The sequence below is a fragment of the Oryctolagus cuniculus genome, chromosome 6, assembly GCF_051225735.1.
Source record: "Oryctolagus cuniculus isolate XC-2025 breed Fujian yellow rabbit chromosome 6, ASM5122573v1, whole genome shotgun sequence".
Classification (NCBI taxonomy): Eukaryota; Metazoa; Chordata; class Mammalia; order Lagomorpha; family Leporidae; genus Oryctolagus; species Oryctolagus cuniculus.
Genome location: NC_142872.1, coordinates 30,688,001 through 30,743,893, shown reverse-complemented (window position 1 = coordinate 30,743,893; position 55,893 = coordinate 30,688,001). Strand labels below are relative to the sequence as shown.

Sequence of the window (55,893 nt, the reverse complement as noted above, 5' to 3'; positions counted from 1 at the left end):
GGCTATTTGCAACTGTGAGGTGCCCGGGAGCAGCACGCAAGGGCAGGAGCTCTGGAGTGGGACTGTCTGGCGTCCAACATGGCCCTCCCACTTGCCGGCTGGGTCACCTTGGTCAAGTTCATTATGATGGCTCTTGCTCGGTTTCCTCATCTGTAAGATGGGAATGACGAGCGTGCACTTCTCATGAGGTAAGACATTTAAATTGCCAGACGCGTGGGCCATAAACAGCAGCCGTCTGGGAGGAGGGGGAATCTGGCTTGACAGCAGCTGTGCGTACCACTGGACGTTAGTTGCACACAGTACAAACAAATGGTTATGATTTAGAGGAAATGACAAGGACACAGGCTCAGTTGGAGAGGTCTGTCTCTTCTCTTTGTTCTAAGGCCAAACTGCATTCTCAGTCCCATTCCCTTCCTGTCTCTTCTAGAAAAGTCTCTGTAATTATCCCAGTCCTCATGCCGAAGCATCCATCCCACGGCAGGCTCCTCGCACTCGGTTGTGGAGCACACACAGGCCTTTCCTACCTCGGAGGAAAATCCTTACTTCATCCTCCTGCCCCTCTCAGCTGCCATTCTGTTCCTTCCTCCTCCTTGCAGAGTTCCCGATCAATGCACAGCCTGCCTTCCATTCCTGCAGGACCCCCTTGCTTCTCTGCCCTGCCTCAGGGCTTCCGTCCCTGTCCATCTGACACCAGGGTCGCTAGGATCCCCAGAACACACCTCATTAACTACCTGTGGGCCTTTGCTCGGTCAGACTCCTGGACCCAGAGCACTCGCCTCGGGTGACCGTCCGCCCCTTGAATCTTCCACACAAGCCCCCACCTTCCTGTCTCCTTCGTTCTGTTGACCCTTCTCCAAGCCATCCCCGGAAGAAGTCATGGACTCAGGCTCGGCTCAGACTCTTCTCTGCCTTCTTCCACCTGCTTTTTGACACTGAGTACAAACATTGGACACTTATCCAAGCTGTTTTTTGACTCGATTTTTCTAGCATGGGGTAAGGGATCTGGCAGACCCCAAAGGGCAGGATGTTGCTGGGACCCAGAGGGAGCCCTCTGACCCTGACTTGCTTCCTGGATTTCTCGTATCTGCACCAATACCCTAAAGATGCCAGTCAGCTCCACACACAGCGCGTCACCAGGTGCTGTGAAAATCTCCCTCTTGCTGCAGGCCTTGAATCTGTCTCCTCTCCAGCTTCCCTTGCTTACTTCCCCGCCGCGTTTCTGTGTGTGTCATTGCGCCTTCCTCTCTCTGAACCCTAGCACGAGTCGTGCCCACACGTCCGTTCCCTTCTGTGTCCTTGACTCCTGGATGAGAGTATAGCCGTTAGGGTCCTGGGTTCTGGAGTCCTAGTGGCCTGGGTTTGAATTCCCCGCTGCTTTCTAGTTGGGCGAACTTGTGAAAGAGACTTGAATTATTCCTTGGGCCTCAATTTCCCATTTGTGAAATGGAGCACAGGTAAAGTACCTCATTAACACAGTGCTTGGCACACAGAAAGGACTCAATAAAGCAGACAGTTACTTAACCCATGACTTCCTTCCTGAGTTGCAGCCCCATCTCACTTGCTAGACTTTTCCATTGGATGTCCTGGGGTGAGCTCAGATCCACCTGTCACAATTCTCCAGATGCGGGCACAAAATGACACTTTCTGGGAGCTGAGGGTGGGGGGGGGCCTGAAAAATACAGGTGGTCCAGAATCCTCAAAGGTATGCCCACCTGGCCTCAGCCAGGCCTTGGCAGAGAGGACCCGAGGAAGTTCACTGGTACCCCTAACCCTGTGCTGGCTGACTCCTGGGGTTCCGGGGCAGGCAGGGCTGCCATTGAGACAGTGAATGGAGGATGAAACATCCTTTGAAACAGGCCCCAGGGAGGTGAGGGGCGAAGAGGCGGCAGGAGCACTGGAGCTTCCTGGTGGCTGTGAAAGGGGAGAGCAACACCCTTAGGGCGGTGAGCAGCTCAGGCTGGGGGCCTCCCTCTGGGTGGGGGTTAGCAGCAACAGAAGCCAGATGCACTCCTGTTTTTAGCTGAGCCACTGTGGGTCCCCTTTGCCACCCTCTGCTCCCAGGGGCTGGTGTTCCTACTGGCAGGAAGCTGGGAGGGGCAGTGCCCCGCTGTCACCCAGCACAGAACTGGCCCCTGAGCAAGAAGGGAACCTCACCACTCTTTGCTCGGAGGCAGCATGGCCAAGTAGCTCCTAGCTCTGGCTCTGACTCAGCACAGCCCAGTTTGAATCCTGCTTCTGCCATTATAAGCTTTGTGATCCAAGGAAAGTTAACTTTTTAAAAGATTTATTTACTTGAAAGGCAGAGTTACAGAGAGGGAGGGAGACAGAAATCTTCCATCTGCTGGTTCACTCCCTTAATGGCCACCATGGCTGGAGCTGGACTGCTTGGGAGCTGGGAGCTTCTGGGTCTCCCATGTGGGTGCAGGATTCCCAAGGACTTGGAGCAAGTTCCACTGCTTTCCCAGGCACGTTAGCAGGGAGCTGGATTGGAAATGGAGCAACCAAGACTCAAACTGGCACCCAAATGGGATGCCTGCGTCGAAGGTAGTGGCTTTATCTGCTGCGCCACAGTCCTGGCCCTGAAAGTTAACTTCTTGATCCCTATCTGTACAGCAGGAATGGTAATGGGCCTAATACTTGTGAGCGTTAGTGAGATTATGCAGGCAGGGCACTGGGCTTCGTTCACCGATAACACGCAGCTGAGTGCCCTGTCCTCACTGTGGACACTCACACGTAGCCTGACTGCTGTCTCCACTCTGTCTGTGTTGTCATCTGTTTATATGCCTGTCCCTGCCATTGCACTGTGAGCTCCATCAGGTCAGAGACAGAATTATGTTTGCTTAATGTTGCTGGCATGCCACACAAGACCTGGCATGCAGACACTCAGTGAACACATGTTTGTTGCTGGAAGGTATGGATCCAAGGCCTCGGAGTCTGCTGTTACCCCCACCCCCCCACCAAGTTTGCCAGTCACTGTCCGGGGCATTGGGGTGCTGCAACTGGGCAGTGGCTAGAGTGAGCTGTCCCGGGGTGACAGATGTTAAGCATAGCACAGTTGATGAGACATTTCCACTGGGTCACTGTTAGCAAAGAGAAGAAACCCAGGCTGCTGTGGCAGCTGAGAGCAGGGAAGGCTACACTTTGAGGGAGGGAGACATCTGAAAGAGTCTCTGGGATGCTGTGACAAATAAGCCGAGGCCCAAAGGTGACACTGGGTTGAAGCAGGAGGTGGGAAAGAGTCCTCCCGGCAGCAGAAACCACACATGCAAAGGCCCTGAAGCAGAAGGGAACATGCTTCACATGGCTGGAGCCCAGGGATAGAGGTCACAGAGCCTGGTAGGCTAGGATGAGACCTGGAGCCTGTTTCCTAGTAACAGCTGGCATTTGTTCGAGGCTGTGTATGTGTGCACTGCACTGAGCACGTCTTTAGTCACTGTTCACAACCCTCCTAGGAGCCTGGTGCTGTTACTCCCGTTCTTCGGATGATGAAACCCTCTCCGGAGGTCAGCTTGCTCAAGGTCACGAAGTTGGCCCTGGCATTTGGGATTTGAACTCAGACATCAGATCCAGCGCCCTTAACCCCTAGGTGGCCGCGTCTGAGGGTTAAGGTTTGCAAAAGCCCCGGTTCCTCTTTCGCCGCTGGTCGTCGCCTGCCTTCCTCGAAAGTAGGGGAGCCCACGCCCAGGTTTTCTCCCTGGCCAGATGAGCTCCTTGGCGGCGGCGGGCTTGGCTCCCGCCCACGTGACGGCCGGGGCTTCGGCGCCGCGGGCCGCAGTGCGGTGGGCGCTGGGGTGTGCGTCTGGGCCGCCGCGCCGAAGTCCCAAGGGGACGGACCCGGGGGAGCGGCGGCCCTCGGCGTCCGGCAGGGGGCTCTGTCTCTCCGCGATGCCGGGCCCGAGCCCGGAGCCCCGCGGCCTGCTTCGCTTCCCTTCCAGCCTTGAGGGGGAAAACAGCGTTCGTCTCTGATTAAAAATGACTGATTTTAATGGGCTTCATTCTTTATTTCTCTCGGTCCTCGCCCAGGGCCGGAAAGAGGCGGAAAGCGACCCTGAGAATGCATTCCAAGCGAGCAGCCAAGAGGAGCCGCGGCAGCTCCCAGATGTTGATGCTTTGTTTTTTGACATAAATCTTTGCACTCATATGGGAGTTTCCATTGATTCATGTTCCCATCTGCTGAATTTTCTTTTATTTATTTAATACGGCTTTTTGGGGCGATCTTGCAGCGAAGCGCGAGAGGAGTGTACACCGGGGCCGCCGCGGCTGCTGCCCGGCCTCCCGCCTGGCCTCGCCGCGGGGGGCGGGACCGCAGCGGCCGCCTGCAGAGCAGGGCGGCTCGGTTCGTGCCCGCCCCGGGTTCCCGCGCACTGAGTCGCACTGAGCCTCTGTTCCGGGTGCTTCCCGCGCGTCCGTTGTACCGGGTCGTCCCTCTGACTACCGCACATGTCCGTGTCCACCCCAGGAGCGCGTCTTTGGGACGCACAGCTCCGGCCCCAGAGCCACACAGGCTGGGCTGGAGCCCCGCCTCCGTAAAGTGGGGGGTAATCGCCGTGTCTTTCTCAGAGAGAGGTGAATTTTACAAAGAGGACACAGAGCAGGTGCGAGATTTGCCCAGCTAAGGCAGAGCCGGGACAGCCTCCTAGGTCTTTCTGCGCCAGTCCACTCGGACTGTTCCCACAGCATTCCGGGGTAGGCCATCTGCCTGGCAGAAGCAGGGGGCCCTCTCCCGTGAAGGGTAAGAAAGGACTAGAAGTTACGGGTTCCCAATGTCTGACACTAGAGAACAATATTCATTTAACCTGGGACTGTAAGGGCCGACATCGCATACCCAGCGTTCCTTCTAGTCCCAGCTACAACCCTTCCCCATCGCATGGTGGGAGGCAGCCATTGATGGCTGCAATGCTTGGGCCCCTGCTGACCACGTGGGAGACTGAGATGGAGTTCCAGGTTCCTGGCTTGTGCCTGGCTCAGCCCTGGCAGTTGTGGACATTTATGAAATGGAACTGGGTGGAAGATCGCTCTCTCCTCCTCTCACTGTCACTATCACTTTGCCTTTCAAGTAGACCAAATAAATACAAACAGAAAAGGCACACACACAAGGGAACAAAACCTGTGACTATAAACCCAGATTTGGAAGGGACCTGGGGGTCACCCCATCCAGTGTCTTACCTAATCCACGGAGCCCTCCCCCGCAGGCACAGAGCTCACACCTCTACAGGGCAGCCCCTGCTGGCTGAAGATTCCCCCAGGTGTTAGGAGAGCCGCAGATCATGGAGTGGGATCATCAGAGCTTAAGAAGCCATGGTTTCCAGGCCAATCACAGGGCTGTTACATCCAGTCCTTATCTACGTAGAATGGAGTCTCCAGAGATCACCTGATGTGTAGAGTTACTCATGGCCCCCGCACGCCAAGTGCATGCTCTTTCCCTACATATATCCCATCCCAGCCAACCTGTGTGTGTGTTTCTATCCGGTTGTCCTTGCAGGGTATGGTAGAGCTGGATATATGAGGTTTTTTGTTTGTTTGTTTGTTTGTTTGTTTGTTTTAGATTTATTTATTTACTTGACAGGTAAAGTTACACAGGTGCAGGGGCCCAAGCACTTGGGCCATCTTCTGCTTTCCCAGGCCATAGCAGAGAGCTGGATCATAAGAGGAGCCACTGGGATATGAACCGGTGCCCATATGGGATACTGGCGCTGTAGGTAGAGGGTTAGCCCACTATGCTACAGTGCCAACACCACGAGACTCTGGATTTGGTTTGAAGCTCACCCTGTTTTGCACATGCCCTTAACCCTTCATGCAAGTATGCTGTTTTCTGGAAACTCCACACATGGTAAGCACGCATGATACCATTCTATGTGCTCAGTACCTTATGGGAAGTAAGCCCTCAAGTATGTTTGTTGAAGAAAATTGGATGGTATAGGAGGGCACTTCTGCTCACGTGGCACAGCAGCCACCTAGAGTGAAACTATCGCCTTCATTAGTCAAAGTAAGCAGGGGAGAGAGAGCCCCAGAGATGATGGGCAGGGGGTAGTACGGTGCAGTGAGATGGCTGACATCCTATTAGCCACCACAATCCATTCTCTTCTCCCACGGTGAGGCAGGTGATGGGGCTGTGGCTGTCCAGTCAGCTCGACATTTTCTAGCTTCCACTGCAGCAAGATTTGGCCACGTGACTTAGTAAATAAGTGATAAGGAACCCATCCCAGGGGGCCCATAAAACTCTATGTGGGCTCCCACTCTGTTACCAGCAGGACATGAACCACTACAACAAGGCTCCAAGGTAACCTTGATGTTTAATGGCCATGGTGGCCAGCACTGCTGCCAATCTGCAGCACTCTCCTTAGATCCTGAGAGACACATAACTATTTGTATTTTTTAACCACTGAGTTACTACTAGCTTTCTGATCATACCAGTAGAATATGCCTTAATTAAAGTAGAGGGTAGATAGTGAGGTGGACACACCATGGAAGAAGTGAGTCAAGGTCACATTCACTCTGTGTACACTCTACCTCCAAGCCCTTGGATCTGGTGACGCCGGGCTATTGATGAACGCTCTTTTTTTTTTTTTTTTTTTTTTTTTTTTTTTTTTTTTTTTGACAGGCAGAGTGGACAGTGAGAGAGAGAGACAGAGAGAAAGGTCTTCCTTTGCCGTTGGTTCACCCTCCAATGGCCGCCGCGGCCGGCGCGCTGCGGCCGGCGCACCGCGCTGATCCGATGGCAGGAGCCAGGAGCCAGGTGCTTTTCCTGGTCTCCCATGGGGTGCAGGGCCCAAGCACCTGGGCCATCCTCCACTGCACTCCCTGGCCACAGCAGAGGGCTGGCCTGGAAGAGGGGCAACCGGGACAGAATCCGGCGCCCCGACCGGGACTAGAACCCGGTGTGCCGGCGCCGCTAGGCGGAGGATTAGCCTAGTGAGCCGCGGCGCCGGCCTGATGAACGCTCTTGAGCCTTAACACTAAATTGAGTGGAAAGAATGGATCACTTATCACATACGCTTCAGAAAGCAAGCTGTGGACTTGACCCTTAGAGCTGAAGATGCCCGAGTCTACAACACAGTACTTACACTATTTTTTTTTTAATTTATTTATTTGAAAGGCAGAGTTACAGAGAGGCAGAGAGAGAGAGAGAGAAAGAGAGAGGTCATCTATCTGCTGGTTCACTCCTCAAATGGCTGCAACAGCAAGAGCTGGGCTGATCCAAAGCCAGAAGCCAGGCGCTTCTTCCGGGTCTCCCTTGTGGGTGCAGGGGCCCAAGGACTTGGCCCATCCTCTACTGCTTTCCCAGGCCATAGCAGAGAGCTGAATTAAAAGTGGAGCAGCTGGGACTCAAACCTATCCATATGAGATGCTGGCACTGCAGACTGTGCCTTTACCTGCTGCTCCATAGTGCTGGCCCCAACACTACTAATTCTATGCCCTAGAGAACTATGGACCCTCATGCCCCAAAACCCATGTGCCAGAATGTTCCTAATGGGGCAGGTGTTGTGGCAAAGTGGGTTAAGCCCCCTCTTGGGATGCCTGCCTCCCATATCTGGAATGCCTAATTTGAGTTTCAGCTCTATGCTTCTAACCCAGCTTCCTGGGAGGCAGTGGATGATGGCCCAAGTACTTGGGCTCCAGCCACCCATGTGGGAGACCCAGATGGAGTTCCAGGTTCCTGGCTTCAGTCTGGCCCAGCCCTGGCTGTTGCAGGCATTTGGGAAATGAATCAGGGAATGGGAGATTCTCTTTCTATCCCTTTGTCTTTCTTTTTCTGTCTGTCACTCTGCCTATCAAATAAACAAATAAGCATTAAAAAGAAAACCTCAGTCAAACTCTAAAAAAAGAGAAAGAGAATTTTCATAATATCCAAAGGGGAGAAAACATGAACACCCTTCTAGAGTGAATGGGAAGATGCACTGTGGTAGCTCACATAATGGAATGAGGACATCAGTTAGCTCCAGACATGGGAGGCAGCACAATGAATGCGTATCATGAAGATAAGTGTACATTTAAAAACTACTCAAAACATGAGATGGGCCGGCGCCGCGGCTCACTAGGCTAATCCTCCGCCTTGTGGCGCCGGCACCCCGGGTTCTAGTCCCGGTCGGGGCGCCGGATTCTGTCCCGGTTGCCCCTCTTCCAGGCCAGCTCTCTGCTGTGGCCAGGGAGTGCAGTGGAGGATGGCCCAAGTGCTTGGGCCCTGTACCCCATGGGAGACCAGGAGAAGCACCTGGCTCCTGCCTTCGGATCAGCGGGGTGTGCCGGCCACAGCGCGCCGGCTGCGGCGGCCATTGGAGGGTGAACCAACAGCAAAGGAAGACCTTTCTCTCTGTCTCTCTCTCTCACTGTCCACTCTGCCTGTCAAAACAAAACAAAACAAAACAAAAAACAAAACAAAAAACAAAACAAACAAACAAACAAAAAACACATGAGATGGATATTGTAACAAATAGATAAAGCTGCTGATTGTTATCAAATCTTACCTCTGCTTCCGAACCAACTTCCTGCTAATGTACCTGGGGGGTAACAGATGATGGCCCACCTGCCTGGGTTCCTGTCACCCACATGGGAGACCCAGCTGAAGTTGCAGGCTCTTGGCTTCCATCTGGCTCAGCCCTGGCTGTTGGAGGTATTTGGGGACTGAACCAGGGGGTGCAAGATTCTCTCTCTCTGTTACTCTGCCTTTTAAATAAATCTTTTAAAAAATACTCAGAAGAAAGCCAGCACCGCGGCTCAACAGGCTAATCCTCCGCCTAGCGGCGCCAGCACACCGGGTTCTAGTCCCGGTCGGGGCGCCGGATTCTGTCCCGGTTGCCCCTCTTCCAGGCCAGCTCTCTGCTGTGGCCAGGGAGTGCAGTGGAGGATGGCCCAAGTGCTTGGGCCCTGCACCCCATGGGAGACCAGGAGAAACACCTGGCTCCTGCCTTTGGATCAGCGCGGTGTGCCGGCCACAGTGCGCCGGCTGCTGCGGCCATTGTAGGGTGAACCAACGGCAAAGGAAGACCTTTCTCTCTGTCTCTCTCTCTCACTGTCCACTCTGCCTGTCAAAATAAATAAATAAATAAAGATTCATTAAAAACATACTCAGAAGAATATGTACAGTATGAGTCCATGTATTTGTTTCCGAACCAACAAAAAACTAAATTACATCATTCAGAAATAGATATATGAGTAATAAAACTGTAAAGAAGCAAGTGAATGTTTATCACAGATCAAATGTATGCAAGATACATTATAGATTAACATATTAAGGGGCAGTTATTTGTTAAGTTGCTCTTGTACATGTTTGAGACGTCTTCTGTATGTCCATTATGTTTCACAATTAGGTGTCAACATCATTCACACGGTAGGGCTCACGAGAATTGGATGAGGCAATGTATGTAAATGTCTGTGCTCCGCTGCTGGGCGCACAGAGGTTCTCACTGGGAAGGACTGAAGAAGGCCGGATAATCAGCCAATGCTAAATGAAGAAAAGCTCCCACTCTCCCTTGAAGCACATTGACTTCCTGTGTTGATGGTGTCCTGTGTGTGTTCATGTACGGGGGTGGGGGATGTTGATTGATTTAGGGTTAAATGATGGTCACAGGCCTAGAGGAGCGGGGCTGGAAAACCTCACTCTCTCCCTCAGAGGACACAGCGGGGGAGGGGGAGAAAAGTTATTTGACTCTAGGGGACCTGAATGACAGGAATAAAGCAGTGATGAGAAAATCACATTTGTACTGGCTCCAGGGAGAGGCCCAGGCCTGAGGTTCCAGCCAGTCCTGGATGTCTCACCTATACCCTCCTGGCTGCAGTATGCATCCTGCAGTGTGCACAAGGCCTCGGAAGCCAGCACAGGCAACAGTGAGATGGCCCAGGCCCAGCTCAGCGATGGCGAGGGCAGCCATTCTGCTGACTGTGAGCTCTGAGGCACTGTGGAAGCAGCCAAATAGGAGCGGTCACCCAGCCAGACGGCGCTGGGGTCAGCCAGGGAGGTCAGCAGAACCTGGCCCGTCTTCCTTCTAGGGATGCCAACAGAGATGTGTACCTCTGCAGGCCACGCCTGAGGGTCTCACACCCACGCCTGCTGTGCCCAGGCATGGCCGTGAGCTCCCAGATGAGCCTCCCCACAGGGAGCCCAGATTGGGGTGCCGGAGAAGGCTGCTTCCCAGCTCTCTCGATCCACCGACTGGGTAAATCACAGTTCTGGAAGCCCAAGACCAAGGGGCCACAACTGGTGATATTGGTCATACCAATAGAATATGTTGCTGATCGTGACACGGCAGAGGGCATCACATGTGGTGTAGTGGGGAGAGGGAGGCGAGAGGGGGAGGGAGAGAGAGGACAACAGGGGGTCAGATTTACAGCAAACCCACTCTTGATAACTCACCCACTCCCACTGTAATAGCCTCAATCCATTCCAACCCATGAGGACTTTGTCCTCATACCCTAATCAAACCTTAGAGGCCCCCCTGTGAATACTGTTACAGTGGCAATGACATTCCAGTGTGAGTTTTGGAAGGGACATTCAAGCCACAGTATCAACTGCACTGTGCTCATTTCTCTACAGCAGGCTGACACACTTTGTCACGTAGTGGAAGTCATGGACAGAAGGTTTAATCCCACTTAGACTGTGGGTTCCTGGGCAAGAGACTCCTTAGCATTTTCCTCTTTTACTATGCTCGCTCCCAATTAATCCAACCCATTCATTCAAATCACCCCACATCCACAGAGCAGAGGCTTTCTCTGAATGCTGGGGATGTTAGCATGAGGAAGGCAGACATGGGCTCCATCCTCATGGAGTTTATAGTCCAGAGAAAAGAGATGCAGGATGACTAATCACAATTACAGTGTTCATGACAAAAAGACTAGGGGATCTACAGAAGAGCATCCATAGGAGATCAAATTCTTTGAAAGGTAGAGAGAGGGAGACATCTTCCATCTGCTGGTTCACTCCCAGAGCTGGCTTAGGCTGAAGCCAGGAGCCTGGAATTCCATCCAGGGGTTCTGTGTGAGCAGCAGAGACCCAAGTACTTGGGCCGTCTCCTGCTGCCTTCTCAGGAGCAGAATGGAGTTGCTGCGACTTGAACTGGAACTTTGATATGGAATGTGGGCTTCTCAAACAGGGGCTTAATGTACTGCACCACAATTTCCACTCCTGCTGAAGAATATTCTATTATATGTTTATACCACATTTGGCTTATCAGTTCATTCACTGATAGATATCTGGGTTGTTTCCACCTTTTGGCTACTGTGAGTGTTACTACTATGAATATTCCTATACAAGCATTAATTCGAGTAACTATTTTCAAGTGTCTTGGGTATACACCTAGGGATGGACTTTCTGGGTCATTTGGCAACTCTGTATTTAACCTTTGTTCCTCCCCCATTTATCTGAAAAGCAGAGAGATAGACAGACACAGAGAAATCTTTCTTTTTTTTTTTTTTATTTGACAGAGTTAGACAATGAGAGAGAGAGACAGAGAGAAAGGTCTTCCTTCCGTTGGTTCACCCCCACAAATGGCCGCCACAGCCGGAGCTATGCTGATCCGAAGCCAGGAGCCAGGTGCTTCCTCCTGGTCTCCCACGCAGGTGCAGCAGTCCAAGCACTTGGGCCATCCTCCACTGCCTTCCTGGGCCACAGCAGAGAGCTGGATTGGAAGAGGAGCAATCGGGACTAGAACCTGATACCCATGTGGGATGCTGGCGCTGCAGGCGGAGGATTAACTGAGTGAGTCACAGCACCGGCCCCAATAAATCTTTCTGTCCAGCCCTTGACAGCCCTTGACAGCCAGGTTCACTAATGCCCTTGACAGCCAGGGCTGACCAGGCAGAAGCCACGAGCCTAGAACTCAACCTGGGTCTTCCACAGAAGTGCCTGAAACCCAAGTAATTGAGCCATCAATCATCTGCTGTCTCCCAGGGTGCTTATTAACAGAAAGCTGGCTTGGAAATGGAGCCTGGACTTGAACCCAGTGCACTCCAATGTGAGGTTTACCCTTTTAAGGAACCGCTGCTGACCCATGTGACAATCCCACTAGGATCGTATGAGGGTTCCAGGGTCCCCACATTCTTGCCAACCCTTATTATTTTCCTTAATTACAGCCATTTAGTGGGTGTGAAGTGGTATCTCATTGTGGTTTTGATTTGCATCTCCCTCAGGACTAATCATGCTAAGCATCTTTCCACACACTTGTTGGCCACTTGTATGCCTTCTCTGGAGAAAGCTCTGTTCAAGTCATTTGCTCATTTTAAAAAACTGAGTTACTTGTCTTTGTTGTTAAGTTGTGAGAGTTCTTTATATATTCTGGATATTAGAAGCTTATTCGACTCATGATTTGCAAATAAATAAATAAAATGAAAAATTTCCTTTTATTTCTGTACAGTCTCTGTGACACACGAATGTTTTTAATTCTGATGTTCAATGTATCCATTTTTTTTCTTTTGTTGCTTGTGGTTTTGGTGTTATTTTTAAGAAACCACTGCCAAATTAAAAGGCATGGAGGTTTACCCTTATGTTTTTTTCCTAAGACTTTTATAGTTTTCATCCTTTGATTCATAATGAGTTATATTTTTTGCTTGCCCTTTTTTTTTTTTTGACCACTAAATTTGTTGCATAACACTAGGAAACGAACCGAGGACCAGAGATGGTGCAGGTGTGATGGAAGCGGCTCTCCTGCTTGTGCCTATGACCCAGCAGATGCAACAGAACCCCAAGAGTCTACTGCAGCCAGGGCTGCTGGTGGGGCATCTAGGAATCTCTGACTGCACAATCGTGATGTAGATGCCCAGAGTTTTTATTGCAACTCTTCTTTCTTACACAAATCACACATTCATACTTTGGAAAAACAGCTCCTGGGCTTGTCCTTGGTCTCTGATAGGCACCAAATGCCTGACCTGGGATGTCGAGTGGACATGTGACTCCCATTTATTACAGAGATGTCTTCAGGGGTGCACAGGAGCAGCAGATGGAAGAGGTGGATAGGGCAAAGCATGTGGGAAAGAACACGGTGCATCCGTGCCCCTTCCAGGCATGCCAGCCTCCAGGTAGCTTTGTGTGTTCAGCTATTGGGAAACTCTTTAGTGAGTTAATTTTTGTGTATAGTGTGAGATAGTTCAGTATTTTTTTTTTTTTTTGGCACGTGGATATTGAATTGCCAACAATCTGCTGCCCAGAGATGCATGCATTTATTTGTGAACTCTCAATTCTTTTTTAACATCTTGTATTTCAAAATTATTTATATCACATTTATTTGAAAGGCCAGTGACAGAGAAAGAGAGAGAAACATCTTCCATCCACTGGTTCACTCCTCAAGGGCACATGGCAGTGAGGGCTGAGCCGTGTGGAAGAGAGGAACCCAGCAATCAGTCGGGTTCTCCCGCATGGGTGGCAGGGACCCAAGTGCTTCAGCTGTCATCTGCTGCCTCCCAGGTGTGCACGAGCACGAGGCTGGACAGGAAGCAGAGGTGGGACTTGATCCCAGGCACTCTAGCATCCCAAGCGGCAGCTCACGCACTGTGGTACAAGGCCCACCCTTGGACTGGCCATTCTATTCCCTTTAAATACATGTCTGCCTTTATGCCAATAGCACACTATTCTGACTGCTGCAGTTACATAATAAGTTTTGAAATCAGGAAGTGTGAGACCTCCAATTTTGTTCTTCTTCGAGATTGTTTCGGATCTTTAAGGCCCCTTGCAATTCCACATGAATTTTGGGATCTACTTTTCCATTTCTGGATGGTGTCAAAATCTCTGAAGGTAGGGCCCAGGAATCTACTTTAAAAAAAAAAAAATAGCGGGAGGTATTTGTCACAGTGGTTAAACTGCTGCCTTGTTGGGGTGCCTGGGTCTGAGTCCCAGTTCTGCTCCTCATTCCTGCTTCTTGACAATGCACAACCCAGGTGGCAAGACTGTGGTCCAAGTACCTGGGTCCACGAGAGAGATGTGGACTGAATTCCTGGCTATTTCAGGCATTTGGAAAGTGAACTAGCACATGCAAGGTCTAGCTCTCTCTCTCTGTGTGCCTTTTATATATTTAAATTTAATCCAGGATTAAAATTTATCATCTGAACTGTTTTTAAGTGTGCAGTTCTACAGTGTTCCGTGCACTCACAATGCTGTAGAAGTCTACAGAACTTTTTCATCATGCAAAACTGAAACGCTGTCTCCCCTAAACAGCGGCTCCCATTCCCTTCTCCCCCTGGTGCTGACGACCACCACTTCCTCTATGCCTGTAGAACTGACTCCTCTGCACACTTCATGTTATTTATCTGTTTATGAATGGTGCACTTCACTTCGTACAGTGTCGTCAGGTTTCATCTGTGTCGTGGCATGTGTCACAACCCCCTTCCTTTTTGAAGCTGATGACAGTACCTTGTGTGTATAAATCACATCTCGTCTGTCCCTTCAGCTGTTGATGAGCACTTGGGCAGCATCCGCCTCTGGCTCTTGCGAGCATGGCTGCTACAAACGTGGGTGTGCAAATATCTCGAGACCCTGCTCTCAGGCCTCCTCATTTACACCAGAACTGGAATTGCCAGGCCACACGGCAAATCTGTGCTTAATTTCTTCAGGAATCACTCTACTATTTCCCATGCTGAACCATTTTATGTTAAACAAAAGTTCCAGTTTCTCCATATCCTTGCCAGTATTTATTTATTTTTTCCTTAAATAGTATGAGTTTGTGTTTTTGAGGACTTTTTTAAATTTTGGAATAATTTTAGATTTACAGAATAGTTGCGAAGACAGTACAGAGAGTTCTTGTGTCTCTCACTCAGCTTCTGCTTCCCCTAAGGAAGCAGCACTTGGTCAACAGTGAGCGTCTGTTTTGTAATGAGCACACACGCGTGCACACAGGCACACACACAGCAGTTGTTGCATACACTCAAGTTTGAGAGCCACTGATCTAGGGGTCAGCAAAGCCCTTCCAGGGAAACACATTTCAGCTGTTACTTGAAAGATGAGTGTGAGTGAAGGGAAGGAGATGAGATCCAGGCCTTGGGAACAAGCTGTGCCAAGGCCTGGGATAATAAAGAACTTGGAGCATTTGAGGATAATCCTAATGGCCATAGTGGTAATTTATTGACTCATCATCGCCAAGCACTGGTAAGCCCCTCCGAACATTATTTCACCTAATTTTTCACAGCCGTCTTATAAACCGGGGAATATTAGCATTTCTGTTTTATAGATGAAATAACTGAGAATCAAAGGGAATTACTGGCCCAAGGCCACCCAACTGTAAGGTGGCAAGTGGAAGATCTGAACTCGGGTCTTTCTTGCCCGGTGCCTCCTTTCCTGCCAGGCCCCAGAAAAGTTCATTCACCGCTTGAAGGAAGAAGCCAAGCATGAAGTAGCTGGCTTTCTGTACCCCTCACCTACCCTCTGCACCCTGCTCCCCCCGCTACTCATCCCTCAGGGCTCGAAAAACCTGCTCCTTACTGGTATTCTCTCTCATGTAATTTGCAGTTACATGAATGAGTAGAAATAAACAGCATTAGGAACAACTTCTGACCATACACTCATTCACGTGTGTTTCTGTTTTAAGCCTGTCCTTCTCACTGCACTATTAAGCCCAGGAAAGTGAGGATCTGGTTCACTACTGTCAGTGTGCTTACTAAGTATTGAGTATTTGAAGAAAGATAGAAAATCAACAAATACCTTTTAGATGTTGAATGAGTAATTTTTAGTTTTGAGAAAGAAGAAAGTCAAATGGGTTGTAGACTATCACTTAATATATCAACCGTGGGTTCCCTCTCCTCCACAAATACTTCAGCCTCACTGGCTCAACTGTCAGACTCACACACAGCACCAGTAGCTTTTGATTCTGTGCAAAGAGATACAGCAGAGAGCTTGTTTGTTGAGAGGTTCAAGTTCAGGGATGGGGACAGGAAGCCCGTACCTGAGGGTACCATCAAGAAGGAGACAGAACAGCACCCCAGCAACTGTAGAAAGCCCACCGCCTGCGAGGAGAGAAGGGCACAGGAGGCCCCCAGCCACTCCCTACTCAAGGATTCCGCCTTGCACTGCAGCGCCAGAGAGCGAGCGGAGTGACCAGGCTGCAGGTGGAGACTTCACTCCTTCCCCAGTGCCTCGGTGCTGAATTAGCTTTGTGTCAGTAGCACGTCTGCAGCTGAATGAGAGGAGCTCACACAGTGCAGCGGGTGGCCCTTGCTGAGTGGAATGGGGGTGAATGTGAGCCTATGATTTCTGTTTGTCTTGTGCCAGTCAGTACCTTTCCAGTCCGCTGTTAATATGAAGGAGCTCAGCCCCTCAGCCCTGACGGGCAGATAATCCCAGCCTCTGCCTCTCATGATCGTAGTGGACACTGGCAGAGTGGGCAGTGGAGAGAAACACAGAAATGCATATGTTTGGCCTTTGACTCACAGGGGCTCTCAGTCACCACAGATTATACTGTGGTCCACAAACATCTGTTCCTGTGCCTGGAAGTATATACAGTCATCGCACACACATGTGCATACATACAAACATACATTCAGAGTCTTCATAAAGATGCACTTACCAGGGGCCCAGGAACAAAATATGGAAGCTGCCAATATTTTAAAGCATGATTTTTTGGGGGCTGGCATTGTGGTGTATGGGGTTAAACCTCCATTTGTGATGCTGGCGTCCCACACTAGAGTGCCAGTTCGAGTCCTATCTGCTCTGCTTCCGATCCAGCTCCCTGCTAAAGTGCCTTGGAAAGCAGCAGCAGCAGCAGATAGCCCACGTGTTTGGACCCCTGCCACCTATCTGGCAGACCCAATTGGAGTTCTAGGCTTCTGGCTTTAGCCTGGTCCAGTCCTGGCCTTTGAGGCCATTTGTGTAGTGAACCGATGGATGGGAGATCTCTCTCTCTCTGTATGTGTCTGTCTCCCCATCTCTCTCTGTCATTCTGACTTTCAAATAAATCTTTAAGGAAAAAGATGATTTCATGCCAATTTTAAAGCCTTTTCCTCCCACCTTCACACTGATACTTTCTAGAAGTGCCAACTAGCTTGCCCCTGACACTTGGCAGAGATGGATGACCTGGAATGGCTAAAGTCAAGGACAGGAATCCAACTGCTGGAGGTTCCTGTGCATGTGGGGACAGTCTTCCTTCTCTCCCCACCCCTCCATGGCTGGCATATCCCTGAATTTCAAGTTATTTCTTTTGCTTGGCCCAGATGCTAAAACTATTAATTATAGTTCTGCATTTATCCCTACACACCTGCACTGACATTCACAGTCACAAACATTCACTCATACTCCTACACACACACACTCCACACCCAGAGGCACGCCTCCTAGCCACATGGTGTGGTTTGAAAGCGGGTGAGAAAGCTTCCCGATGCTATCAGCTGGTCACACGCCTCTCAAAAACTCCCACCATTAAATATTTATCCCTTTGGGAGTCCCCAGTTAAGAATCAAATACCTCTGGTCAAAGCAACACACCATAAAGTTATCATCTAACATTTTGGCAGGAACTCACTTCTGCCCAGGGAACTTCCTCTCCTCGGCTGGCTGACTCCTTCCTCATTCATCAGGTGTGAACTGGCCTTCCCAGCCCACCACCTGCCCCCAACTAACCAGGGATGGCAAGTTCCCCCATTGGCCACCCTCATTACTCCCTGTCACTTCCCTTGGAAGCACCGATTGTGACTGTAGTTAAATGATGGATTGTGTGACTGGTGTGACTGTGTTTGTATAGTTTGTAGCCTCATAGATTGCTCTTCACTGTACCCCGGAGCTGGTGCAGTACCTGGCACAGAGTAGATGTTCCACCAAACTGAAAGGAAGTTGGAGGGTTTGGGGAAAGGAGAGCCGACACGGAGGGAAAGCGCAGGGGGCCTCTGAGGATCCCCCAGTCTCCCCGCTCCTCGCTGGCCAGGGTGCATTAGTCAGCTTGGTCATAATTGGATTCAGTTTCTACCCTCTTAGAACCGTTAATGCATGACACTGCAGTTTCAACATCTTCACGAGTTTGGAAACACAACCTCTTTCACTTCGTAGCACAGGGTAACACTGTGTCCTCCTCCCTGGGGCGGGATAAGTGTCCAGTGGGCCCTCACAGGAGCAGCATTTGTTATAAGGAGTCAGAGACCTCTCAGCCACAGAGAACAGATGTGAGAAGCATCCTGGCCTGGTCTGGCTCCCCTACGTTTCTAGAACATGATTAAGAACTCATGATTCTGAAGCAAGCCTTGGGTAAGGACAAGGCTCCCTATGCTTCCTTGTAGTCAGAGAACTTGTAAGAATAACAAAAGTAGAATCGACTAGTTATCATTTATTGAAAGCTCACTCTCTGCCAGGCACCGGGCTATGCACTGTCTGCACATATTTTTATATAACTATCTCAATTCTCACAACCATCTCGTATGGTAAGTACACTGCTATTTCCATTTTTACACATGGGGCAACCCACTTGGAGAGAATTAGTAATGACCCGAGGTCACACAACTAGGAAGCGACTGAGCCAGGGCGGGAGTCTGAGGTCCAGCTTTTAACCACCAGGATGTGTTACCTTCCCTATAAGCCCTGGAGAAGAGACCAGACTCTCCATACTCACTCAACAGCTACACACTGGTGCCATTTAATGAACTTGGGACTTGTTCACTATCTTGGACGAGACCACTATTTCCTTATCTTAGAACCACTAGCACCTGGCTTCTGATTGCTGGAATTAGAGGAGAGATGTCAAAATATCTGGAATTGCAGGTGGAAGCAGATGCAGACATCTTGAAGGCACTCGTTCTTCAAAACTCCCTAGCAAGTCACTCCTGGGTTCCTGGCCCTGCTACTGGAGACAGGGGTCAACGAAGTGGCACAGAGAGGTTAAGTCACTGCCTGCAATGCCAGGATCCCATATCAGAGCACAGGTCAGAGTCCTGATTGCTCCATTTCCAATCCAGCTCCCTGCTAATGCACCTGGGAAAGCAGCAGGAGATGGCCCAAGTCCCTGTGCTCCTGCCATCCACATGGGAGACCTGGATGGAGTTCCAGGCTCCTGGCTTTGGCCCAGAACTACCGTGGCTGTAGTGACCATTTGGGAAGTGAACCAGTGGATGGAAGATCTTTCTTTGTCTTTTCGTCTTTCCCTCATTCTCTGTTGCTCTGCCTCTCAAAAATAAATCTTTTTTAAAAAGAAAGATGGGCCCACTTTGAGTCTTTTCCCTCTGCATTTCTCTTCTCCTGGGCACACAATTTGGAATAATAGCCTTGATGTGACAAGTGAGCCACATAAAACAAAAACAGCTGGTGTGAGAGAGGAGCAGCCGCTGTGGGGGGACCTGGTTTTCTTGGGGCTGCACTCAGAGCTCTGCATAAAGTGAGGGCTGCACTTTTCTGACCTTGGGTCATGGTCTCTCCTGTTCCCCTCTCTCCCCAGCGCACCAGCTTTAGCTTCACTGCTCCAGTGATCCTCAGAGTTTGACCTCCACAGCCCCAAATTAGACCTGGAGTCAGTCTGAGCTACACAGTCCCAGACTCACACTATTAAACTTGGTCGGAAGCAGACCCCTCTGGCTCCTCCTTTCAGCCTGCATTGATCCTGGTGTTATCTCCTCTAGTCTGTGAACTCTTACAGGGCAGGGTCCACATTAGTGTTGAGGGTGGTCAATTACCATGCAGGCTCTCTCCCTCCTGCCTTCTAATGTGTTACTGAGACTGGAATGCTACGCTACATTTCCCTGGCTCCCTTACAGTCAGGTGTACTTAAAAGATAGAAAGAAGGAAGAGGCCCTTTCCTGCTATTTTGGGCTTGTGGCTGGCAAGCCGGATCAGGTGGATACAGGCTCTCCCGTAACAGCCATGCCAGCCTCCTGGTCTCTGCTTCCCTGTTCCTGACCAGCAAACTTCTGGCACTTTGTTCCTGTACTCAGTAGTTCCAGGGGTGGCCTTCTGAGTCTCCATTTTACCAGTCACAGCAGACTTATTAGCTCTCCTAGTGTAGTTTCTAGGAATCCATTCCACAAGCCCTTCCAACAATTTTGTAAGCCTTCATTCTCTATACTAAATTTCCCTCAGTCTAAAGTATCTAGAAGAGTTTCTGTTTTCTGCACTGACAACCAAGTCCCAGATTGTTGTTAGATGATGCCATGGAGAAAATGAAAGGAAAAAAGAAGCCACTATTGGGCCAGCTTCGTGGCTCAGTGGGTAAAGCCAGCATCCCATATGGGCACCTGTTTGAGTCCCAGCTGCTCCACTTCTGATCCAGCTCCCTGCTAATGTGACTAGGAAAAGCAGCAGATGATGGCCCAAGTGCTTGAGCCCCTACCACCCACGTGGGAGATCTAGATGGAGTTTCAAGTTCTTGGCTTCATTGTAGCTCAGCCCCAGCTATTTTGGCCATTTAGGGAATGAATGGCCAGAGCTGGGCAGGTGGGAGGCCAGGAGCCAGGAGCTTCTTCTGAGTCTCTCATGTGGGTGCAGGGACCCAAGCATTTGGGCCATCCTCCACTGCTTTCCTGGGTGCATTGGCAGGGAGCTGGATCAGAAGTTCATCTGGGTTTCAAACCAGTGCCCATATGTGATGCTGGCACTGCAGGTGGCAGTTTAACCTGCTATGCCATAACACAGTCCCCCAAATCACATGGTGTCTATGGAATAAATGTCACTTTCACACCATTGTAAAGTTAAAAAAAAAGAAAATTGTTAAATTGAACCATTGCAAATCATCTGTACATTATTATAAGTCAACTTCTCTTACTAATAACCAGTAAGCTTTCCCATTCAGAACAAAAGATATCCAAACTCATAATGTCATACATATTAAATGTGTGAAGTTCTTTGTATACCACCTATATCTCAAATAAAATTCTTTTTGGGGTGAGTGTTTGGCACAGCAGGTGGGATACTGCTTGGGATACCTAACAAACCCTATCAAAGTACCTGGGTTTGAATCTCAGCTCCATGTCTGATTTCAACATCTTGCTGATATGAATTCTGGGAGGCAGCAGGTACTTGGGTCCTTGTTATCCATGTGGGAAACCTGGATTGAATTCTGGGCTACTGACTTTAGCTGGCCCAGCTCCAACTGTTGCAGGCATTTGGGAATTAACCAATAGATAGATCTCTGTATGTTTTCTCTTTCTCTCTCTCTCTTTCTCTCTCTCTCTCTCTGTGTACCTTTCAAATAAATAAAAAATAAACTTTAAAAATGTTAAATAAAGCTGTTTAAAACAACAAATCTCCAGAAGGATAGAGGCAGGCACAGAGCAGATAGATAGGCAAAGAAATAGATTTATATTTCAAGGTTTGTCTGGCCTATATATAGGAAATAGGCAAACAAGCACACAGTTAAGACGTGGGAGTCTGCTGTAGACTCACTGTCGAATGTGAATTTATGTGTGTGTTCCTCAGACATGCCCGCATGCGCACACACATGCACATGCACACACACACACACACCATGATTTAAGATTCTGTCTCCTAGTTTAAAAACTCAACCCTTCTTCACTATGATGGCCCCAAATGGGATGAAGAATGATGTGGAAGATAAAAGATTCCTACGTGTTAGGAAGATAAGAATTGAGGTGAAATCATAAGACTACAGTGGAAGAAGGAAAATGGAGTGAGACTAATGCAGGAAGGGCTGAGGTGGGTGGGAGGGTACAATGGGAGTGAACTCAGGTGGAAAGGAGGTGAATGAAATGCTGTTGGAGGGACAGAGAGGCAAGAACGGCAACTTTTCACTCCTGGATAACTTAGTCTCTTTTGCACAGTGCCTGAAAAACAGTAGGCATTACATAAACACCCACTGAGCTGCAGAACAAAGTCAGAGAGCCTGGGGGAGGGAAGATCACACAGAATGGGGGGTGGTGGCAATGACCACCACCATTGACAGAATTGTATATAAGCCAGATGCTCTACTAAGCTTGCATGCATTACCATTTTAAATCCTACCAACACTCTGCAAGGTGACTATTACTGTACCCATTTAATAGGTGAAAAGACTGAGGCTCAGATAGTTTAAGTTACTCGGTCACTAGGGTAGTAAGGGGCAGAGACAGGATTTGAATTCTGACTTCTCTAACTTTAAAACCAGAATATCTCACCACCATACTGTAATATTCCTCTTTGAGTTCATGCCCCCATACTGCCCCCACACACACAAGTTTAGAGGGGATGCTAAACAACATGATGGGAGATATGGCCTATCAGTGAGGAACTAAGAGAGGAGGGATGGGGGCACTCCTCCCTCCACCCCGCCCAGCTGAGGGACCGCATTAAAGTCTCATCTCCAACAATACAAAGAAAAACAATTTGAAACTTAATCATCTCCCAGAATTATGATCCCTCCCCGCAGCAGGGAGCACATTAGCAGAGCTGAGAAATGATAATTCAGCAGCCCCCAGCCCAGCAGGGAGGGAAAGAGAGGCGGAGGGAGGGAGAGGGAGGAAAACAGAGGCAGAGATGCAGGGAGGGGTTCGGGGAGGGTGAAGGTGCGGGGCCTGACCTCTGATGGTTGTTTTTCCTGCCCAGGTCTAAGACGGGGCTCAGGGGAGTGGTCTGGGTGTCTACAGTGCTGCTCAGATGGGGCAGAGGTCAGGCTGTGTCCCAGGTCGGTCCTCAGCACCGTGGGTCTCCACCTCGGGGGCTGCAGCCAAGCCCACCCAGGCCATGGGGGCTTTGTGGTCTTAGCCCAGGTTGGAGAATACTCGCGAGACAGCAGGCGGGTGCTGAGGCCGCCTCATCCGATGACGCCTAGGAGAACGAGCCACCTTTCAGGACCCGAGGTGCTGGACAGCTCCAGGCCCCAGAACCGGCTCAAGAGCACAGGCGACAGGGTCCAGGCGCGGCTCCCCCACCAGCAGCAGAGGCGCGCAGGCTGCCGGGAGCCCCTGCGAGGGGGTTGGGGTCACACAAGGGTCCCAATGGAGGTCTGGTGAGGGCTTTGAGCCCCGCAGCCCCGGGGGAACCTCTCCAGACGCATTCCTTCCTTCTGAGTCGAGACCCCTCGCTCCCCACACCACTCCCCCCACCCCGCCCGGGACAATGGTGCCTTCAGCCCCCACAGATGAATGGCGTCTTTGAGAGCCGCACGCCATGGGGTCAGCGGCGGCCACCGGGTCCTGGGGCGGCACAGCCTCCCTATCTAGGAGCTGCAGCTCCAGGGAGGGTGTCGAGCTCTTGGGGGAGGGAAGGTACCCCGTGGTCCCTGTCTAACGACTGAGGGGTCCTGGAAAAGAGAACCCAGGCCAGCAGTTCTAGGTCCAGAACAATTTTAAGGGGGTGAGTGGGGAGGACCCCTCTCTCCCTGTGCCAGGAAAAGGGACAGTGTGTGCCCCTTCTCAGGAAGCAGCAGGGAAAGCTGTGTGGGGAGAGAACCTAGCAAGCTTTTGCCACCTCTGTCTCCCCTCCCCAAGCAGGGCCCCGCCCTCTGTTTGGAGAGGCAGCGCCCCTTCTCTGGGGCCCTGTCCCTTCATCTGGAGCTGCCTCCCAGGCCTGGTCCCTCCTTCCTGCTCCTGTCTTCCCCCGCACTGCACAGCCTACCAGGTTTCTATGGAAACAAGCTAGGAAGGCTCTGCCAGGAGGCCAAGGCCACTACTGCTCTTGGGGGGATGGAGGGATAGAAACTGCAAGTGAGGAGCGGAGGTGAGTTCTAGCCGTTCCCAGCAGGGGGTGGGGATCGGATTGGCAAGCAGTGAGACTCCCACTGGGGGTGGGGGCAGGGCAGCAGGGAGAGGGGACAGGGTTAACAGTGATGTGACTGAGACATGGGTGCAGCGCTCCTTCTCATTCCCCCAACTCCCAGTGCTCCAGACAGCTAGGCAAGTGCCTCAGAGGGGAGGTCAGTGGGTGAGAGAGGAAGGGAGATGGGTGATGCCTTTCTCCTCATGTGAGGCTCCATCCTCCTGCCCCTCCTGGAGCCACGTCCACGGAGAGGAAGCCTCAAGAAATGGGAGGAGAAGTTGGAGGGAGCTGTGGTGTTCAGGGTACCTAGGAATTCCACAGGGCAGGCGGCGCCAGAGCTGGCCAGAGGCCTGGGAGTGCCAGGCACATTTACAACATCTCTCCCTAGCACCCCCCCCCCCAATCAGGGTAGACCTGGAGGCTGGCGGCTCCTCAGGCTGATGGGCTGTAAGGTCAGGAAAGTGCAGGAGGCACAGTGGGGGTTAGGGGCTAAGAAAGGGGAATAAGTCTAAGGCAGGAGGGGAAGGGAGGGGAGGGGTGCAGACAGGTGTGGAGCATTAGGCAGGGTGCTTCTTAGAGCCTCCCCTGGCAGCTGCTGGGAAGTGGGCCTGACCCCTTCCCAAGGCTCCTACCTCAGGCCAAGCTGCCTCTTGGCCAGGGACTGTTGGAAATCTTGGAGTCCTGGGAGAATATGCCGTGAGGGTCTCTTGAGAAAGGGCCTCTCAGATTATCAGAGGTTCAGGTTCTTTCCTGGGGAAGAGGTTGGGGTGAAAGGGGTCCCCCGGGAGCTTAGGGTTTCCTGGATCTGAGCCATTGGCTCTCTCATCCATAGCTCCCAGCACAGTCCTCTTGGTGTTTGCTTATTTTGGTTATTTTTTGATCAGATATTTTGGCACTGTGCACACTGCCTCCTGTTGCCATGGCAGCCGTGACAGGGGCTGAGGCACCGTGAGAAAAATACCAAAATTAATGAGTGAGCGAAAGTGCAGTCGAGAGAAAAACAAGGTTAAAAAAAGAGTTAAAACAGTAATGAAAACAGGCTTCCCAGCTCCACAGCTGAGCAGCTGCTGAGGCCTCCCCAGAGCAACAGCCCCCGCCCAGGCTGGAGCTCCTGGCATCTCCCAGACCTCAAGGCAGGACTTAGTCACCTTCCCCCATCCAGCCAGTCACAGACCCAGCAATGGCCACTTGGGAGCCATCCGAAGCACAACTGTGCCTCAGCTCCTACAGCAGGTCAGCTCCCATCTCAGGCAGCATCCTGCCTCCCCAAACACCATCCCAGGCAACAGCTTCCCATCTCCTAGACAACAGAGGCTCAGCTACAGCTCCCACACAACAGTGGTCCAGTTCTGTTACCAGCAAATGGCCTCCCAGCTATACTCCAGCTTCAAAGCTGTAGCTGCAGGCGAAACAGCATCCCAGCCAGAGTCCTGCACATAATAACAGCCCAGCCACAATCCTGGGCAACAGCATCTTAGCTACAGCCAATCCCTAGTATGCTGTCATCACAGCTAGAGCTTCAGGACCAATAGCATCCCAGCTACAGCCCTGTACACAACCGCAGCTCTGCTCTTATCCCAGGTAACAGCCTGCCTCCCAGGTACAGGCTCCTATCAACAGCCTCTCCTCTCCTACAGCATAGGCAGCGGATAAAGCTACAGCCGACCTACGTCATATTAACAGGGAACAAACGGCTTTTTTAGCTATAGTCAATCTCAGGTGTGCCAGCTTCATATCTAGTGCTTCGGGTCCAACAGCATTTCAGTTCTCTTCCTCGACACACACACACACACACACACACACACACACACAGTGCGGGGGGAGAACACTTGGCAACAGCCCCTCAAGTAATGTGATTGTCTGGCTATAGCTTAGGCACACCAGCATTAAACCAAATCCTGCTACCACCAGCGGCAACTGTCTTTCTGCTACAGTTCCAGACCCTACAACCTCCTGCTCCTCTTAGCTGCTGCCCCTCCCAGGGACACACATCGCACAGTGCACAACCACTCCCACACCTAGCATCACCCAGACTCCAGTCCCTGGTCAGTCTCAGCTGGAACCTTGCTCAGGCTTGTCCACCAGGTCCTCTTCCCAGTCTGGCACCGGCCAGGAGACTGGCTTCTCTCCCCTTCAGATGCCTCTTCATCGCTCCCCAGCCATCCTCTCCCCCGTCCCTGCCCTGTTGCCTGCCTTTCATGCTGGGAACACAGGCTCCAGTCCCGTGTCTACCTTGCCCTGGGCTGAGGTCCCCACAGAGCCCAGCCTGGCTGCTGGGCGAGGTGAGAAAGCCCACCCTGGTGTTGCCGCCCCAGCCCCGTGCTGCTCCGGCCACTTGGTGCAGGATTTGGGTTTGATGGTTGTGGAGCGGGGAGGATGGAGGAGAACATCTGGGAGATTAGCATTTCCTGCCCGGCTCTGCGGCTGCCGATCCTGCTCAGCCCTCAGCCCTGAACACGGGAGGAGAACAGAGGAGTCTTTGAGTGGCTCCCAGCAAGCAGACCGGGGAGGGTTGGCTGCAGTGGGCAGCAGGCGCATGCTGGGGGCAGGGAGGCTGGGGCAGCTCTTCCATGGAAGATTTCTTCTCTCTGGGCCACTGATTCCTTCTTTCGGAACTATGCTCAGTGATGGGGAAAAGTGTGAGCTTTGCAAGGGACAGGGAGAAACCACCTACAGGACAGACCCTCCTTGTACCATCTCCCATTTGGAGTCCCCCACCTGGGATCCTGGAGCTGAGCGGGGGTGGGGGGCAGGGACTAGGGCAGAGGGGGAGCCCAGCTGAGGGAGGCTGCTCTGGGGGAAACAGGGGGCAGCCCCTGCTTGCCCTCTTAGCTGGCCAGAAAGCCCACCCTTACCGTAGAAGGCGTCCCACAGATGGAAGCCAGTGCAGGTGAGAGGTGGAGGCAGAAGAAACAGATGACAGCCCAGAGGTAGGAATGGGGGTACTGGGGGTGGGGGTGGGGAAAAATGGACCAGGATCAGAGGCTGCAGCAAATAGACGCTCAGACACCAGTCAACCCATGACAAAGGTCTTTACACCCAGCGGCCAGGCCTTGCCAAGCACCGCCTTTTTCATTCTGACCTGGAGCACTGGGCCCCTGCGCCGGGCGGGAGGTCCTCTTGAACCCGGGATCCGTGGGGTCCTGGGTTGGGGGGGTGGGGGGGCACCAAACCCTGGCGCAAGAAAGGGAGTGCCCTAGACGCTCGGCGGCCTCTAGATGGCGCCAGAGAGCCGGCGCTGGGCGGGAGACACCGAGTATTCGAGTGTGAGGCTCTGCGTGTGCCTCCGAGTGTGACTCGGTGAGTGTGACAGGGAGCGTGTGGCACTGCGAAGGCGGGTGACACAGGCCGTGACACTGCGGGGTCTCGCGGGGTAGGGACCCGCTCCGCTGTGTCGCCGGCCGAGCGTGAGGCCGCGCGCGTCTCCACCCCCGAGCAGGTGGCTGGGGGCCCTGACGGAGCCTGCGCCCAGGGGTCGCCCCACACTCATCCCCGTCTGCCTCCCTCACCCTCACTTTGGGGCCCCGGGGGGGGGGTCACCGTCTGCCCCTCTCACAGTCCCCTCCGGGCCCCACCTCCGGCTCTCTGCGGCCGATGAGGCTGACCGCTCTGCGGCTCCGGCCGGGGGAGGGGCGGACTTCCCCGGGCGCCGCGGGCTCTGCGGGGGTCTGGGCGGGAAGTGACTCTGGAGGCGCAGGTGCCCAGGGGGGAAGGCACCAGCGGAGACGTTTGGCGGCGTCGCCTTCCCGGGGGCAGAGTGGGGACAGGTGCCTGAGTGGGGTGAGGAGGGGACCTCGGAGGGGTCCCGGACGCAGCTCCGCCGGGGTCAGCGTCAGCGCGCAGAGCGAGGAGGGGGACGGCCGACGAGATGGCGCGGGGCGGGGGGCGTCCCAGCTAGGGGAAGAGGGGCTCGGGGTCCCCTCCCGACGGGACCCGAGCTCCACCCCCCGGCCGCAGGGGGGCGGGGAGGCGAGCGGGAGGCGGGCGGGCCGGGAGGGAGGGGGAGGCAGGGGGCGGGCCGGGCCGTGCGCTCCGCTCGCGCTGGCTCCGCCGCCGCTGCCGCCGCCGCCGCCGCCTCACACACTCGGGGAGCGGGAGCGCGGCGCGGACGCCAAGCCGCCGGGCTGCTGCGCCGGGAGCCAGCCCGAGCCGGAGCCCGAACCGCAGCGCCAGCCCCAGCCGTGCCGAGCCGTAGCCCGGGCCGGGGCCGGCGGCCGCTCATGGACAGCGGGGCCGGCGGCCGGTGCTGCCCCGAGGCGGGTAAGGATCTGGCGGCGGTGGAGGCGGCAGCGGCTCTGGGGCCCGGAGCGCGCCATGGCCGGCGGGAGCTGAGGGAGGGGCGCTCAGCGGAGCGAGGCCGCGGGGGCCGGGTCCGTGCTCCGCGCGCGGGGACTAAGGTGGGGGTGGCCGGGAGCACCGAGAGGGGGTTGCTGCCGGGCAGCCTGGCCTCCAGGGTTCACGGCTAGAAACCGAGAGAGGGGAGGGGGTCCTGAGCCGGCCCCCGGCCCCAGTACCCCGCATCCGGGCGCGCTTGGGGCGGCAGGGATAAGGAGACTCCAGGCGCGCGCCGGGGGAGGATGGTTTCGGGGAAGCTCGCGGCCCCCAGTGTGGTGGGGAGCTCCGGTGGACCGGAGCCGGCAAGGGACCCTTGTCCACAACACACGCGCGCGCGCACACACACACACACATGCACACACACTTGTTGGGCGACCAGCTCGGCTCACTCCGGCGCCTCCCGCTCCCCGCGGGTACCCAGGGCCATACCGCCGACATGTCTACACCCATACATACATCGGCACATGTGTGCGCTGACATACCTCCCGCACACCAGCGCCGGCTGGGCCACCGTTAACAGCTCAGAATGCGCTTCGGCGTCTGCACGACCAGCAGCACGGACATACGACCGGTGTGACACAAACACAGCCGTGGGCCCTCAGCTCACATACGGGTGTCAAGGCCAGTTTGTCAGATGCACACTCAAAACCCGGCCCCCGCACACATTCCTGTAGGGAACCCACCCTAACGTAGATCCTGTGACCCACGCCTTGGCCAGAACGCAGGTGTGTGGGGCAGGTCTGGATGGCACCCAGCCCGGGGTCTCGGCACGCTTCCCCAGCAGCCAACGGCGCCCACGGCAGCGCCTCGCGGCCACACACACACATCACCCACGGCTTCGCACATCCTCCGCGCTGGTGTCACACACCTGACACCGCTGGTGTCACATTACACCCCGCAGCGCAGCCGCGCCAGCGCTCGGCCCTGGCCCCTCTCCCTCGGAGGCCAGATTCTGGGGAGCCATCGGGGTCCACGGCGAACCCCCAGCGCGCAGCCGCCTCAATCGCGACATTGTTATTGTAAATGTCCGCACGACGGGAGCCTCGGGGCCGGCCGGACCGGCTTCCTGGCCGGCGCCTCCCCACCCCCACTCCGGGGCCGCACCGGCTGGGTGTTCCGGGAACGAGCCGGACTTGGCAGGCCGCGCCGTGCCTCCGCCCGGGGCTTCGGGGACCTCGGTCCTCTTGCAGAGGGTGCAGACCTGGGGCGGTGTTTGCGGCCCTCTTAGGTCGGTTTAGCTGAATTCTCCAAGCCACCGGGGTTGCCAGCACACCTGGGTGGCCTCACACCTGGGCGGCTCCTACCGTCAGGGCCCCGCTGCGGGCCAGCCGTGGGAGCAGGCAAGGCCCTGAGCCCGAAGCGAGATCACGGCAGGCGCGGAACGGAAGGGCGAGCTGGACTCGCGCCCCTTCCCCCGCTGCCCTCCCCAGCTCAGACTTCTGGCCTCGATTTCCTCAGCAGGGGTCGGCGACTCGTCCTTCCGGCGGGAAAGATCTCGGCCGACGCTGAGGCCTTTGAGGACCGAGCTCAGGGGCAAAGACCCCCTTCCCGCCCCGCTGCGCGTGGGTCGGGCTTACGCCAGTGTCCCCGCCCGGTCCGGCTCCCTCCCAGCCCCCTGCCGGCGCCCGCGGCTCATCTCGGCTCTGCCGGCGCCAGTTTGCGGGAGACCCGAGGCCGGAGATGGCGAGGAGGGATTCCCCGCGGCGGCCCAGGGGCGGGGGACACTCGCTGCCGGCCAGCTCGGGCGCTCTCGCGCCGCGCTGCGCTCTGGTCTCGGCTCGCCTCGGGCTCCCGTGGCCGGGCGCCGGCAGTGTGGGGGTGGGGCCGCCCGAACCCGAGGAACCGCACGGTCCCCGCACCCCACCCCCCGCCGCACTCGCTCGGCTGCCTCTGGGAGGAGACGCTCCGCGCGCTGGGTGTGTGCTGGGAGCGCCCGCCGACCAGGGCGGTGCGGACGGGGCTGCCCAGGCGGGTAGAACCGGGGACCTGATGCCGGAAGACGCAGGCTGTCTTCCAGCACCTGCTCTGGGTCAGTCCCCGGGTGCCGCCGGCAAAGGGGCCGCCCAGGTGTTTTTGACAACCCAGAAGGGTGGAGGTGGGGGGAGGGGGCAACTCCCTGGACGCTGGGGTCTGAAGTTGAAACCTGGGGCTACAACAGGACGCGCAGCGCCAGGGCGAGGGAGGAGAAGCGATCTCCGGAGATGGCCAGCGGCGGGGGGTGGTAGGGGAGCAGGTTGGGTTGTTAATTTCTGGCCGCCTTTCCTTTTTCTCCCTTCCCCCACGTACCCCCGGGCCTCAGTTCCAGAAGGGACTTCAGATGCAAAGGGGTATCTGGGTCCGGCGGCCTCCAGGCGGAGGGGCGGGCAGGCTGGAGAGTGAAGGGCTGGGAAGAAAAGGGTGGAAGGGCCGGGAGGGGGCCTGCAGGGTGGGGGAGGAGCTAAGTAGGAATCCAGGCTGGGGGAGGGGAGGAAGCCCTTCTGTTGAGGGGTGAGCGCTGCCCCTTGAGCAAGGATGTGAGGGCTGCACTGAGGTTTTCTGCTGAACCACGTCGTGAGCACTTTTGCCGCCTGCCCGAGTCTGCAGGACCAGCAGTAGCAGACACAGCCTTTTTGCCTTGGTAGGCCTGGCCAGCAGGCAGGAGAAGGGTTCTTTGATCATCGAACTCATGAGCACCTACTACGTGCCTGGTGCTGGAAATAAAATGCTCTCTTCAGTGATTTTAAAAATCTGTCCTTGACAATGAATAGACCTCGGAAGCATCCGATCTCATTCGAGTCTTCCCAGGTAGCTTCAAGAAGCGGGGTTCATTATTTCCACTTCACAGTGTGGAAAGAGGCTCACGAAAGTGACTTCCTTGGGCTCAGGTCACCCAGCGAGGAAGTGTCTCTCCAGAAGGCTGGTGCCTGGGAGCCCCGCAGAGGCCAACAAAGGGTTGCAGGAGGGAGGGGGGAGCTGAGGGCTGCACAGCCGGTGACTCCACCCCACGCAGCCCACTTACTTACCCTGAGCTCCCAGATGATGCCACACAGTCCCTTTGTCCCTTGATGGTGTGTACCCACAGTAGTAGTGACTGCTGTGGAACTGTGCTGGGTGACCTGGTCACTGGGACAGTGACGGATGTGTTTCTTCCCAGGGCCACAGTATTCTGCAAGCAGTGGACCCTGTACCCCACATGAACCTCACCCCTGCCTAGATGTTGGCCGGCAGGGGGCCTTTCCCTCCACTCCTCATGGCTTTTCCACGCTCAGGCCTAAGAGAAATGAATCCCTGTGCTGGACTCTGCTGAGGCTCGGACTTCTTAGGGTCCTGGGCACCCATGACACTGGGTGGAGGTGGGGTGCCCTTGTCCAGGAAGGCAGCCAGGGTCTGGGGCAGGGTAGATAAAGCACTGATCGCTTCAAAGGCTGCTGCCTGGGACTAATGACTGCCAGTACCAACTGCTGGGGACAAAGTTCAGACTGTGGGGGCAGGGGTGAGAAAGAGCCTCGACTGCTGCTGCTCCGCCCACCGCCACCACCCTTCCAGGCTACATCTCTGCAGGCCTCTAGATGAGCTGCCGCAGCCTGGGAGGCCTAGACCCAAGCAGTCTCAGATGCCAAGGCGCTCTCTTCCCGCTCCTAACCAGCCAAGAGAGGCACACCCTATCCTAGCTTCCCGGGCTTTCTGTCCATCCTTTTCCTCCGTCCAGCCTTTGCCCCCCAACTCTGGGTTGGGAAGAGCCCTGCTTTTCCGCATACTCCTTCCGTAATTGAAGACAGTTTATTCTCTCTGGGCCTCAATCTGATCCTCTGTGAAATGGGGCGAGGTGCAGTAATAAACAGTACCCTTTTCAGAGGGTTCAGTGAGAGCGCTTGTGTAAAACACTTAGCGGGTTTGTTAGTACCTCAGTGTCTGCGCGATGATGGTGATAGAGGTGATGATAATAGAGTTTGCAGGGCCTCTGCTCTTAACTCTGTGGACCCAGTGTATCTCAAAGCTGCTCCCAGACTGTCTGGGACTGAGCTCGGCACAATTGCCCTGGGGGAGTCTCCACCGCCCACTGGAGTCAACATTCCTAAGGGTGGGGCCAGATAATCCTCATTCGAGGAGCTGCAGGTGCTTCGAAGGCTGGCCCAGCCGACCCTGGGCAGCCTTCCCTGCAACCCCACCTTCCTCTCCTCCGACCTCCCTCTGTCCCTTCCTCTGCTACTCCATACCTTCCCGGTCTTGGATTCCCAGTGGGTTCTTTTCCCAACTGGGAAGCTGAATACCTCACTGTTTTCCTGACTCCCTGCTGCCTGGTTGTGAGGATCTCCTGTGTGAGGGTGTGTGTTGGGTGGGCCGGGTCACGAGCCTGCAGGTGCTGCCTAGGGCATCTGCAGGGTTAGAGTCTGCAGGCTTCACCCTGAGAAGGAGAAGGAAGCCTCCGGAGTGTGTGTATGTGTGTGAGTGGAGGGGCTTAATCTGTGTCTCTTAGAGCAGCCACAGACCAAGGCACCCTGACTCTGCCAGATCATGGACCCCTGACTGTGCAGACAAAACTCATGACCAATCATTTTTCTTGGAAACACCTGCTTCATGGTGCCATAAGATGATTAGAGAGGGGTGTGACGCCACCAGGTTAAATAGCCTTCACCTGGAGAGAGGGTATAGCCTCAGCGGTCACTGCTCTACTTCTCTTGGTCAGGTTTAGGGTAATTCCTGTGGAGGTTCAGGGTAACCCCTGTCCCGCCAAGATTTATGCAGAGAATTGGGGTGCACAGTGATCCCGTGCGTAGAGGAGGGTGATGGCAGGATAAGGTGCCCAGAAAGGAATGAGACAGTCCTCTGAAGGTGTGTTGGGTTGAGGCTTAAGGCCGCAAGGTCAGCCCTGTGCCATGTCCCTGCTGGTGTGGAGGGGAGGTGGCTGGAGGGTGGATCCACATTCCTCCTTCCTTTAAAGAGATTAAGGTTGCAGCTGGAAACAAACAAGCTTGCTAATCAGAGCTGGTTCACACTGCTGAGGAGGGGCCTGTGCTGGGCACTACCGAGAGGTGAAGCCTGCGAGCGTGACTGAGAGGCCGCCATGCGCTCTAAACGGAGAAGCCTTCAGTTTTACCCCAGCAAGTTCTCTGGGCTACGGGGCAAGAAAACATGCGCTGACCACACAGTCAGTGCTGCGATGGGCCAAGCCCAGGGAGCTTTCACAGTAACGCAGTCGTTCAAGAGCTGTGTGCTGAGCGCCCTCCCATGCACCAGGTCCCAGGCTGGCCCTGAGGATGCAGGAGGAAGCCGAGTAGAAGCCTTTGCACGCTTCGCTCAGTCTGGTAAGAAAGACACTTCTTGCACTTTGCAGGCAGGTGCATATCTACATGAGCTAAGTGCTTTGAAAGGGTCAATTTGTGCCTTGCTTATGTTAGTCCTTTAGCCCGCATTATCTCAGACTCCCTAGGACATAGGCAGTCATAGCCCCATTGTACGGAAAAGGAAGCTGAGGCTCTAAGTAGTATGTCATGTGGTCAGGAAGTGGGTAGCCAGGGTTTGCCTCACACGCTCTGATGCTACAACCCTTGCTCTTCTCCCCACTGCTGCCCTACATTCGGCAGTGGGCACAGAAAGGCAACCCAACAAAACTGACGAGTGCCCATTGAGTTGGAACCACTGTCATAGCACACTGGGCCAGTCTTGTTTACTGCTGTGTCCCAGTGCCCAAGAAATACTCCCTGAATATACGATTGAGCGCCTGCAGTTTGCCTGGCTTTACAAAGAATCATTGGTGGGGGCTGAGGGATGGATGAATGTACCAAGTCCTATCCCTTCAGGATGCTTGTTGAGACAGACGTGGGAACAGATACGCAATACTGGAGTTCAGCTACACTGGCGGGCGGTGTCCCGGGCAGCCCGGTGATTCATTGCCTTGGGATTGGAGCAGACAATAAGTGGCTATGAGCTGGAGGAAGGAGAGGTCACTGTGGGTTGGACTAGCCTGGGAAGGCTTCTTTGGGGGCCCCTGTCTGCCTTCAGTGGGATGGGTGTGGTGGGTGGCAGATCCTTGGGTGGGTCATCCAGGTGTAGGCAGGTATTCCAGGTGCGCCGAGTAGGGAAGTGGGGTAAGGAGTCAGAGCCGGAGCCCCCTGCAGAGGTTGCTGGGCTCAAGACTTTGGATTTTCATGGAGGGAGAGCTGGCCTGGATTTGCTGGAGAGTGGGGGGCAGTCAAGACAGGGGCAGTAGCTGGCAGATCTGGCTGTGGTCAGCAAATGTGCAGCCTCAAGGCCACGTAAGAGGTGGAAGAAGAGGGTTATCGTGGTGGCACAGGCGCAGCTCGTACCGAACCAAGGCACACAAGGATCTGAATGGAAGGGTTTGGAGGTGGGCAGGGAGACCGGGAGTGAGGTAAGACAGGACCAGTTAGGAGGAGGCACCAGCCGTGTACTAGGGGGATGTATGTAGGGGTAGGGGTCAAGTAGGAGCCAGATGTTCACCGAGCGCCCAGGGGGTGTGTGAGTGGGGGTGGGAGGAGTGGTTGGGGAAGGCTGGTGGTGTCACTGGCTGCCCTGTCCCAGTTAGACCTGCTGGGCTCTCAGTCACTAAGGACAGGCCAGGGCAGCTCCTAGTTGCTGAGCCAGTCATCCCTGACCAGTCCTCACCCCAATCTTGACTTCTGCCCTCGTCATCTTCGCACCTGTGCGTGGCAGCAGGCCGGAGGAGCACAGCCCTGGGAACTTCACGTGTGTGCTTATGTGTGCGTGTGCCTTCGTGGGCACACACACTCTGGGACACGTGTGAGCTTTGATTGTGTCCAGTCTAAGCTTCATGGGGTTTGGGGCCGTTGGGCAGTATGGGGGATGATTGTAAGAAAAAAATAGGTTTGAGGGGCAGGTGCGTGGTGTAGTCACTTACATCATCGCTTTGAGACACCAGCATCCTCTAGGAAGCCTGGGCTGCTCTGCTTCCTGTCAGCCTCCTGGGATGCAGCAGGTGATGGCTGAAGTGCTTGTGTCCCTGTCACCCACATGGAGTTCCTGGCTCCTGGGTTGACCTGTCCCTGCCCTGGCTGGTGTAGGAATTTGGGGCATAAACAACAGGATACCTTTCCTCCTTCCCTGTCTCTCTCCTCTCAGTCACTGTCTCTTTGCATTTCAGATAAAATTAAAATAAATACAATTTTAAAAAGGGGTTTTAGTGGGGGATTTGTCTCATCTGCATATACCAACTCGGCGTCTTGTCGCCTCTCCCTCCAGCCAACCTGCATGGACCTCAGTGTGGGCCGTGAGGATCCCAGGCTCCAATGCATGTGTGGGGTACCTGCATCTCTCTGTAACCATGTATGGGGGGAAGGGTGCTCCAACTGGGGGTTCCCAAAGCCTCACCTTTCCCCTTGCTCTCTCTCCCCCTATCTCAGTATCAGGGTAATTACCATGCGTGAGTCAGGCAGAGTACTGGTGAGAAGGAGGTGTTGGGTAGAGTGCAGAGCTGAGAGCAGGGAGGGAAAAGAGGAGGAAGGGAAGAAGGGAGGGCCGGGCCCTGGGAGCGTCAGGTGGGATAGGGCGTTCCATGGGCGGGAGCCCTGGACCTGCCCGGCCTCTCTCCGGCTCCTCCAGCTGGGGCAGACACAGCTGCTACACCCAGCAGGGGTTCTGTGCTGGGACTGACTTTCTTCCTGGGAGAACTGTGTGTAGGAGGGAGAGGGAGAGCTGGAGCCGGGTGCCTCTTGCCAGCTCACGGTCAGATTTTTTTTACCTCTTCTCCTGGCAGCCCTCCTGATACCAGAGCCTGTGAGGATGCGGCCCCTGAGGCCCAGCCCGGGCCCTGGGGGGCGTCGGTTGCTGCTGCCCCCCTTGCTGCTGGCACTGCTGCTCCTGCTGGCTCCGTGCCCAGGCCACGCCACTCGGGTGGTCTACAAGGTACCAGAGGAACAGCCGCCCAACACCCTCATCGGGAGCCTCGCAGCTGACTACGGCTTTCCAGACGTGGGTCACCTGTACAAGCTGGAGGTGGGTGCCCCCTACCTCCGAGTCGACGGCAAGACGGGGGACATTTTCACCACCGAGACCTCCATCGACCGTGAGGGCCTCCGGGAGTGCCAGAACCAGCTCCCCGGGGAGCCCTGCATCCTGGAGTTCGAGGTGTCCATCACGGACCTGGTGCAGAACGGCAGCCCCCGGCTGTTGGAGGGCCAGATCGAAGTCCAGGACATCAACGACAACACACCCAACTTCGCCTCGCCGGTCATCACGCTGGCCATCCCCGAGAACACCAACATCGGCTCGCTCTTCCCCATCCCGCTGGCTTCAGACCGTGACGCCGGCCCCAATGGTGTGGCCTCCTACGAGCTGCAGGCCGGGCCGGAGGCCCAGGAGCTCTTTGGGCTGCAGGTGGCGGAGGACCAGGAGGAGAAGCAGCCACAGCTCATCGTGATGGGCAACCTGGACCGCGAGCGCTGGGACTCCTATGACCTCACCATCAAGGTGCAGGACGGCGGCAGCCCTCCCCGCGCCAGCAGCGCCCTGCTGCGGGTCACCGTGCTCGATACCAACGACAACGCCCCCAAGTTTGAGCGGCCCACCTACGAGGCTGAGCTGTCTGAGAACAGCCCCATAGGCCACTCGGTCATCCAGGTGAGGAGCCCCTACACCCTCCCCACAACCTTTGGACATGGGAGCCCACCCCAGCCAGGTGAGCATTCCTTTGGCGTAGGAGAGAAACTGCTACTGCCACCCAAACAGGTGATATTCTTGTCCTCTCTCTGGCGACTTAGGTGACAGTGACATAGAATTTGAGGCAAGCCCCAGTAAACCTCTTGAGAGGTGGAACTCTTTCCCAAGTCAGGTGAGCACTTTCTGCCCCAGCCAGGTGAGCTGAGTTGGGACAGAGGAGTCGCTTTTTGTCCAGGTAGCCTCCGTTGGGAGATGAGACCGTCTTCCTGGCCAGAGGTGGGTTTGAATTAACCCAGGCACCTTTCCTCCCGTACCTTACCTGACGAGTGAGATGAAATCACTTTGTTCAGCCAGGTGGGTCTTCAGAATTCTGAAAGGCCTTCCCTGGTGTGTTTGTGTGTGTGTATACATTGCCTTCTTCCCCAGGCACAGGGCGCCCACGGGTATGGGGTCCTTGGCACAGAGGGGTGTCAGGTGGCTCTGTTGATGTTCTCAGCACCCCCCCTGCATGGGAACTGCCCCAGGGGCTGGGCAGCCCGGCGGGGCCTGGGCCTGGGAGGGAGTGCAGATAGCGTCCCTGCAGACAAGTGGGCGTATCTCCCGCTGTCATCTCAGCCCTGGCCTCCTGCCAGCCCCAGCTCCTTTCTCCTCCCCCATGGGCTGGAGCTGCCTCTGTCTTTGATGCGAGGGAGCCGAGGAGAGCTCTGCCTGCCCTGGACACCGTTACCTGTCCTGGGAAACACTTCCTCCTAGGTCCTCGGGCTGAAGTGGGAGACGTAGCCTTTTTTTTTTTTTTTTTTCTTTAAAGAAGAAAAAAAAAAAGGCTGTAGGCTGGAACCTGGAAAGGAAAGACTGAGAAAGACAGGGGAGACAGACAGTCGGGGATGGGGAATAATAATAGCCTAGGTGGCAGGCACTGTTCTCAACGTATCATGTGTATTGTATCATTTAATCCTTCCAGTGCAAGGTAGCATTATCCCCAGTTTACAGATGGGAAACTGAGCCCCTGGAGAGGCAGGAAGGAGCCTGGCTGATAACACACGGCTGATGGGTTTGGCACTCACCTTTGCTCTGCTCACCAGTGTGGCTGCAGAGCCCATGAGCTCACAGCGTCACCACCTCCCAGTGAGACAGGACACGCAGATGGGCGGGGAGAAGGCTGAGGTGGCCCGGGCTGCAGTGAAGACAGGGTGGGGAGGACTGTGGGAGAGGAACAGAGTTGGAGCTGGGTGAGGGTAGGAGGCAGGCAGACGCCCATAGTCGTAGACCGGGACCCAGAGAGGCAGATAAGAAGCTCTGTGATGTAAAAATTTTTTCAACTGTTGTTTCAAAACTAAAAGAAAATTTTTAAACAATTTTTAAAAATAAGTCAATGCATTCTAATAAACAAAAGTTTAAAAAAGGGAAGCTAGGTGAGCAGCCTAAAGACAGGGGGACCACAGGGGGTCATACCACAGAGCTGGTGATGGATGGGCACTCACAGACTGGACCAGAGGCCAGGGCAGCCGGCGCCCCACGCGGGGGTCTCCACTCCATGCAAAGCCCTAGCAGGTGTGATTGGGATCGCCCCTTCCTGGAGGGAGGAGGAAAGACCAACAGCAGCTGCGCCCTGCAATTTGTTAGCCTGGGTTTGTGGGCGACACATGGATGGATGGAGGGATGGACAAAAGAAACAATGAGGGCTGTTTCAGAATTGCTTTGTGTCGGGCAGTGTTGGGCGGTTTTGCGTGTGTCATCCCTCTTAGTCCTCACTGCCACCCCGTGACAGAGTCTGTTATTATCCCCATTTTATATGTTTGTGGACCAGGGCTTGGGGAGGGTAAGGAATTGGCCCAAGGTCCCATAGTTAGGCCAGCGCTGTGGTTCAATAGGCTAATCCTTCGCCTTGCGGCGCCGGCACACCGGGTTCTAGTCCCGGTCGGGGTGCCGGATTCTGTCCCAGTTGCCCCTCTTCCAGGCCAGCTCTCTGCTATGGCCCAGGAGTGCAGTGGAGGATGGCCCAAGTCCTTGGGCCCTGCACCCCATGGGAGACCAGGAAAAGCACCTGGCTCCTGGCTTCAGATCAGTGCGGTGCGCCGGCCTTAGCGCGCCGGCCACGCCAGCCATTGGAGGGTGAACCAACGGCAAAAAGGAAGACCTTTCTCTCTGTCTCTCTCTCTCTCACTGTCCACTCTGCCTGTGGGGGGAAAAAAAAAAAAGTCCCATAGTTACTTGGAAACTGATTGAGTGGGGTTTCGGCCCCAGGGCTCTCCTTCTGCCCAGGAACTCACCCAGGTTACGCCTGTTCCCTCCGCCCAGCTGCAGCCATCGGACAACTGTGTGGCTGTGACCCACCTCCAGCCTGGTGTTTGCCTGACCGTCATAGCTCGTGGCTGTTCCCACCTCATGCCTGGTGCCCCATTACCACCCGTGTTTGTACAGGCTTGGGCTGAGTGCACGCTGGAGTTGCTGTGGGAGGGTGTGCCCACTGCAAAGGGACAGACAGTTCATTGTTTGATGCTGGGAGCCCAGCCCACTGCCAGCAGGCTCTGTGGCCTGCACCAGCCCCTCCCTCCTGGCCTCACATTGGTGCCTCGCCAGCGCCGGCTTGGAGGAGAAGCAGCTTCTAAAACAGGTTTCCCCAGTTTTACTGAGCACTGGCTGGCAGCTCCCTCTGACCCACATGTCTACCTGGCTGCTTTCAGAACAAGTCCCCTCACCCGAGGCCCCCACATGGGCATGTGGTCTGCACTCCTGCATGTAGACACAGCATCCCACACACTTACAGACATGTATGTGCATGTGTGTGCATCATCCCTGTATGTGCGTGCATGCACACCATCTCTGCTACTCACACATTTCCCTCTCTTCAGAGCGGTGAAGGCCAGTTTAACTGGATGAAGGTGCTTCCCTAGTTGCTGCTTGTATTCTCAACCCCTTATTTGGATTTGTACAGCAATGACAAGTAAGATGTAACAATGCCCTGGCTTGGGACTGGCGCTGTGGCAAAGCAGATTAAGCCGCCACCTGCAACGCCAGCATCCTGTATTGGAGCTCCGGTTCAAGTCCTGGCTGTTTGATTCCAATCCAGCTTCCTGCTAATGTGCCTGGGAAAGTATCAGATGACCCAAGTGCTTGGGCCCCTGCACCCATGTGGGAGACCTGGATGGAGTTGCAGGCTTCTGGTTTTGGCCTGGTCCAGCCCTGGCTGATGCAGCTATTTGGGGAGGGAGCATAGCAGATGAAAAATATCTCCCTCTCTCTGTATCTATTCCTCGCTCTCATCTCTCTCTCTCTCTCTCTCTCTCTCACACACACACACACACACACACACAGACACACACATTGACTTTTATATAAATAAAAATAAAATCTTAGAAGGAAAAAAAATCATGTCCCAGCTCTTTTCTCACAGCATTTTGGAGGATTTGCGGGCCGCGTCTGGGCTCTGTAGAAAAACACGTTAGTAACGTCTACCAGAGCATCAGGCCTTTTGGCTGCCATGTTAGACACGTCGTGTCTCCCATGCTGATCAGCGCATGTGCCCCTGAGTTGGCTGTCCCTGCTCTAACTCTTGCCTGCTCCTGTTACTCTCTCCCGCCCTGCAGGTAAAGGCCAATGACTCGGACCAGGGTGCCAACGCCGAGATCGACTACACATTCCACCAGGCACCCGAGGTCGTGAGGCGCCTCCTGCGACTGGACAGGAACACTGGCCTCATCACCGTCCAGGGCCCTGTGGACCGCGAGGACCTGAGCACCCTGCGCTTCTCGGTGCTTGCCAAGGACCGAGGTGCCAACCCCAAGAGCGCCCGAGCACAGGTGGTGGTGACTGTCAAGGACATGAACGACAATGCTCCCACCATCGAGATCCGGGGCATAGGGCTGGTGACCCATCAAGATGGGATGGCCAACATCTCGGAGGACGTGGCAGAAGAGACAGCCGTGGCCCTGGTGCAGGTGTCGGACCGAGACGAGGGGGAGAATGCGGCTGTCACCTGTGTGGTTGCTGGTGACGTGCCCTTCCAGCTACGGCAGGCCAGCGAGACGGGCAGTGACAGCAAGAAGAAGTACTTCCTGCAGACCACCACCCCGCTGGACTACGAGAAGGTCAAAGACTACACTGTCGAGATAGTGGCCGTGGACTCCGGCAACCCACCCCTCTCGAGCACCAACTCCCTCAAGGTGCAGGTGGTGGACGTCAATGACAATGCACCCGTCTTCACCCAGAGCGTCACCGAAGTCGCCTTCCCGGAAAACAACAAGCCCGGCGAAGTGGTGGCCGAGGTCACGGCCAGTGACGCCGACTCGGGCTCTAACGCGGAGCTGGTCTATTCTCTGGAACCAGAGCCGGCTGCCAAGGGCCTCTTCACCATCTCGCCTGACAACGGAGAGATCCGGGTGAAGACTTCGCTTGACCGGGAACAGCGGGACAGCTACGAGTTGAAGGTGGTGGCAGCCGACCGGGGCAGCCCCAGCCTGCAGGGCACGGCCACTGTCCTCGTGAACGTGCTAGATTGCAACGACAATGACCCCAAGTTTATGCTGAGTGGCTACAACTTCTCAGTGATGGAGAACATGCCGGCGCTGAGCCCGGTGGGCATGGTGACTGTCATTGACGGGGACAAGGGGGAAAACGCCCGGGTGCAGCTCTCCGTGGAGCAGGACAATGGGGACTTTGTGATCCAGAACGGCACGGGCACCATCCTCTCCAGCCTGAGCTTCGACCGGGAGCAGCAGAGCACCTACACCTTCCAGCTGAAGGCCGTGGACGGCGGCGTGCCGCCCCGCTCAGCCTACGTGGGTGTCACCATCAACGTGCTGGACGAGAACGACAACGCGCCCTTCATCACCGCCCCCTCCAACACCTCGCATCGGCTGCTCACTCCGCAGACGCGCCTTGGGGAGACGGTCAGCCAGGTGACAGCTGAGGACATTGACTCCGGTGTCAATGCCGAGCTGACCTACAGCATCGCCGGGGGCAACCCTTATGGGCTCTTCCAGATCGGGTCCCATTCGGGTGCCATCACCCTGGAGAAGGAGATCGAGCGACGCCACCACGGGCTGCACCGCCTGGTGGTGAAGGTCAGTGACCGCGGCAAACCCCCGCGCTATGGCACAGCCCTGGTCCACCTTTACGTCAACGAGACCTTGGCCAACCGCACGCTGCTGGAGACCTTACTGGGCCACAGTCTGGACACGCCGCTGGATATCGACATCGCTGGGGACCCGGAATACGAGCGCTCCAAGCAGCGGGGCAACATCCTCTTCGGTGTGGTGGCCGGGGTCGTGGCCGTGGCCTTGCTCATTGCCCTGGCGGTGCTTGTGCGCTACTGCCGGCAGCGGGAGGCCAAGAGCGGCTACCAGGCTGGAAAGAAGGAGACCAAGGACCTGTATGCCCCCAAGCCCAGCGGCAAAGCCTCCAAGGGCAACAAAAGCAAAGGCAAGAAGAGCAAGTCCCCGAAGCCTGTGAAGCCAGTGGAGGATGAAGATGAGACCGGGCTGCAGAAGTCCCTCAAGTTCAACCTGATGAGCGACGCCCCTGGGGACAGCCCCCGCATCCACCTGCCCCTCAACTACCCGCCAGGCAGCCCCGACCTGGGCCGCCACTACCGCTCCAATTCTCCTCTGCCTTCCATCCAGCTGCAGCCCCAGTCACCCTCGGCCTCCAAGAAGCACCAGGTGGTACAGGACCTGCCGCCTGCAAACACGTTTGTGGGCACCGGGGACACCACGTCCACGGGCTCCGAGCAGTACTCCGACTACAGCTACCGCACCAACCCCCCCAAATACCCCAGCAAGCAGGTAGGCCAGCCTTTTCGGCTCAGCACACCCCGGCCCCCACCCCACCCCTACCATGGGGCCATCTGGACTGAGGTGTGGGAGTGACGGAGCAGGTGTATTGTGAGTGCCGTGCCCTCCAGCCCATGTGGGGGCCAACCTGAGCCAGGAGTGGGAGGTGGGACCACAGATCTGGGGGGACGGGGGCCCTGGTAATGAACCTGCTACCTTGCCCAGGCATGGGAGGTTGAGCTGAGTGAAAGCTGAGGGAGGGCATGCTCTGTGGTCTCCTTCCTGCCCCCTCCTCACTGAGGAGAGGCCCGTGACTTGCCAAGCCCCGGCTGTTGGACCAGTTGCTGGGCCTGGCAGCTGGGGGCTGATGGGCAGGTGGGCAGAAGGATGTGGAGGCAGAATGGGGAGAGTATGGGGAAGAAGTCTATTCCAAACCCGGGTCTCTGTGTGAGGCCAGCCATAGGTGCTTCTCTAGAAGGGACCAGGGTGCCCTGGGAATGTGCCGGGGGGGGACCCCGCTTTGTGCCTTTCATGTGTACTGTGTGTCAGCCTTTTCCTTATGCCCAGGCTTCCAAGGCTGGGCCCCTCTCCCCTTCCCCAGCCCATATACATTCATCCCTGATAATAAAGTTCTCTATTTTTGGAGTTTTGGTTTCTTGTTTTCCTGGAACTGAGAGAAGAAGGGAGAGAGACTGGAAACAGCCCTTTGTCCCCAGGTCTTGCCTCAGTTTCCCTATCTCATCTCTTTGCCTTGTCTGCCCTAACCCTAGCTGAGCGTATCCTAGCTCCCCAGCTCCTGCTCCTCACCCCGATCCCTATCTGTGTCTGGGGAAAGGACCGTTTGCCCAGCCTTCAGATGGCAGCGCCTGCCACCAGGTCCCCTGGCCCCTTATTGTGAGGCCTCCTGCCTAGGAACCACACCCTGCGCCGAGACACGGCAGGTGGAGGTGCACCCGTGTCTTACCTTTCTCCACCACTGCTCCAATCTGCCCGCCTCTGGTAGCCCCTAACAGACCTCAGAACTGAGCACTTGGAGGGGAGGGCGTCAGGTGAGGGCCAAGAGCCGACTCCCCAGTGCAGGAGCTCCCCCCTCCCCGTGCCCCGCTCCAGTCCTCATCAACACTGCCTGCTACCGGCAAGTAGCCGGCCCTGCCCTGTGTCACCACACCAGCCTCCCCTGCAGGGAGGGAGGGCCCAAGGAGAGGCCTGGGAAATCTCAAGCCCTTTGTACTGACCTGCTCCACACATGCACCCATGCCCACCTCCCAGCTGAGGCTCCCTAGCTCTGCCTCCTGCCTGTGAAGCCACCGCCCTGCCCTTCCCCCAGCTCTGGATCTGGCCACCCTGGGCTGCTGGCTCTCACTCTCTCTCTCTCCGTCTCTCACTTCTCGCTCTCCTGGGAGTGCCCTTTCCCTGCTTGTACCTGAGGGGGAGGAAGGCTCAAATGTGGCTGAGGGGCCTCAGGTCCCAGAGGAGTCTCGGGGCCGGAGACAGTCTACCTCCATGGTGACCGAAGAGGCTCAAGAGGCTCCCAGGAGCTCCTCGGCGTCAGCGTGCACCTGATTCCAGCTACAAACTCCCCAGCACCCCAGGGGTACCCCCAAAGTAAAAGCTCCAGGGGCCTTTGGAGGGTGGGGCCAGGGAAGTGAGATCCGGGGACATCTCTTGTCATGTGAACAAATCAAGCCCCCAAAGGGTGACTTCCAACAGCTCCTGAGCGCTCACTCTCTGCCGTTTCTGTCCGTGCAGCTGCTATTTCTTCTATCCTTGTGCTCCTGGGGTCTGTCCCTTACTCATCCCCAATCCCACCCACCCCAGTCCAAGAGCCACACTGAATACCTTCTCCCAACATTCAACATGACCAACCGCACCACCTTTGTCATTGCAACTCATGGGCCACATTGCTACTGTGTGCTCAGCATGGCTCCAAATGAACGACTGATTGTATTCGCCCAAGACAGTGGGGTGAGGCACTGGAATCTTAAGGGCCGAGACATGCCATAAGAAAGCGTTTCCCATGATCTACTTCTGCTGCCGTCACTACTCACTTCCGTTCTCTGAGTCCTCACCAGGTGCATGGCCCCAGGCTGGGCCCTTTGTATGAAATAGTTTGATGTTCATAACTCTGATGCTAATCATTTTACTACTCATTTTACGGAAGTGACCTCTAGTCACTGATAGAGCCAGAATTGAAACAAAAACCTCAGGAAATCCGATTGTTGGAGTCAACTGTTATCCATAATGCCATTAAGGGGGGTGGGTCAGAGACTGTCACATTCACCTGCTAAAAGCTCTGTGAAGCCCAGCAAGAAACAGGCAGCCTGGTAGACTTTGTGTATCTCGGGATCTACAAATTTATTTGACCATAGTGCCCCCTTCTCTCGGGCACAATGTAGGGAAACTTGCATGGAACCCCGGAATCGGCTTCTGGAAGAAGCCTGTGGAACTTGTGTCAGCTTGTCGGTGATAAGCGGGGTTTGGCCAAGAGGGCCCCTCTGTTCAGGGCCACTCTGTTAGGTGGGAATGAGTATGACCAAGGTGGTGGCAGGGAGAGGGCAGGAAGGGGGCCAGATTAAAGGGTACAGAGGGCAGTGGGGGGCGGGACTGGAAGAGCTGCAGGTTGCAGATGGCATGAGTGCCTTTCTAAAAGTCTCCCCCACACACACCACCAGAGGAAATGGGAGTCCCTGAACATGCATGCATTTAGGTTTTGTTTTGTTTTGTTTTAGGTGAGTTGAGTTTTAGCAAGTTCACTGGCATGTATAGTGGACTTCAAAGGGGCCAGAGGTGAAGGTACAGGCTTGACCCTCTAAGGTTTGGGCTACTATAGTGCCCATGGGGTGATGGGTGGGCAGATTTGGCTGAGTGTGGGGAGAAAGAACCCATAGGACTCAAGAGATAATTGGATGTGGATAGAGATGGGGAATGAGGGGTGAGCTATCTGGATTCCCAGGTGGGCATCAGCCCTCTGAGTGTGGGTGATGGGGACAGTGATGAAATCATTGCCCAAGCAGAAGCTGACAGAAGGAGAATTTGGTTTGAGACATATGAATCTGACTGCCAATTGCAAATATTTAGCAAGTGTCTAGAACTGGCAGACTAGAGTGGGAGAGAGATTTGTGATCTGGGCTTCAAAGGTGGGACAGTCATAGAATTACAGGGAGCACCAAGTCTTGAGCATAAGCCTATACCCCAGTTTACAGAGAAGCATCACAGGAAAGGAGGACCCTGAGGTATTTGTCTTGTAGGCAGGGTTCTGCAGGGGTCGGGGCCTGCTGGCCAGTGTCTTAAAACTGGAAAGAAGGCACCAAGGCCACAGCGCCCTGTGCCTTTCACACCCCTCCCCGAGCTCACTGGCCCCTGTGCCGGGTAGAATGTGCAGGTCGCTTTGGGGAGCCCTGTCATCACCCAGACTCTTCAGTGTTGGCATCACAGCATGGATCCCATGAAGACGAGGTGGGGAGGCTGTCTTGGCTGTCGGCCTCCCTCACTCCAGCTTTCTGGTGGGGAGTGGGGACCGTGTGGGAGCATCAGGAGAAGGCCACTCCCCCAGCCATCTCCAAAGACAAAGCCTGCCAAGGTCTTAAAGGACCAGAAAGTGCATGGAGACCCATCAGCACTCCTTGGGCCCGGCCGCTGCACCCCTGAGCTCTCCACACTCCTAATTTCTGGCTTGGCAAGAAAACCATTGGCAGTCCCAGGTGGGTGTTTGGGTGGCAGGCTGGGTGTGCCAAGTGCCAAGCTGAGGTTGCCAGGTTTCTGGGCTGATCGTTAACCCGTGGCAGGCAGGCAGAAAGGTCGCTGGCTGGGAGCAAGCAGCCTGTCACCTGTCTGCCTCCCAGATCCCAAGTTGGCTCCACCTAGCCACGGCTCCCCCCACCCCAGCCCCCTTCTTATTTCAGTTGGAAGCCAGTGTTCCTGATCCCATGTCCCACCCCCAGGCACCGGGCCCTACCCTCTGCAGGTGATGTCGGGCCTGCTCTGGAGGGCTGGGGACTTTGCATTGATCTGTTGCCCCCACCTCCAGGCGCCCTCCCCTCCTTCCTGCCCACCTTTCTCCACTGGGAACCCTTTCTGGAGAGCCATGGGGGGCTGAGCCGGGAGGGGGCTCAGTGGGGAGTCCCGAGGCTGCCCGCAGTGCTGCCACGCAGGGGGATGAGGCTCAGAGGCTGGGGAAGAGGCTAGCAGCTGTGTGGATGGAGGCTCTGGGAAGTCGCAGAGCAGTGAGACAGGTGAGGAGCTGCCGTCTGCCGGATGCTGGATGCCGGATGCCGGATGTCGTCTGGAGCTCAGGGCACTGCTGTGTCCCTGCTGAGCTGTTGCAGAGTTAGGTCTGTACTGCTTTTAGGAAAGCCCTTCAGTAACCTGGAGGCCCTGCTGGAATGGGGGCAGTTGGCCGGCCTTGTGCTCTTGTGGTGTCGGGCTCTGCGCTGTGTTAGGAGCTGTCCGAGGGGAGCTGGGCCTGGCGGGGCTGTAACCCGTGGTTGGTACTGGATGCCGGCTCTTGGGGCCGCCAGGGGCTATCATAACACCGGGTGGGGCCTGCGCTGCGTGGGGACTTGGCGTGTGCGGACCAGGCTGGGTTGGGCGCTTTCCTCGAGTGAAGGGGCCTGAGCTTTCTCGGGGGCTGGGGGGGGGGGTGCGCTGTCATGCTAACAGGCTGGGCCTCCTCCTGGTCGATGCTGAGGCCTGGGTGGGGCGGGTGCTGCGGGGTGGGCTGGCCAGCCGCGGTCACACTGTGTCTCCCTGCAGTTACCTCACCGCCGAGTCACCTTCTCAGCCACCAGCCAGGCCCAGGAGCTGCAGGACCCGTCTCAGCACAGTTACTACGACAGTGGCCTGGAGGAGTCGGAGACGCCGTCCAGCAAGTCATCCTCAGGGCCCCGCCTCGGCCCCCTGGCCCTGCCTGAGGACCACTACGAGCGCACCACCCCCGACGGCAGCATAGGGGAGATGGAGCACCCCGAGAACGGTGAGGGGCGTCTGCCGGCCCCAGGCACCTGGGAAGGGGTAGGGGCCTGAGATGGTTCCCAGGCTTTGCAAACACCCTTCGTCTGGGGAGTTGTGCATTCACAGTGATCTCTGTGCTGGGGGAATCCCAGTCTACACACACGTCCTCCTCGTGGCCACCCTCTGATCCAAGAACGGCGTCGTGCCCACTTTACTGCGGGGCACATGGAGGCTCAAAGAGCTTAGGTCATTCGCCCAAAGTCACACGTGTAGGAAGCGACAGGCTGGGGAGACAAGGACACCGGGCTTCTCTGACCCCAGCGTCCTGACGCTCTGCAGTGTGTCACGCTGCCTCCCTGGGAACCAGGACCCTGAGCACACAGGGCTCATCGCCAGACCCCTGGAGAAGGTGGACAGAAGGGCCTTGAGAACAGAGTGGACCTAGGAGATCGGAGTGGGTGGCTTGGGAGGGGCGGTGGACAGGCCTGCAGGGCAGAGGCCTGGCTGCTGAGGGGCAGAGGCTGGTGGCCGGAGCGGAGGGCAGCGTGGGAGAGGATGGCAAGGCGTGCTGTTGGAATGCATGTGTGTGGAGCGTGAGCTGTGCACCTGTGTGCGTGGGTAAAGGCGTCCATGGCCGCCTGTGGCAGGGAACCTAAGTGGGCCCTTGAGACGGAAAGACTAAGGGGGCGTCGCCCCATTCCCTAGTTCCAAGTTTCCCCTCCCCACGACAGACCCTCAGGCGTCAGGCCAAGGGCCCTGTCCAAGCCCCCGGGCCCCAGGTCTTGGTGGGCCCTCCACAGCCACCCCGCCCTCCATGCGCCATCTCACGCCCGTCTCGTCCTTTTTGTGCCCGCGCAGAGCCGGCCGGCCGGAGCAGGCCCTGAGGCGCAGTGCCAGGTATGTGGGAGCTGCTCTGGGGTCTGGGGTCTGTGGGACTCGGCCCAGCACCCAGCCGTCTGCCCCCCACCCAGTGCTCTGAGCCACTCCGGGTCCCCCAGCTTTGCCCTGAGTGAAGAACCTTGGCACTCGGAAGCTTAACAATAAAGCCCTCCGTACCCTACCTTGCGCCGGCAGGAGGCCGAGCCAGCCCGGGCTGTGCCTGGGGAGCTCCTGTCCCCAGGCAGCACTGCTGTCATTTCCCCGAGGGGGGTCACCGCCTGGTGCCGTCCCCAAGCGAGGGCGGGACAGGGGCTGCTGTGACAGGAAGTACTCATGGCCCAGCTGTTCCCATGGAGACCCTTGCTGCCCAGCAACCACACCGGCTACTGCTGTCAGGCGGCCAACTCCTGTTCCCATGGGTGTTCTGGGCAGGGAGCTGGGGCAAGGCCAGGGGTGGTGGCGGGTGTAGGGGCCAGAGAGGTGGGAAGGGCTGCATGGATGTGCTTGTGGGTGAACCCCCACATAGAAACTTGTCCCTTCCCCTTATGGCAGGATGGGGTGGGGGTCCCAGGACCGGCCGGGGCATGGGACACTTGAGGGGTTCACAGGAAGGTGTGTGCCCGCCCATCTGTATCTGAAGACACAGGTGCCCAGTCCAGGAGATGGTTGTGCCCATACCTATCAGAGGGGGCATAAGGGAGAGAGCAAGAGAGAGAGGGAGAGCTTATATCCTTAAATGAGGGTGGGGTTTCCCGCCACCCTGCGTGAGGATGGAGCCCCAGGCTGGAGCCTGTCTGCAGGTGGACAGCAGTGTGAGGCTGAGGTGCGTGTGTGTGTGTGTGTGTGCGCACCTGTCTGAGGGCAGATATGGTGGGAGTGTGAGGAGCGCTGGAGGGTAGGCGAGGCTGGAAGGGATGTGTTTGTATATGTATGAGAGAGAGTGTGTATACACTCACATGGTGAGCCTGGCCGGAAGGGGCGCGCACCCTAGGGTGTAGGTGCTGGTGGGAGATTGTGGAGCAGAGTTTGCCAAGGCCACCCCGTGCCTGATGACCGCGCCTCCTGCTGTGTTCTGCAGACCTCCGTCCTTTGCCTGATGTTGCCATGACGGGCACGTGTACCCGGGAGTGCAGTGAGTTTGGCCATTCCGACACGTGCTGGATGCCCGGCCAGTCGTCTCCCAGCCGCCGGACCAAGAGCAGCGCCCTCAAACTCTCCACCTTCGTGCCTTACCAGGACCGAGGGGGGCAGGAGCCTGCGGGCGCCGGCAGCCCCAGCCCCCCGGAAGACCGGAACACCAAAACGGCCCCCGTGCGCCTGCTGCCCTCCTACAGTGCCTTCTCCCACAGTAGCCATGATTCCTGCAAGGACTCGGCCGCCTTGGAGGAAATCCCCCTGACCCAAACCTCGGACTTCCCGCCCGCAGCCACGCCGGCGTCCGCCCCGACGGCCAAGCGCGAGATCTACCTGTGAGCCCCCCACCCACCCCACCCCGCCCTGCCCCAGGCCACAGGGCAGCCCCCGGCCAGGCCCCTTCCACACCCTCCAGCGTGGACTTCACGGCCAGGGCCCTGAGTCGGGGGGCCAGTCCTGGCCTCGTGACCATGTTGGCCCTTCCCCTACACAGGGTCCAGGTCCTCTCCCCTACTCCCACCCCCCAACTCCCCGGAGCCCCTTCTTCTCTCCTGTGGGGCTCCCCCAGCTCATGCCCAGCAGGGCTCCTCTGCAGTGACGGCTCCCTCCCCTCGTCCTGGGAGCACCCCCTCACTTTGGGCAGATGGCAAGTCAAGGGCGGGCGGCACACTTGTAACTCACTTCCCGCATGGCCGACCAGGGCGGGGACAGCAGGCCCTGTGGTTTAGCCCTGAGGCAGGGCTGAGCTGGGGAGCCCCTCTCCCTGAGGACTCCCAGAGAAACACTCTGGACTGCCAGGGGCTCCCTGAAGGGCTTTTGTTACCAAAGGTGGGGTGGGGGCTGGGGAGGGGTGAGGCACGGGCCTTGGTGCCCAGTGCTGTCCCTGGGCTGGCCCGCCTGCCCACCGGCGCCCTGGCTGGGCCCCCTGGGCCCCCTTCCCCTGCTGGTCATGCAGTGTCTGTATATAAGGACCTTGGAATGATGTCCCCATTTCTGCCTGATTTGCAACTTTTCTCGTTGATGTTGTGTTGTCTTGGGGGACCCCTCTGGGGGGGACCTGCCCTGTGCCCCTTCCTCCCTGCTGCAGTGCCCCCCACCCCAGGCCTCGATTGTTCCATGTTGTAAATACCCCTGGGGCCGTGGTGGGATGGGGGGCGCAGGCCGGGGAAACAACGGGTGGGTGGGGGCGGGGACAGGGGTAACATTCGCCTATCAGCAGAGCTGGGCTTTTATTTAATTTTTTTTAAAGAAATACAAATCTATATTTTTTTGGAACTGTTGCGCTGTGCCCTGGGGGGGGATCCCTGCTCAGGCTGGCCTCCCACATCCCAATGAGCATCAGAGGGGCCCTGAGGCTGTGGGGGGCAGCTGGACAGGGGTGGGATGACTGTGCCTCGGGCCTGGTTGGGTGAGTTGGGAGCAGGAAGGTTTGCTCAGGGGGTGGCCGGCTGCTGTCCCCAGTATGGGGGCCTGCACCCTCCCCCTCCCTGCCCCAGCCCCCAGCCCCTGCCATGACTGACCCGTCAGCCTGTAAAACCACCATTGCCTTGACCTCAGGGGGTGGGAAGGGCTGCCTCAGGGCGCCCCACACTCCAGGCCCCCTTCTTCCAGCTGGGCTTCCCTTTGCCAGGGTCAGGGATCCCGTGGGGGAGGGGGTGGAGAGATTGGGGGGCAGAGAAGCCCAGTCAGCCATGATGAGGTGCGGCCTTTGCTTCACCTCAGGGGGCCAGGGTGTGAGGGGCGTCCTACAGAGCCCCCGTCTCAAAGCCTCAGCCCTTCTTCCTTCCAGAGACCCCCACTGCCTTGGCCCATACCTCTCCAGTCCCCAGGGGCCCGGGCTGGGAGGCTGGAGACTCAGGGTATGGTCCTCGCTTGACTTCGGCTAAGCTTGGGGTGGGGGTGGGGTAGCCCAAGTGTGGGAGGGGTGGGTACAGGCTGCTGGGTCGTCCAGTGCCTTTGGGAGCTGTGCTGCTGGGGACTTGACTCCTGTAACCCCAGAGACACCAACCCCACCCCAGAAAAGCCAGGGGGCTGAAGAATAACCCTGTTCTTTGCCCCTTACCCCTAAGTTGACTTGGGGTAGCAGTTTTGCTAGGAAGGAGAGTGTTGTTGGTCTGGCAGCCCCTGCAGACACAGCCCTTCCGTGGAGGGCAGGAGGTGCGGTGTGCTGGGGTGGCAGCAGCCAGGTCTTGGGGTTGGCCAAAGGCTCCTTTCCCTGGGGGAGGCCCAGGAAGTGGGCTGGGGGCTTGTTTGGGAGACAGCCCCTTCCCCCTGCACAAACGGGGCAGGTGCAATAGTGGTAGAGTGGTAGCCTGAGGTGCCCAGCTGGTGGGGCAGCGGCCTCCAGGGCTGTCGTGCGTCCTGGCAGTCCTCACTGGGGCAAGAAGGGTGTAGGAGGCCCACGTGCTTGGTGGAGAGGGTTGTCTAGACCCTGGTGTCCGTGGACTTCTGCCAGAAGCCCCCGATGGCCTGGGTCCTGCACCCTGGCCACGGACACCCCCGAGCACCGAGAGGGAGGCCAGAGGAGCATTTTGCACAATGGAGAAGCCAGAAGGCAGGGAGTGGCCCAGCCTCCTTGGGGAGGGCTCCGGAGCAAGCCCTTCTTCCCACCGGCAGAGGCAGGGCCCCTCCGGCCTCCTGGTTGGGGTTGGGTGCTCAGTCTCTCACCACCTGGGCACTCAAGAGGTGAAACCAAAGGTGGGCAGGGGAGGGGTGACAGCCCCGGGTCCTGGGTCCCCTGCTGGCTCCTGGGTCTGCGAAGCCCTCCCTGTTGCCTGAGTCGCGTGCAGTTTTATGTACCGATAGGCGACATTTGGCCAGAGGAGACCCCCTCAAGCCCAGCCTGACCTAGTCAGTGTCTTCCTCGAGGGGACCTGTGGGTCCCCAGCCCCCTACTTCAGGGCACGTCTCCTGGTAGGGGGAGGGCATCTGGGGACATTTCTCTTCTAGGGTCCCTAAAGCATGTGTCGGGGAGGTCTCTGGGTATCCCTCACCTCTGGGGCTCCCATTGTAGGAGCCTCTGGGGAACTTGTACTCCCGCTGGGGACCACGGGAGCTCTCCCCTCCCTACTCAGGCTCTCTGGGGAGCCTGTTTCCTCCCATGGTCCTTGGGAGCACTTAAGGCAAGTTGGCCCCCGGGGGCCCTGCCCCTTCCTGGGAAGGGGTGTTCTGGCCCTCCCCCTGGCCCTCCTGTGGGGGTGCCCCTGCCCCGCAGCACTTGGGGGTGAGGCTGGGCATTTCTGAGTTGTCTTTTTCTCCTAGGGGCTCTGGGGTCCCCTCTCTCTCCCTCACCCGCCCCCCCACCCCCAGGGCCGGGCCTCTGGAGCCATTTCTGCCCTGGGGGGGCGGGAGGGATGGTCTCCGGGTATGGGGAGCGCTGGTGTGGCCGTGAGAAAGTCTCTTAGGCGGCGTCTCCGTGCGGGACTTCTCTGGGAGGGGGGGACTGTGTCTCGCCCGTGGGTTTCCGGGGCGGGTGTGTGTGCCCGTGGGGAAGGGAGACTGCGTCTCCTAGGGGTGTTGGAGTGGGGAGGGGGGCCGTGTCTCTCTCGTTGGGGGTCGGGGAGGGGGGTTGGGGGCGCGTCGGGTGCCCTCGTGGGGTTGTGTTTCTCGGTTCGTGCCACTTCCCAACGCCTCGCTCCTCCCGGGAAGGGCCCCCGCCCCACCCCCACTCCACCCCGTCCCCGGCGCTGCGAGCACAATCCCGTTGATTTGTAATGATTTCTGTCTCTTTCCGTCTTTCTCTTTCTCCGACCGCCCTCCCCTCCCCCCCGCCGCGAGCATGCGCAGGCACCGCCCCTCCCCCTCCGGTTCGGTTCGTTTCCGGTTTGTTTGCTGAGCTGTCAATGAAAGACCCGTGTAATTATCCCCCGAGCTTTACAATAAAAGTGTGAAAACCGGACCCCATTCCGCTTCTTGCAGGCTCTCCGGTCTGCGTCCCGGTTAGAGTGGGAGCCAAGACTGGAGATGGCTGGGGGGGGCGCGAAGGGGAGAGGGGCCAGACCTCACACCGCAGCGGCCGGCTACTCCACGGCGGCCCCCACGTGCTGGCCCAGCCCGCCCCGCCCCGCCCCACGGGCAGGCGGTCCCCACGTGCTCTCACACCCTGCCCCTCGGCTCAGGTGCAGGCCAGGGCAGCAGAGAGCGGGCTGCGCCGCTTTCTTCCCGCAGCGCTCCAGCCTGAGGACGGGCTGGCGGGCGCTGGCCCCTGCTGGGCTTCCCGGGGTGGGGAGGCACGGGGTTCTCGCTCCCCGTGCCTTTGGCAACTACTCTGAATTGCAGAACTCGGTGGGGAATGGGGCGGGAGGCATCTGTCTGTCTCGTTCTCCCACACCCAGAAACCAGGACAGCCAGAGAGTTGAGGTGCAGGGGAGCTGGGCAGGGTCTCAGCCCGAGTCTTCAAGGGCGCCCGCGCCCCAGCCCCCTTTCCGGGCTCACGCAACGCTGGCTTCCTCGGTCTGGCTCCGGGGTAAACACCGGCTCCGCACCAGTCGGAGAACAGAGACCGGATCAGCCGGTTCCCGGCCCTGCCTCCGGGTGCCCCCCTACCCCGCGCGGACACTCGCGCTTCCGCCCGCTCAGCGTGGCCTCTTTGCTGGGCCCCAGGGTCGGCCCAGCCGCTGGGATTAGCCAAGCGCAGGGACTAATCCCGGATGAGCTTCCATGTAAACCCTGATCGGCTGCAGGGATGGCGGGGGTCGCTGGCGCCCCTTCGTCCATCCCGGCCATGGGGCATCGTGGGGCCTGGAGCCCACCCCCTCAGGTCCCCGGCTCTTTTGGGGGTACGCGTGGTTGGGTCTGCACCGGGGCGTGAGAAGGGCAAAGAAGAAAACACCACGCGGTTGTTGCTGGGATGACGAAGGAGTGGAGGGGAAGAGCAAGGACTCCCCACTCACTTCCTTGCAACCCTCAAAGGCTAGGTCAGCTCCCAGGCTCCGTCTGCAACCCCGCGCCCCCACGACCCCCTTCTCCCGCTGCGGAATCAAAACCCCTCCCCTGGCACTGGTGCTGGTGACCGCCCCAACCTTGAGGCCTCGCCTGCTCCATGGGGGAGGCGCTCACTCAGTGGGAGGGTCTCCTGTTGTCCCACCCCTGACTTGACTGGACAGTGGGATTGAGGAGCGCCTCCGGTAGGGCCTGGCCCAGGAAGAGGTATCCAGCCGCGGAGTCGGGGTGGGGGGAGATGGGAGCGGCCCGTTGGGTACCAGAGTCCAGCCCCCGTTGCTTTACTCATGGCGCAAACATTTCCTGAGCCGCTCCCTCATGCCCGGCCAGCACAGGGCACTCACTAGGACGTCCCAGGAATGACGCGCACGGTCTCTATGGGAAAGGCAGACAGGTAAACAATGAGCACATCTGTGTTCAGCCCTGTCTCTAGCAGGAAGTTGCTGCAAAGGCCAAGTCCTCCAGAGCCCGGAAGCCTTCCCGGAAGGGGTGGCGCCAGCGCTGAGTCTCAAGGTGCGGTGGGGGGGCAGCTCCCCAAGGACGGGGTTAGCTGTGCTGGCAGAGGGAGTCGTGGGTGCTGGGGGGTGGGGGAAGAGAGGGTCTGCAAGCAGAGGAGAAAAGGGGGAGGTGGCTCAGGGACAAGAAGGGGAGAGGAAGGGGCGGAACTAGAATGACCTACTGGTCAACCTGCAGAGGTGAGCGGAGTTGGAGGGATTGCCACTGAAGGTGCCCCTAAGTCACCCCTTACCAGCTCTGTCCCCTGCCCCACGTTACTGCGGGGGTGCCTGTGTTAGGAGTGGAGACACAGGCAGACAGGCAGGGCGAGGAACCGGGTGCAACCCCTCCAGCACACCTGGAGTCAAACAGACCTGTGTTAAAAATATCAGGCCATACCACTTCCTGTGGGCCTACCTTGGGGAGGTGACTAGGCCTCAGTGTTACCATATGGAAAATGGGGATGATAACAAGGATGGTTGTGGCACTTAAGTGAAATAATTTGCCCAGTCTTTTGTTGAACACACATTTAACTTCTACCGTGAGGCAGGCCCTGTGCCAGGCAGCCCTGAGTAAGAGGCACGGTCTCTACTCTTGCCTGGAACTCGCATTCCAGTGGAGCAGACAGACAATAAACAAACAAATGAGATAATTGTAGATTGTGTTGAAGTGTGTGCAGGAAATTAACAATGGGACAAGGAGGAGGCTGGGGGGGGGGGGGATGGGCAGGGGAAGGGGCTGCTGGGCTCAGCCTGGCCGGGAAAGCTGAAGGTGCTGAGCTCGGGGAGAGCATTCCAGCCACACCAGTTGCAGCTGCAAAGGCCATGAGGTGGGAGACCGAGACTTCCTGAGTCGGGGAGGGGAGGAGAGGGGAGGCTAAGCTTCCTGAGGGCCGCTGTGCCTCACACTTGTAACAGTCTGCATCTGCAGAAGGGGATGGCAGGCGGGGCAGCCTGCCTCACAGCCCCCACCCCCGGGACTGGTCTGGGGACTTGTTGGCAGCTTGATCTGCATTCCAGCTGTTCCCCGGCCCCACCCCACCCCCCAGTTCCTGGACCTTTCTGGTCTCTGCCCACTCCTGTTCCTTCCCCGGGGGCTTCCAGTCTCCTCCCTGGGCAGGAGGCGCAGGCAGAAGCCCCCCTGCCCCAGATTCTGCTGACCCAGAGCCTGGATTGAACAGAATTTCAGTCTGACCCGC

The 55,893-nt window shown here is 56.6% G+C and overlaps 1 protein-coding gene and 1 long non-coding RNA gene across 7 annotated transcripts; one reads left to right on the top strand and one right to left on the bottom strand.

Annotated features, from left to right (window-relative positions):
- Positions 1-11,389: 11,389 nt before the first annotated feature.
- Positions 11,390-28,502, bottom strand: LOC149126085 (uncharacterized). The gene is made up of 2 exons (XR_016236219.1): positions 28,392-28,502; positions 11,390-11,612 (listed from the first exon to the last, which is right to left on the bottom strand). It is a non-coding gene; the product is annotated as an uncharacterized LOC149126085 (long non-coding RNA).
- On the top strand, positions 26,850-49,725 carry PCDH1 (protocadherin 1). Of its 6 annotated transcripts, XM_070076246.2 has the most exons (6): positions 32,878-33,194; positions 35,624-36,486; positions 40,113-42,308; positions 47,049-47,268; positions 48,105-48,143; positions 49,204-49,547. In XM_070076246.2, the coding sequence occupies exons 1-5, from the start codon at positions 32,954-32,956 to the stop codon at positions 48,128-48,130; spliced, it is 3,546 nt and encodes a 1,181-aa protein (XP_069932347.1). In that variant the 5' UTR covers positions 32,878-32,953; the 3' UTR covers positions 48,131-48,143; positions 49,204-49,547. The 6 variants fall into 6 exon arrangements, with proteins under 6 accessions (XP_089192124.1, XP_051700324.3, XP_089192125.1 ...); XM_089335998.1 differs by lacking the exons at positions 32,878-33,194; positions 48,105-48,143 and adding an exon at positions 26,850-26,874 and having other exon boundaries at positions 49,204-49,725; XM_051844364.3 differs by lacking the exons at positions 32,878-33,194; positions 48,105-48,143 and adding an exon at positions 27,615-27,834 and having other exon boundaries at positions 49,204-49,724.
- The last annotated feature ends 6,168 nt before the right edge of the window (positions 49,726-55,893 follow it).

What these genes read in the sequence shown, in the direction of transcription:
- PCDH1 (XM_070076245.2), top strand. Translation starts at nt 32,954, where the DNA reads ATGCGCTCTAAACGGAGAAGCCTTCAGTTTTACCCCAGCAAGTTCTCT. An exon ending in TAGGCCACTCGGTCATCCAG is followed by an intron (nt 36,487 to 40,112) that starts GTGAGGAGCCCC and finishes CCCGCCCTGCAG; the next exon opens with GTAAAGGCCAATGACTCGGA. An exon ending in CCAAATACCCCAGCAAGCAG is followed by an intron (nt 42,309 to 47,048) that starts GTAGGCCAGCCT and finishes GTCTCCCTGCAG; the next exon opens with TTACCTCACCGCCGAGTCAC.